This window comes from Mercenaria mercenaria, chromosome 13, assembly GCF_021730395.1.
Source record: "Mercenaria mercenaria strain notata chromosome 13, MADL_Memer_1, whole genome shotgun sequence".
Lineage (NCBI taxonomy): Eukaryota > Metazoa > Mollusca > Bivalvia > Venerida > Veneridae > Mercenaria > Mercenaria mercenaria.
Genome location: NC_069373.1, coordinates 59,727,094 through 59,799,182, shown reverse-complemented (window position 1 = coordinate 59,799,182; position 72,089 = coordinate 59,727,094). Strand labels below are relative to the sequence as shown.

The window sequence follows — 72,089 nt, the reverse complement described above, 5'->3', positions numbered from 1 at the left end:
TCTTGTCGTAAGCTTTCGAGAAATCCATTAAAATGAGACCTGTTTGTTTCCAGAATGGAGATTGTCAAAAGTTTCTTGTGTATAGCTGAGCCTCACAGCTATGTTTGGAACGGAAGCTACATTGGAAAGGTGTGAGAAGATTGTGGACTATTTTGGTTCTCTCAAGGTTGATTTTTTTGTGTTTTATGTATCAAGTGATTCATAAAACGGACTTCTGCCAGAGTAGCCAGAGGTTCTAGGGCTTTAACATGTTGCGAAATGACCCCTTTTTGTACCCTCAGGGGGTTTAGTGTTTCATGTATCAAGTGATTCATCAAACGGACTTCAAAGACTTGTCTTACTTATCAGTTAGCAGTCCTATAACTGTTTATTCCAAACACAGTCAATATCGTTTCATACACGTACACAAGTAATACCGAGTTAATACAACATGGAATGTTGATTGTCTGATGGCATAAGGTGACCACGATCAATTTTTGAATGGCATTTTGCGTTTGATTGGCATGTCACAGGTACCTACCTTTTTCCAAGGGTTTAGATGAAATACGATGATACACTTGATACATATAAACCACTAAAAAATCAAACCTGAGAGTACCAAAAGGGTCATTTCGCAATAGGCATTATAGTATTTTCTCTGGCTATTCTGGCTAGCCAGGGTAGCTAGAACCAATGGACATCTCGGAAATTCTGGCTGTTCCGGCTAGCCAAAGTAGCCAGAGCAATTGACATCCTGGTTACTCGACTACTCTGGCCAGCCATAGCGACCAGAGTTCTGACTACTCTGGCTACTCTTAATAGCCACTTGAAAAAAGTTATTAACTTGAAATTCAGTTTTAAACATGCTGTTTAGATAGAAATGACATATGAGTCGCACCATGAGAAAACCAACATAGTGGGTTTGAGACCAGAATGGATCCAGACCAGCCTGCACATCCGCAGATGCGCAGGTTGGTCTGGATCCATGCTGGTCGCAAGGCCACTATGTTTGTTTTCTCATGGAACGGCTCAATTATTAAATTTCATCAAATTCAGCTAAGACTGAAAAACTTATGTGAACATCGACCCTGGTTACTCTGGCTGACCAGAGTAGCAAAAACATGTTAAAATCCTAGAAACTCTGGCTAGCCAAAGTAACCAGAGTTCTGGCTACTCTGATTGAACTCTGGCTACTCTGGCCGGCCAGAGTAAGCAGTTATGACTTCTCTGGCTGAACTCTGGCTACTCTGGCCAGCCAGAGTAAACAGAGATATGACTTCTCTGGCTGAACTCTGGCTAAACTCTGGCTACTCTGGCTAGCCAGAGTAACCAGAGTTCTGAGTTCATTGGTTACTCTGGCTAAACTCTGGCTGAACTCTGGCTACTCTGGCTGAACTCTGGCTACTCTGGCTGCTCTGGCTAATTTCACGCGCATCGGATGACTTCTAGATTCTTTATTAGCAGAACAATGCCATTTGGCCATTAGATAACAATCAAATGGTTATTCACTTATTAATGTCAATATTTGTGTAGAATAAAACAGGGTAATCACAGACAAACTGGGTTTCTGTTAAATTTATATAGTTTCGACTAGATAAAGAGATACGATTTAATGAAGTACACATTGTTAAACTGTTCTCAGGATATTTTGTTTTGTTTTTTTAACATACATTTTTCATATTTAGTTCACGACACTTGCTGAAGACAAACGTCGGGTAATTTCATTTAATGTAGTTTTCTGGAAATTATTATACTTTTTATAGATAAACAACTCTTTTTTAAAGCAATATTCAACATTAAATCCAATACATTTTAGGGGTATCACACACTATCTACATCATGTTCAACATGATTATGAAGTGTAATGAATGACGCACTCTTACTGGCTTCCATTAAAGAAGAATTTTCGTAAACAAGATTGACAAAATAACAAAAACATCTATAGTTTAAAATCAAATGGATAAAGTGGATTTTTACTTTCTACCTAAGTTAAAAACATACTTTTTTTATAAAAATCCCAAATGATTTACCTTCCCTCTGTCAGTATAAACCTATACATTTTAAATGGTTGTTTTAAAACGAAAACGTATTTTCTTTTATGACTGGTTTTCCATTTAGAGCCTCATATGATATTTGTTATTTTTCTGTCACTTTAACATGGACATAGTTTGGTAGCATTCAGTTTTCTTCTCTTAATAAATAAATGAGCCGCGCCATGAGAAAACCAACATAGTGCGTTTGCGACCAGTATGGATCCAGACCAGCCCGCGCAGTCTGCTCAGGATCTATGCTGTTCGCTAACAGTTTCTCTAATTCCAATAGGCTTTGAAAGCGAACAGCATGGATCCTGACTAGATTGCGCGGATGCACAGGCTGGTCTGGATCCATGCTGGTCGCAAACGCACTATGTTGGTTTTCTCATGGCGCGGCTCAAATCAATTTTAAATCCGTTAAAATAGTTGAGATCTCTTAAATACATGGAGCCATGCAATTTACCATTTTCTGTTGTATAAAATTTCATGAAAATATAGTAGCATTCGATCTATACACACTATTGACCTTAACATATTTTTTTATTTTTCTCATCAACCTCTTTTATGAAATTATTCTTTAGGTTCATATTTTACACTTAGTCCAGAAATAACTCATAAAATAAGCACATTTCCCTACATATTTTATTGAATGAATTTTCTAAGGATATTCTTAGACAACGTTTTGAAAATATAAAGGTTTTATCAAAATCCGTTTGATTGACTTATGCAAAATAACCTTAACTAAACCAATTGAAACATAATTCATCCCAAACAAATGTATTTTATGTCTTGTACTTTTGCCTTGGCAATAAGTATTCTGCCAAATAGCCTTCCATATATCCATAGATCCAATAAACATTACTCTGTTAAATACATTGCACAACGTTGTGATCAAGTTTGGTCGGTCTTTTACATTGATGATATTATTATTGCTCATGTGCCTGGCCTGTCTGAAAGTTTCGACAGTAAAAGGCTAATATACTTAAGGAAATGCTAAATCCAAGAAGAGTGACATATCTAATAATGCTCTCACGTAATAATGCAAAACTTTTAGGAAAAATATTAATCAAACATATCGCCTTAACAGATGAAAGTAATAATATGTTTTGGTTTTATGTGTGAACGTAGACTTGTAAATCTTTTAGGAAAATTTAAAAACATTTTTTCGAGTCGCATGTATTTTCTTCGTAGTCAAAATAACACCTCGTGTATCAAACGAATCAAACAGTCACCAAAGGCTTCTTAAATAATCTTAGGAAATTTCTCTGTTATTCTTTTTTCGCTAAAATCCTGAAAAAAAAAACATATTTCTTCCCATCAATAAGTGAAATTCAGTTACAAAAGCAGATAAATATTTCCAATTCCTTAATTACATATTAAACAATTTTAATTTCAAGTTTGTTTTGATTGCACAGTTGACCCAACATAAGGTATGGTCTACCTCTCTCTAATACAGCCGTCTTGCCAGGGTGCCATCTCTCTTCACGTTTTCATAAACTGTTTTAGTTATGTAATAAAAATCAATTACATAGCAATTTACTAAATAGAGAGTTACTGTTCGTGAAAATGATAAACAGTAACTGTAGAATGTGAGTCAAAAAAGATAATGACATTCAATGATCTTATCCAGTGAAAATTTTACTTTTGAAAACATCAACATACTAGTAAAACCATTGGTTGAAGTTTCTTTTCAACAGAGGAGGGTATGACATTACTATTTTGATAACTGATCAATCAGATTTTTCCCTGAATGTTACTTTCCTTTAGTAACATACACAGGTTTCATTTGAGCCGCGCCATTAGAAAACCAACATAGTGGCTTAGCGACCAGCATGGATCCAGACCAGCCTGCGCTTCCGCGCAGTCTGGTCAGGATCCATGCTGTTCGCTTACAATGCCTATTGCAATTAGAGAAACCGTTAGCGAACAGCATGGATTCTGACCAGACTGCGCGGATGCGTGCTGGTCGCAAAGTCACTATGTTAGTTTTCTTATGGCACGGCTCATTTATATATCATCATTTAGGCTTTTTATTGGGCCGTAGGTTTTGAAATTTAAGTTATCTTTGATCAAGTCAATTGCATGTCAAACAAAATGTAGTTTCCTTTTGTAAATTCCTTGCCCATGAAAGAAAATGTTTGCAAAACGTTTATTTTATGCTAACTTAGATATTTTGTCTTTCCAGAATTATATAATAAATCAATACATAAGGCAAAGTAAAAACAAATAGAAACATTTCTTATTTTTACCCGAGATTCTTTAAAATAATGTTTACCTGAAACAGAAATCAAGGAAACATCTTGTTACGGAAAAGTTTGATCGAACAGTAGGAAAAATCGAATCTTAGTTTGTTCTGTAGAAAAGCAGAGCTGTGTTGAAATTTAGTTTAGTTTAGTTTTTTACTCTCATGTAGCATAATTGTTAAATTCAATCCTTAACCAAGAACGGCAGATTATTGAAGTAATTATTGTAAATCTAAGATTTTTTTCTGAAAAAGCAATATACATGTATGTAGCTAGAATAAACATCTACGAAAACAGCTGTAGAAAATGTCATTTTATGTGTTATTTTGTGTTGTAATTGATTCTGATATCTGCTACTGAGGGTTTAGCTGTATTTTTTCATCAAAATTGATTATATCTAATACAAATATTTGAAGATATCTATTACATTGCTGATAAATATTGAACAGTTCAGAAATGAAATAATTATGCATATTGAATAGCACCGTGAAATTTATTGTATACGTAATCTTCTAAGCTGTCCATTTCCTACTGCCCAAAGTACGGTAATTCATTCAATATCTGTACATATGAGCCACATAGCCGACAGGAACTTTACCAAAGAAAGTGTCATATTAACATACCCTCAATACAACCACGACGCGTTACTGATTACACATCTTTACTGAATTTATATTTCCCGATGTTTAGGAACACTTGTCCTGGTCGCACTGAGGATAGGCTTATTGTAAACATGGACCAAACCTAAAAATATCAATTCTCATACAGTGAAACACCGCTCGCTCGAGCATCGATGACTCGAGCACCAGGGCTCGCTCGAGCAATTCATGTGGTCCCGGCCGATTTCCTTCTATTTTCTATGTGGAATTACCATGGCTGGGTCGAGCATCGATAACATCGATAACTCGAGCATGACACCTGGTCCCTCTGTATTAATTTACTCTTTGTTGCTTACGGCAAACTCCAGCAGAGATGTCAAAGTTTTTCACACCTTCGGCGGTCAGAATGTATCGGTTAATCTAAAATTTTCGCACGTCGTGAGAATTGCATGGTCTATTCCCCGGCTATCTTAAATTTTTGTTTGTCGGTATATTTGATCTAATAATGAGATTAATTGTTGATGAAAGGTGGAAGAAAAATTTTATTGATCAAAATTGTTATTAGTTATTACTTTTTTCTGCGGGATCGAGAAGATAATTATGAGATCTTAATATTTTAATCAACAGTTAATTACATGCAAATAAAGGAAATAAGATAGCCTTTTCATAAAATTGAGACGATAATTATGAGATCTTCATTTGGAGAAGAAAATTGCGAATTCGATTATAGTATTTCAAAAAAAAAAAAAATGAAATAAAATTTCTTAGCTGTTTCTTCACATGTGCCATAAATAACGTTTGTAATACGTTTAATGAAAATGTCACGAGTGTTTTATCATTACGCCTCACCGTTTCCTCTGCAAATGGTCTTGATGACAATTGGTAAAATAAACTTCAATTTTCTTCGTATGTTGGTCAATGTTCGGGTCGCTCGAACCCATGGATAACTCGAGCATTTTGCTCATCCCCTTGCGAGCTCGAGCGAGCGGTGTTTCACTGTATATATCAGCTTTATGAGGCGTATTATGACAGCAGTCATTACTCTCATTTAGCAGTAAAATGAATAATAAATTAGTTCGATGTAACAGGATGGTTTAAAAGCATGTATATTTCTGCTATAACTTCAAAACTAATGATAAAAGAAAATATCAAGTTCTTTTCAATTTATCTGCTTGAAATATATAAAATCTGAAAATGGTCTCACGCATTATATTTGTTAGAGTATGTATATTTTTCATTATTTGTTTAATCACATTGTTAGCAAGTTAGCATCCACAGGCATGCCGGCGACGTTTTCATTGTGACAATTTTGTCAACGATATTTTTCATGATCGATTTCTATACATTTTTTAAAAATTTAGATCATAAATTAAGTTATTTATTGAACAATTTATTAAATACGGCTAAAGTGCTTAAGTGAACTTTAATAACAGATATAAAATAACTCTTTTCCCATATTTTGCCGGATTATGTTTTTATTTTTCCTAGTAATTTGCATTATTTAATGTTTGTTTACATTTCTTGACGTTCTTATGAAAATTGCTTTTATGTCTCAACAACCTTTGAATAAAGTACGAGAATGATACAGAATGTGATAATTTCCTTTTACTGAATATTTCATACTAAATGGATAGTATCAAGTAACTATGGCGAAAATTGTCAATAAAACGTTATATCTCCGACGACATATTACTTTTTTCAACGCAGACTTTTAAAAATGAGTAAGAACCGTAATGCATAATACAGTTGATCAATGATGCATGTTTCCTAGGAAAAAAACAATTGAATAATCAAATACATAATTCATCAGAACATAATAACAAATCACTTTCTAAACTAAAGGTATAGACGAAACGTTTTCAATTATTCAATAATTTAACAGGATGGTTTGGCTAATTTAATGTTTTCACTTGTCTCTCCACAATAAAGAGTTTACACACATGTGCTGTTCATTCATTGCGTACAAAGACTATGTAATTGTATTTGCTGCTTACTGATTTATTTCCTGGAGGTAAATCTCCGGGTAATTACTACCTATTCATACGCTGAACAGTGCCTTAAAACATGCTGAAACTTCATGTCAAGATTTCATTCTAAGAAAATGATTGTTAAAAATCCTTAAAGTTCTCTAATATTTTATCAACATATATGTTATTTTGGAAACAATGGGATTATAAAAGGCTGGTTACTAGAACAGCCATTGCAACGGCTAGCCGAATGAACCGTTACGTGAATTGAAATGGTAGAAGAAAAATGCTTACGCCTCAAATGTTGTTATTAATACCCAATGTTCAAAATGCGTCTTTCATATTTGGTTCACACTGATTAAAAACTAGCGAACATTTTTATTATTCTTAATATCACTACAAAATGACTCATTTTGAAATGATACATCGAAGGAACAATGTCTCGTCAGGCCCAGTACAAAACTAATGATTGCAATGTTGTTTCTAGGTAAACGTGACGCTGCCAACGTTATTATTACTGTTAAATACAATGCAAGTTTCCATAGACAACTTTTGTGAAAAACGAAAGTTTTCAAATGTTTCATCCCACTCATCAGCAAGTAGTACAGTTTTTTACCGGTAGGCAAATGTTATTAATAAAAAGAAATAATGTCATTAAAAGAATTTATTTCAAACTTCACAACAAATCCTAGAGTCTCTTATTATATAACAAATAGAATTAAATGCAAAGTGCAGTAATAATTGAATCAAAGAGATTCTGCTGGAAACAAATATTCTAGCATAAAAGATGTACAAAGCTAGGAAATTCTGATGATATTATGACAGGAAACAAATAATCTAGCATAAAACGTGTAATAAACTAAAACAATATGCTAATGCTATGACAGGAAACAAATATGCTACCTTGCATAAAACATATACAAATCCAGAAAATTTTCCTGATGCTATGACAGAAAACAAACAGTCTAAGTGACGTTTCTTCAATGCCTATAAAAATAGTTCACACTCTAAATAGGTTATGTTAATATGTACACTGAGTTTCTGATGTAAAAACAAAAAAGCTTTATCGAAGGCTGAAATTAAGAACATTTTGATTGTCACTAAATAAATTAACGAGAAAAACGTGTCGTTTCTGGTAACCATGCATCGAAATCAACCCTTTGCAACATTTACTAATGTCGGTAAAATCGTCACCTATGTGCTTGGAGGTGCAAATAAATGTATAATTATATTTTGCTGTCAGATCTGTGGTACTGTGCTGTTCTGTGCAAGAAACTCGGAAGTTATATTTGTCAAGCATGAGGACAAAGTATGCAAAGCTTGTTTGTTCTGTGCTGTACCTGAATATGCCATGATGTACAATAATTGCTGTATTTAAAGCGTGAAAGGAACAAGGGAAGTAACCTAAATCTTGAGCACATGCAAGGTAAAATGTTTGGAACGATTCGAATGACCTTGATAGTATTTGCAACTGATTTGCAACGAGGTATGTCCAGAGTACAATTATGCTTCAATATAAATGTCTGACTGACTTGGAAGCTTTTATGTCTATACAGTACTCGCATTTACAGACAGTATTGTAAATATTTCAAGAAACTATTAGATACACAAGTCAGCGTTGTATACGTTCATTTTAGCAATTACAATGCACTCACTAGATAAAGAAGCTGATAGTTTAAACCAATCAAATATTTACTCCAGTTGTGGCTAACGTACTTAAATATCTTTACACTTTATTCATTTATCCTATGGGATCATTAGTCAAAACAGTTATGTGTTATTTTGCTCTACATCTGTGTGTGCTGCTAATTAGAAGCGGTAGAAACAATCAATGAGTTATTTTCTAAAATGAGCAAGTAGTTTGTGCTTTTATGTTACGTATAATGGGTTCATAATGACTGCACTTCCAATTCATACTTTACTAATGACATTTTTAATAATTCAGACACCAATTTGCACCAATGAACAAAGCATAATTGACAAAGTCGTTAACAAGATTATGTTAAGTGGTATTATTACTTTATGTTATAGATTTTGGCTTTGTTACCACTCATTTTTTGTAAGTGGATTATGATTCAATAAGGCAACAATTATACACATTACAATCGCGTCTTAACTAGCACCAAACATTGCTCTACATTGGTACACACTCGAGTAACTTTGGATGGTTTATAAAGTGTAAGGCCTTTTTACAATTTATCGTTTTGCCGTACTTTGGTGGTGTCCAACTTTGTCTTCGTCTTCCTATCTACATGTTGTACTTTTTCCACGCATGTTTTGCATTGTGTTAATTATATACCCATTGCACGATTGCAACATCCGATCTTTTGAAATTTAGCTTTTACCATTGGATATTTATTCTTGTTTCTTATCATAATATCTCAAGAAGTATGTCAAAGTACAATGAGTTACGGTAAAATTCCCAGTCTCTTAAACTAAAGAGTTAAAATATTTTAATAAATATTCGGATTCGGTGTTTTACCGAAACCGATTTTATTTGATAAAGTAGCATATTACAAACTTGAAAGTTATGATATAATGACATTTTATGGCATTGTTTTCAATATGTAAGTTGAATCAGCCTCCGTTTGTAAGTATATGTTAATCTAATTATTTTTACACCATTCAAACAAAATGAAATCAAAACAGTCTTCAAACTGGCCCACGATCTTCTTGGGAGACGGTTGTGCAGTTAACAAAAGACTGACCCATAAGAAAAAATATCCATGGTCCTCTGCGTTTTAGTGTTCACATCTTTTAATCATACTTTAGAGGAATGCAGTAAATTTTTGATACTAATTAAGGTACTAAAAATTCATGCGCTGTAAATATGTTTCACACTTACGCGATATTTCGCTGTTCAAAAACTACGGAGTATTAGAAACTTGATAGTTTTCGCGTTTGTATTATATGACGCAGCCTAGAAAAGCATAGAAAAGATTATTTCTTTTCTGAATACGTAGTATATTGGGATCAAAGTTCATTCTTTCATTCAAATATGTCGCCAACAAATATAAAAAATAAAACAAACTTTCTGTATTCAATCAGGCTTGGACAAATGTTTCAGTTAGTTTTATAAAATAACTTGCATATCTTAAAAGACGGAAACAGAGTTTCTATGAACATGCTGAGCGTAACGCATCAGAGCGGATATTTTTCAGTATTCAGCAGAATAAATTGGCGCTCCCACGGATTGATTTATCGGCAGAACAATGCTATTTGGTCATTAGATAACAAACAAATGGTTATTTACTTATTAATGCCAATATTTCAGTAGGCGAAAGCACGGTAATTACAGTTGAACTGGGTTTCTGTTAAATTTTTAATGGTTAAGACTTGATAATGAGATATGGTTTATAGTAGCAAATATTTCAACTACTTTCATATCTAGTCCACGACTCTTGAAGAGGAGCTGAAGACAAAAACTGAAACATTTTCCCAGAAGTGTTTATACTTTATAAATGGAGACAATATCAAAGTACAGCAAATTCAATTTACGAATATGACTTACCGATGAGGTAAGTAGTTGTAAAATTGTAAAACGTAAAATAAACCTACCACAGACTTCTTTCATGACGTAAGAGAATATCACTAAACTTGAAAACTGTCTAAAATAAACTTATGTAATAAAAGTAATTATATTCTATCAATTGTGTGTTGCTGTTTTTATTTTTGTTGTTGTTTTTTTTTACTCTTTCTTATTTTTTTTGGGGGGGGGGGGAGGGGTGGGGGAAAGGTGGAGGAGTTTACTTTTAATTTTAAACTCAATTTACATAATTTAATGTCTTTAAACAAGAGCAAATAACTTAAATTAAGAGCATATAGAACTAAACATTTTCAGTTCCGAGAAATTCCACTGAAAATACTGTTAACAATTTTAAAGGAAGTTCAGCAGTAAGTTCAGCAATAAATCAGACACTGGTTGAATTTTCTTAGTATATCCTAGGATTACGTTTCAAATGAAAATCCATATGTTTAGAAAAACGTTTGATCGGCCAATGCACAACTATAACTGCAGCGAATCATACAAATCCAGAAATATGCTTTGCGCTTTTGAAATTAGCTTTGGCATTTAGCATCCGTTCTTGCATACATTCATTCCTATATTACACAATAACTCAATAAATATATTACTGATTAAGATTGGTTAATCTTAACGTCGATGATATTACTGTTACACACAAAAGAGTCTAACCAATCTACAAAGAGGGGGGGGGGGGGGGGGTCCCAGTTAAGTGTCTGCGCAAAATGTTTTTTGATTTTCTTTATATTTTATGACAATATACCTACATGTATTACGTTTCATTCACAAGTGTTACTGTTATCAGTTTTGACTTACTTTTATAGAAATTCACATTTAAAGTGGGTGGGGTAATTTGACATGTAACCAGCCAGGAACAAAATCTCCGCCGCGTTCTTAAAAATGGTTCAAACTTTTTACCTGGAACTTTCGTGATTAAATAACTATGCAATGGACATTTACACAACATGTTGCGTTTTAAATTGTCTTGAATACTTTTTTCAACACAGAGCCACAAAGTGGCCTAATCAAATTTATTGATTTTCAATGGACGAACTTCACCAAAAAATCTAAAACATTTTTTATTGGTTGAGATATTTAGGTGTTATTTTCAGCAGATATTATAAGCTAAATAAACATTAAAATGACAATATATCAGTACACTCTGATAATTATTGGAAGAGTGGTACACTCTCAAACTAGGGAAAAGTGGGTGGGGTAAATAAACATTCGAAACTAAACATTCGAAGCAGCACAACTATAGGAATAATAATTTTGCAGTTCAAGAAATGGCCTCAGATTATCTACTACTATCTTAATTATGCCCCTATGAGTGGTAGGGGCATATAGATTTGGTCTTGTCCGTGCATCTGAGCGTCCGTCCGTCGCACGAAGTTCTTGACGCACCTAGCTCAAAAAGTATTTGATAAAAATTGATGAAAAATTGCATGAGTCTTTATCGTGATATGTACTTGCTTACCTTTTATTTTTTTGTCTGGCTTAATTTGTTTCTTATCACATTTTTACAATTAATACATTCTGACAGTTCCAAATATCAACAAATCTGAGGAAGGTACAAATTGTCATTAAAAGACCATAAAAATGATGTATATTTAAAATTTATACAAAATAATCTAAAATAGAAAATTAGAGATGTTCTCTTCTTTGTCTTGTACAATAGTAGAATAACTAAACGCCGCCCACATCAGCTCTCTCGGTGCTTTGATTATTATATATAATCGCCGATATTCTGCAATGCTTGGCTCCTGCTTAAATACAGTATTTAATATACGGTACGTAGCACAATGCTCTGTCATGTGAGCCAGTCAGTTTACATTGAAGTAGTTCTTGTTCATTTCGATATGGCTACATTCTATCTATCTCTATACTGTGAGGTAACATCCTTTCATTCACTGTCTACATTGACTCGAGGTATTTTGGATTAGCATTGTCTCCTATAATACTAACTAAACAGACTCTGCTATCTTTTTGTTTTGTTAAGGATTTTCTTGTAATGGCTGAAGTAGTTAAGGAGGTAGGTTACCTTAATATTTGTATGTGCGCATGCCCAACCGGAGGCTAACGTGACAACTTACGACGACGTTTATGACAAACTAAATGTGTTTGTTTATCCGTTTTTCTGAAGAAAAATCATGAACCTGTCTCCAATCTGATGCTTCATGGTTTAATAATGCAGAAATGATTAATAAATTGCCTCAGAAACGCTTCTTAAAATGACGTCATCGACGTCATGACATTACGTGTCAGTAACCGCGCAAAATTAATCGTTTTTATTTTAAGGTATTAGATCACTAATAAAGAACCTCCTTTTTGAAGAGTATTTAATTCCTACCATAAACCTACTTTTACTGCAATTCTTAGGCGTGCGTAGGTTCAAGCCCTACTGGGACCATTTTTTTTTCTTTATTTTCCTTTTCTACTAGTAAGTTTTCACTTCTTTCAAGACTTATTATTGATGTTTTGTACAAAAATGGAAAAAGATGAATCTTATAAGCGATTTTTTTGGTGTTCAAAGAGAATTTACTACTTAAACAGAAGGGGTAGAGTTACACATCTTTAAAAATATTGAGTTACGCACGGTGAAAGTTCTCTATTTTGCTTTCACTCTTAGATTATATATTGTGGAAGAAATTTAGGTAGGTTTTACGTCTTCTCTAAGGTTATTTTTAAATGGAGTAAGCAAAATTCAAAACAGAAACACATCATTTGACCTTATTTTTTCAATGTTGAAGTATGAATTCTGTCTCATTAAATCTGTTTACTTGAGACACCATAGAAAAAAATGATATTAACATTTTTATTTTGTGTTTTATAATTGGTTACCAATAGTTTAATGTTTCTTTTATTGAAATCAATGGTAAAATGAGTTCTCTGCAAACGTTTTAAATAGTGGCTATCACTTTGAAATTTGTCTCTACTTGAGCTTGAGGAGATACCGTAAGTTATTCAAAATTTATAAAAAAAAAAACGGCACGGTAAAAGTTGTTTAAAATTTGCAAAATAGTGCAAAACACGGTTACCTTTCAGAATATACCAAGCAAAGGCCATTTTGTAAACATTACTATTAGTGACCTAATACCTTAAAAGTACTTAATTATGTGCATTTTCTTTATTTGAATATTTTTAAACAGCCATTATTTGCTGAAATATTTTTTACGAGTCTTTCACTCTGAATAATGATCAATATTTTGCTTCTTTTATGTAGTTATGTTGAAATGTTATGCGGAATGTAAGAAACTGATGTTATTGGGAATATAGCTGGATGAAATGAAACTAATTACGGCCATTTTCAAATACAAATTTGGCAGTTTGAATTGTAATACCTATTTTTCAGTTTCCGTTGATAATTTGCTACTTATATACTAAAGCTAAGCTCTAAAATTGTTCAAATTCCAGAAGAAAATTATGGTTTCTTGAATTAAATTGAAGCCCGTGACCTATATATCTAAATGTAAAATTCAAAAGCGTTGACACTGGTCTATCTAAGGAACACAGCTTCGGCTTTTTATTTGCATTTCAACAATATTTATGAGAATAATAGCAGCATGCAGATCGATGTTTCCATAAAAAATGTCAGACGAGGTGTACTGCTGTAAGTATTTCAAGCTGTGACATTTGTTCAAATAAATGCAAATGACACGAAAATATTACTTACGTTAGAAATAAGATGTTTCAAAGCTACATTAAGATAATTTTATTTAATATTCTTTATAAGAAATTACGACAAAAAGCACGATATAAGCTATTTTAAACATCTCTGTTGCCATGGTTACTTTAAACTTTAAAAAAAATAGGATACCAAGTAAAGTGCTTGGTATTTTGCTAATAATGCTACCCAAATATTACATGTTGGTCATTAACAGAATGGTACTGAAGTCGTCGAAAAAACCCGTTTTCATACATAGTTGTTTAAAAATGAGAGAAAATGCGTTACCATGGAAACACAACCCCTGCAACATATACATTTTAAGCACATAATAAAACTCTAACGCGCATACTAGTAAAACTATCAAATATGCAGACTTCTACGGAAAAAAATGAAACCAAAATAATCTGAAAAGTGTTAAATATCTGCATTTTCCTTCTTCTTTCAATATAAAATACCTTTGGAGGGTCATGTACTTTAAACCTGCATAAAAATTGTACTTGAAGGGACAGAGATAAACGAAATTGAGATTGTAGCAGTTAAAACATTAAATTACCTGAAATACAAAAAATTGCTGCGGCTCAACTAATTTGAATTTACCCCGGTAACAAGGTCTGAAACCTAACTTGAGGTGTTTTATTATCCGGCTGGCTGGTGTAAGTGTGTTTATATTATCAGGTGCCCAGGAGCCTAAGGTAATGCTCGGAGGGGCAACAAGGGGTTTCCTCAAAGATGAAAGACTGGGCTTTCGCCATATGACATAAACATGTCGGCCTGACGTTAAATCCAACAGGAAGTGATCTTTAAGCCTTACTCCCTATTTTGTGACATTTATTTCCGCAGTGTTTTGTAATGTAGAAAAATGTATGATCATTTAATTACACGATAAATTGACGTGACCGATGTGTGGGGTGAATATAATAATGGTATGTAGACGTACGGTCGCTATAGCATTTACGGCTCTTCAATGTCATGAAGTCCATTTAATGTTGCTATAATATAAGCCTATTTAAACCAGATATTTTCTTTTTCAAAAACAAGCTTTGAAGATTCTATTGTACACCTGGTCCATTTTATTATTGTGGAGAGCAATACAAAAATAGTTACACTTAGTGATTATATAGAGGATATTTGTTTGTTTCAGTGAAATATCAATTTTATTTCACAAGTGAGCATAAAAAACTGATGCCACGAGTGAGAATGACTTTTTTGGTGCTCACGAGTGAAATAAAATTGATATTTCACTGACACAAACAAATTTTCTTTTCATTTCATGTGTAAAACTCTACTTTTGTTGCGTAATTTATAAAATGTCGAAAAACGCGGGAAAGATCAACAGAAAGCATAACATTTAAACGACGTCATCTTCATTATGGTCCCCGGTATTCATAACGCTCGTTATACAATTTGACTTCAATCGCGACGGAGGACCGGAACTAGTTCGGCAAAAACATTGAAAGATAAAAATGATAATCTACTGTTTCAAAACTGTGGATTATCACTTTTATTTCACTGAGAAAACACTATAATTCACTGGAAAACATAAAATAAAATCTCTTTATGTGACATATTATTTCCCTATCTTCTTGCGATATGTCATAGCATTTTTCACTAAAACCAGTTTCAATAATATAAATACAAATAAAATGCAGACATTGTATTCATTGCAAGACGATCTGAAACTTTAAGCCAATTTGTCACATTCCCAGTGTCGTAATAATACAGACATGAAAATTAATCATAGCATACTCGACGCTTTTTAAACGCAATGAAATTACAATCTCAAGCTATCATACAAGCATCCCCTGATCTTGTCCTTAATGCCAGCTGTATTCTTACAAATAACACAATATCTGTAAGCAAATTGACACAATATGGACATTTCTTTTAATTAACTAATCTCAGAAAAAGTATTTGGTTGTTACAAGATCAATAATACATATGTCGAAATAGGAAAACAGTAGCTCTGTGACTGTAATCAAGTAGAAATTTTCCACGAATTCGTTGCTAACGAAGGATAATTGAATAGCTACAACTTTCTGATAACTTCTTGGTTTTGTTTAGCAGTAAAATGCAGCCGACGATCTAAATCTGAGTAGTCTATCAACTGAGAAAGGGGCAGTTTATAAAATACATCTGTATAGACATCTGTATAGACGACTTAGTATTGATTACCAAGGAAAGACTTCTAGGAGATTTCCCCTTCGGGACTTGTACTACAGTTAACCAGCAAATACGATTACATAGTCTTACGTAATAATATGTAACTATGTCTTGTTGGTAGGTATTAAATAACTAAATTTGTAACACCGGCTGTCGAGTTGATTATCAGAGTTTGAAAAGAACTGTTTTATACATGACAAAATAAAACAGAATATCGAAGAAAGGATCTAAGACGAATATTGCCTAGGTTTCAGTTTAAAGAGAAAAAGACACATATTAGATCAGTTACACAAAAATTGTTTCTCACAATTGGGTGGGTGAATAATTCTAAGGTTTCAGTTTACAAGAACAGGACACACTCATTAAATCAATTGTACAAACATTGTTCCTGCGAATTCAAAGAAACTCAAACGGAAGCAGAAATGTTCATATTGATCTTGATGTTTAAATAGGTAAATGTAAAGGCAAGTTTGAGCATTGTTGACTGTATAAAGGCGGGTACCTTGATAAAACCGGAGTCATTTCCGGGAGCCAACTAGTTGGCCTCCTAACATGAAGTAATTTACATCAGATGTGAAGATTCAAAACCAAGTCGGTTGGGTACAAGTGATCGCAGTATGTAACCTTAATTAATCTGATGGGATTATGGTTGAATGTTGTCTTACTGACTTATGGCACTGTATATATGAGTCTTTGAAGAATGTCTGGTTAGAAAGTTAGTACCGGGCTTGCAGTTAATTAGTAGAATGGTGTTTGGCCGAGGCTCTGCTCTACTTTTTCCGGATGAAGGATACCAATAATTTATGATTTATCAAACATGTAGACTTACTTTTATTGCGTCGCAGACACTTTCAGCCATATTTTGTCAATAATAAAACACAACTGCTCATCTTGCTACTTGCAGGAAATGCAGTTTATAACAAATTGTGAGATAACTTGACTGAAAGTGCAAGCAAGGCGCTTTTTTTGAAATATTCATACCAAGATAAATTATGCATATTTTCCCATATGCCCTAACTGGTTTTTGTCAAAAGGAAGCAAACGTGCAACAAATAATTCAGTAGGGACTCTCAATGAGAATATGAGACTAACCAGGTTTTAATATAACAGTGTGCACATTTATAATATACATCAATAAAAGGAACTCATGGCAAACATTTTCGGTACATTATACAGTCTCAAAATTGTTGAAAAGTCAGGCTGAAAATTATGTTTTTCATTGAATATGATGCATTACGGCGAGTTTTGTAATGGGATATTTGTAAAGATATTTAATTTTAAGATACACACAAATCAAATGTACAAATTTAAAATTACTGAATTCTATAGAACATCTACCAGGTATGCTTTTAAATTGCTACTGTAAAGAGAGCTATTATTTCTGAATACATTTTAGAGATGTGCCTTTTAATCACAACGTTCGCGGATCACGAACGAATGAATTATGACGTCATCTTAACAAAAATTGCCAATGTTGACTAATTTTGACGTTCTAACAAATTTACGAAACAAGCTATTTTTTTATTTGACGATTGTTTTAAATGGTAATGAAAGCAATTCTTTCTTTAAACTTAGACTATCATATTAAAAATCACTGTGACTCAATGCAGACTTAGAGCGCCGGTATAAATTACAGACTCCGGTACATACCAGATTAACTAAATTTGAACGAAAATATCTTAAATGTATATATTTTGTAACCATGGCGATACTAACCCTAACTTTTAGTCAGTATTTTATACATATTGTACACTAAATGCATGCAGACATGCACAAATATGCATATTTTTGCCGCGCGCTACAATTGATAATCATTTTCGGGCATGCGCAGAAGTCCGCTCCAAGTCTGCAATGAGTTACATCGATTAAGAATAAACAAAATATCAAGCGGACGTGATTAGATACACATCCGCGTTTTATCATGACGTATTTGCGATCAATTCAGTGACAGGCTTCAGGAATAAAGTATACATATTTTTTTTATTAAAGGCCCAATACGTATAAAATTTGAAACAGAGAGACAACTCTGGAAGTTTAGCTACAAAAGCACCAGAGAATAGCTACAAAGCTAGTAAGTAAGTAAGGGAACCATTGAGCACAGTAAACGCATTTTGAAATAAAAATCGTAAACCGTAGTTGTTTTACTGTTATTTTTAACATTTTCACAAATAATTTATGAAAATAATACTTTGTTTGATTTTCCTTTTTAATATATTTTATCCCAGAACATTTTGATTCCAAGTTTAAATCAATGTTTTTAGGTTCATGTTGTTTGTCTATAACTAAAAGGACAACGGAAGATCTGTAGTAAAATTTAGTGATAGCATTCCGTAGTTTCTGAGTTTGGTAACATTGTTCAACGTAGAATACTCCATAATATAAAAAATGTATTGTCTACTCATCCAAAATGCTCATACATTTTGGATTTATCTCGTTTAATAACAAAAGCTAGTTACAAAACAGCTAAATCAATGCAGATTTCCATAATAACACAGCGCAATTGAATTACAATTTCACATAAAATCCTGAAAGAAATGTAGACAGACAATCTGCTCATATTGAAACAATTCATTTTAACACTCTACGAGTGAGCTTTGTAATCAATATCAACAGAAATTTGGTCTTAAAGCAGTAATAAGGCATTTGATATTCAAACAAGCAAATTTGGTGAATTTATATCGTTGTTTTATGGGGTCGATATTTGTAAAGATATTTAATTTTAAGATATACACAATTCAAATGACTTTGGCAATTGCCAAGTATAATAGGACTGTACCATGGTTTGTTAGTTCCTATTTTTTACCAAAATCAGTGGGATAGCTCTGCCCTATAGGGAACTTTCATGAAGATCCAACAAAAGATTACCTTGTTTTTAAGGGGAATTGACTGTATGGATTTTAAACCAATTAAAGGGCAATAACTCTGCAGTAACTGAAGAGATCCTGATGAAAAATGTGCATGAACATCTGCCCTGTAGTGATTTATATTTGTGTTAAATTTCACGAAGAACCTTCAATATATTACTTTATTATGTGGCAATTTATGAACTGAAAAGCAACTAAATTGCAGAAACTCTTGTTATTGAAGTGATCCTGACAACAGCTGCGCATTCGCCATCGCCCTGTTGTGATATACATGTATGTAAAGTTTATTGAAGATCCTTTAAAAGGTTACTTGGATACAGTCAAAAATCCATATTTTTTTTACAAAATCAAGGGGAAAAACTCCGTTTATACTGGGTCAAGGGGGTGAGGGGTTGGGGGGGGGGGGGTAATACTAAAAGCGTGCATGTGTGTGTGTTCGGGTTTAACGTCTTTTTCAACAGTTTTTCAGTCATATAAACGACGGTGTCTACTTGTAGCAGTGAGCACAATGCCCAGCTTTATAGTGTTGCCTCACTGGAATATAACGCCGTAGACACGTGGCATGATAGCCCACCCAGTCACATCATACTGACACCGGGCTGACCAGTCCTAGCACTAGACTCTTAATGCTGAACGCCAAGTGAGGAAGCTACTAGTACCATTTTTTACGTCTCTGGTATGACGCGGCCGGGGATCGAACCCACGGCCTCCCGCACTCGAAGCGGACGCTCTACCACTAGGCTACCGAGGCGGTAATACTAAAAGCGAGCAAAGGAGCAAAGGTCATGTGCTATTTAATGATATAGTCTAGCTAAATACTTTTTGAATTATAAACATTTTCAGATTATTTTATCAAATGAAGAGGAGACCTCTCTGCTTTACCGGATCAAGGAAAATAATAGTACTTGTGAGCAAAGGTCATGTACTAAGTAATATTTATTTGAGGTTTGGTGATTCTAACTAAAATACTTTTTGAATGATAAGCATTTTTAATGTCAGACGGACGGACGAACATCTGGACGTTTAACACCTAGACAACATCATAATGTATAGTATCAGGATTAAAAAAAAACCTTTTGTATCATAATATCAAAGATAGGATAGCATTCAAACCTGAAATTAGGTTTTCTAGTGAAATGAGGTAGGAGTTACGAAAAATTAAGATTGATCATGGAAACATTTTCAATGAAATAATAGCCCGTTAAATAATTCATATAGATATCAGATAAGGTGGACACGGAAATTATACACAAATTATATCACATCATGGCAACCGAGTGACTCACTGATTACAAAAAAAAAATTAAGCAATATCTATAAATTGATAGAATTATTACAATTTTATTGTACACCAATATGTTCAAAACTTTACAAATATCATTATTATCATATCATATTACTTTTTAGAGGAAGCGATTTGGAACAACTAATACATTCTTTTTAATTTATACAAATAACTATGTTAAAAGCCAGCTTGAAGATCTAATTAAACTTTTCTCCACACAGTTGGTCAAAGGTAACATCAATTGAACTTTTCAAGTTCAATATTTGTTTGACAACTGAAATACCAATGGTACTGAACCGAAGAACCTGGGAGTGTAGTATAATTGTGTATATTGAGTTGTTACAAATGATTGTACATGCTCAAAAGGTTATTGAAATAACTAATTGATGACTTCCCTCTTTATCAGCAGCTTGAATCAAGATCCGTGAAACTGAAATAGAAGGCAAGGAAGTTATAAATACTTTGAATGACTACGGGTGCGATATGCCATTGGGATCTCTAACGTGCAATAATTTTAATAATTTCTGAACTTAAGAATAACATATACGTTGCAAATGGCAAAGAAGTACTAGACATAAGTGTTGAAACCTTATTTCACAATATGGTTTAACAGAAAACAATTTTGAAATACGGTTTCAGTTTCCTTTACCAAAGTCGCTGACCGTTTATATGTTTCGTCCCAATTTTCATTTGACTTTTGCCCGTACTGTTGTGCATGTTGTTTTTTATGTCGGGTTTTATAAATGACATTATTATAATTTAAAAATATTTACCATCAATTTTTAGTCCTCTCTATTCTACTTATCTTTCCACCACAATGTTAAACTTGGGTGACTTATGCATCTGCTAACGTTTTATGCAAATACTTCCAAAGAATCTATTTTATTTTTGAAGATTTCATTACCCGGTAAAACAGCTAACAATTAGTCCTTCGGTATATCTATACCATGAAATACCCACCGTGGATAATGGACATTGTTGTAAATATCTTGTCAAGAGATCAGTTCTTGGCTGCCATAGAATGAAACATTCATGGCAGTAGCAAAAGACTTCTCATTTTGAATATATGAATATCAAACATTTGACTAGTGTTTATAAATAGCTGTAACATCTGCAGTTTTGGGTCGTTACAATCAACAACACATTTCGGTTCAGAATTTAAAGTATGCTAGGAAATGCCGGAATGTAAAACATGTACAAGGAAACTTTTGATACCTTTAGTACTAAAATACCTATTTTGCTCACACATTTATGAAACAGTGTCACTGAAATGCTGTTTTAAAGCAGTCAAGAATATTTTAGCCGCAAGTCATGTACAATCAAACCTGTGTTAAAGACCACCTCTGAACAGAGACCACCTGCTCGCTCCGAACACCACATGCTTTTTCCCATTTTAACATCTGCTGTGTATTTTAACTTGTGAATAAAGACCACATTTTGACTCTCCCAGGCGTGGTCTTTATAGACAGGTTTGACTGTTTATAGCAATTGATACAATGCTCAACATTTTATAGTGTCTGGATTTAAGTTGGGATATATCTGCAAACAATGTTCAAAATACTACTAGTAAATATGTAGTTTCACTAAAATGTTCTGTTTTTGCTCATGAATTCATAAAATAAATATAAATGAAATGCAGTATTTAAACAGTCGAAAATATTTGTCGCCAGAATTCATGTTAACAGCAAAATATACAATGCTCAACAGTTTTAAGTGAATGGATAAAAATTGAATAGAATGTTTGCCTGCCATCAATATTGAGATCACTATTAGCAAAATTAAATGTAAAGAAAATGTGATATTGGAGCAAATGTTTGTTTTGACAATTTCTTTTTATTGTTGAACGACTTCTTAAAATTCCGCTCGGCTAGAATCGTTACGCAAATTTCTGCAATATTATTCGGGCCTGTTTTCAGCAGATTAATAGCAAATAACATATTTAATCGGCAAATAAGAGTCAAACAATCCTGTTTATACCAGACCAATTTGTTTTTTTTAATAAATGATCAGAATTTTGGGAAAATCTGTTTCATAGTTATAAACTGTAGGATTTAAAAGAATATGACAACAAAAAATCTACGACATAAAAGTGTTACCGAAAAATATTCAGATAATATAAAGGAAAATAAATTGCCCATGAAATCCAGTACATTATATCATGTCAGAGAATTAAATAATACTGAAGCATAAGAAGATACTGTCCCATAGGTATGACGTAAACTAAACTACAATGTAGGAGTGTCTCGACACCTTAAGTACGTTGGACACATGAATATTTTTAGTCACACTAAACTGGTAATTATTGATCGGGTGCGTCGTTCGTTACGGAATGGTGTTACAGAACACGTCAGACAAGTACTCAACCATGTGAATGCTATAGAAGATTTTATATTACACGGTCTACTACTGTATAGAAAATATTGTGCCACAAGAAACAAGACACTTACAGCTTGAGTCATTTGGTCTATCAATAAATACCTCGTAGTAAACTGGTCACGTAACATTGACATTTGATGTAGACTTCCTCTCTTTATAGCTAATATTGATAGATGTCGGAGCTAAAAAGACTCTGCAAAAATCCTCTCAGATATGCAGACAGTCAGTCTTATACAATGCATCAATTTATTCAAATGTACACATTTCACGGAAGATTTGAGATCAATATTTGCGTTCCAAAGATTATTTTAATATAACAATGAAAGTGAAAATATTCTTCTACTGAAAAATATTACATAAGGCCACACCAAATTGAAAAGTTGTTCATCGGATTTTTTTCTGAAAAAATTGAGGCGGCGAGCAAAAAAATAATTTAAATTTTTTTTTTTTTGGTTTTTGAAAAAATCAGGAGCAAGCGAAGAGCGAAGAAATATATTTGTCTTCATTTAGCTCTCGACTGACTAATAAAAACCTTAAAATAGAATGTATAGCCCTTTTAAATTAAAAAGTAAGTCCCCAGGGATTGAGAAAATCTGACCTGCAGATGCACAACAAAGCGAACTCGTGAAAAAAGGTAATAACATTGGCATACAGTACACTGTAATCAAATAATGTATGCTTTTGTAAATGCTGTTAGAAAATATGTAATAAACAACAATGCATAACCTTAAACCATACTTATCACATACATATGTGGCTTGAATATCTACTGCTATAACAATTGCGGCATTTTTAGCTGACTTTACAAAGTTTTTAACATTTGTTTAATACATTAATAATCAATGTAAGTGTTACCAGACCTATTAAAGCTTTTGATTTGAAACTTAGAATAGTTATTTACTGTCAAAGTCTACATCAGGAGAAACAGTACTAATTGTAACTCTTAAGTCTGAATCTAGACAGAGTTGTGTCCCTTTTTAACATAGAATATTTGTATTCAAGTTTTATATAATGACCAATAGCTCTGTTACTTTCAAAGCTTCTGAGTATTATGCCCTTTTTACTGGCAAAGCTCTGAGTCAGAAAAGTCGAGTATGATGTCTTATGTAAGGTCTGAAAAGGAGATTAACATGTATTGACATTAGTCTACTAAATGATTGGAAAATTTGAAAATCGAAACTGGTCTGAAAACTAATAATGTAAATTCCTTACCCCACCAGCTTTCGTATGCAAATGCTGATGATTTGGACAGGAAAAACAGAAAACAGATAAGTGACATGCATCAATAAGTATTTACCCTTACCAAAATAATGTAGATTGATGTTATCAAATGAATTAGTATGTTTTTCTCCAATCAGTTTTCAAAGAAATAAATCGATTTTTGCAGCATGTAATTTGGTAAACATTTGAAGAAAATGGCGTAACTGCATAAAGGGGAAATAACTTTAATGCAACTAAATATAGACTGTGTAATGATCATTTATAGACGACGTGTGCGTAGTATGTATTTATTTTGATAAAAATCCATTTGAGAACAATCTGGGACTGGAATTATGAGCATTTATACACTTTTACGTCCGTAAAAGGTAGCGCACCAAAAAATTTTAGACTGATTTTTTTCAATGGGGCGAGCGCAATCAAAAAACAAAACAAAAAATATTTTTTTTGTGTTTCTGAAAATATACGAGCGGCAAATCCGATCAACAACTTTTTACTTTGGTGAGGCCTAATTACATAATATTAACTCTGAGATCAATTGTAAATCAATAAGAAGATACTAATACGTCAGAAGCATAGAATGCAACAAGGCAAAATATAACAATGAATAATGAAATCTGCAATACTCCTCAAATCTCCTAAAACCGTCTTATGTGTAACTACAAAAAAAAACTACATTAAATATGTCCGATCAACTCATAAGCAACATTAACCGCACTGAGTTCATGTTAATTGTTTTAGATGAGGTTCTGTTCAAGTTTATGATCAGTATTAAGGATAATCAAAACGCATCTTTCACTAAAAGTTTATTTTTACATATTAACTTTAAATGTAAAAAATACGCTTGAGATTAATTTCACCTGAAATATATAAACTAACATGTGTTCTATTTTAACCTAACACACAGTACTGTTTATACACATAAGCATGTTATTTTCGTTTACACAGATATAACAAAATAATTTGTTACATTTTCATATATGAATTCGAGCCTTAAACAGTTTTACAAGAAAGACTGGTAATTACAAAAAAAAATAGAATTTTAAGTCTTAAGTTTTATTTTGAGAAACTAGCATGTTAAAAGTGCAGTCGCTGATAATTCAATACTGACCATAATGTGTTTGAATATATGTTGTATGTTGCCATCTGCCTGAAAATACAAAACTTTCAATTTTATTTACATAGCTTAAACATTAAACATCATGATTTTCTTTTAATGAACAGAAGACATTTGTTTCTAAATGTGAATATGCATCGTGCCTTTTTGGACTTCTTATGTCTACAAATAGATTTAATGAAATATCAATATTCGAATATATTCTCACGTTGCAAATAATAGCTATTTCAGCTAAGTTTAAAAATATCTTGTAGAAGAAATGTTTTCTTGAAAATTTGCTCTCAAAGTCTCGTTTCACTGAGGCTGTTAATGATAGGTAAAGAAACGTGGAACACCTCTCAGTCCGCTCAAACCCGTTAACTCCGGCTTTATGCCTTATTTTATGGTATATTTATTACTTTATCAGCCTCTGTAGATGGATTTGAAACAAGTCTTGTGTAATACTTAAAAGAATATAAAGAAATCTGCATAGAATGCTATTATATAAATACAGAATACCGCCATATATTTTATACTTTTTAACAAAGCAGCGACAAACATTTAAATCACTTAGTAAGTAACAATAGGTTTCTTGTTATACGCGGATAAGGACAGGAATGTCACCAACTGAAATAGATTTACTTTCTTTATTCCAGTCGAGCCCGCAGAAGATGTCATATATACCTCCCAAGCTAATACTGCTAGAAACAATGTCACTTTAAGTTAATTACCGTGAACTGATCACTAGTCAGAATATTGGCCGCAATCGGAAATTGAATCCGGATCCCTGGCGTTGTAGTTCAACCTGTTAACATCTGCGTTACTGACTTCCTTTAATAGAATCGGAATAAAATAATGAACATAAATCAAACGGACGATTTTTAAGAAAAACTTGAGACCTTCATAATTTTACATGGTAAAAGGTGTTGAGAAATGTACTGCTTGAAACAGAACAGTCTCTATTCTTTTATACATGCGTTTAAGTATGGGGAAATATCTGGAAATATGAGAAATTCGGAGAAATAAATTTCAGGACTGTGGATCAATGACTGTGTTATCCTGTATAGCAGATTACTTTTCCATTTTATTGATATAAAGATTGTCAAACGGTATTCACTGAACTATATTTCACTCCATAAACAGATTGTTTCCGTTGTGCAAAATGGGTCTTCATTTTTAAATATAACAGTTTCTTTACAATGAGATTACGCTCGGGTTTTAACTGTGTTGTTTGTTTTGTTATTGTTTTTTTTTTTGTTATTGTTGTTGTTGTGTTTTTGCTGGATTTAACGTCGCAATTTTTAACTGTGTTAACCGCTTTAAATGTTTAGTTGGAAACTTCAGCGTTAAAAACTGAAGGTAAACTAATCAGGTTTAAGAACTGATTTACAAATGGTCACATGCGATTACGATATTTTCAAAATATAATACACTAGTCAAATTACTAATAAAACCTTATATCTTTTAGGATAAAACTGAAAATGGTGACCGCCTATGTTTATAGAAATGTTGCAATTTCATACTTGTCCGTATGTGAAGAAACTTCTTAATGTTATACCGATAACAACAACAACAACAACAATAATAATAACAATAATGATAACAATAATAACGATGATGCGTCTGCTAAAACATATTTAATCGAGTTGCACGCTGCATATAAATTTTCAGATATATTTGAAACAAGAACTTATTGAATTCTGAATTTTAATACTGTAGACACTGATTGAAAAAATAAGAATAGAAACCTACACATACATGTATCTGTAAAAGAATGAAATCGCAACCTCTCTACAATGGGTATTCAGGGGAGACAACGTGACTAATAATGAGCATTGCAACAACAAATCATGTTCTTAATTGAACCTCATTAAACCGTAATTGATAATTGCTGTTGTGGAGTTTAATCAAACACATCAAACATAATTATTTTGAATATTGTGATGACAATTTAAACTTGTGTTCCGTATTTCATGCATAAACTGAAAATCGAAACTATATATATCTGGACATATATGAATCGACAACAGTTAGTGGAGCAAATGACTGTAGAACGAGATAAATGGAGTCCGAGTTCGATATCTTCTGAAGGTATTGGCCTAACACAACTTATCAGTTACTTGCGGAAAACACTCGACAACGATGAAGTGCCACGTTAATGAAACAAACGGTCTTAACCTGGAATGAGCGTGGAAGGGAGAGTTGGGTGGATATTGTTTACTGGGAAATGCAAAGTAGTGAATCAATCAATTCAGTTTTTAACTAAAAAAAAACTTCGTTCATATATATATTTTATCATATAATATTGTAATTTTAATGTCTATTATGATTTGATCTGCGATTTCACGATGACTTCGTAACAGAACATAATCTGTAAATAAAAGAAACATTACGAATATCTCAAAATATCAAACGTAATTTACAAACCAATAATATGGACTTTCTTCACGTAAAATGGCCATCTTACTACGAATTCTAATTCTCTGAATTGCTATATCGTCAAAATTTCAACCCAACACGATGTTTCTATGGCATCAATGATTTGAAAGTCATGTTTGCATCCTTTTCTGTCCTGAATATCGTCTAAATAAATTGAAAAAAAAAGTTCTTCAGTGATTTCGACTATTAATCATTCTCTTACGAGACAACGTGGCAAGAAATGCTACGCAGAATTCGACAGTCTTCCGTTCTCATGTGGTTTAGCTTATGAGTAGGTATTGATTAGTAGGGAAAATCTTCAAGAATTGTCTTCCTTCGAGAAAGAGTCTTAATTAATTGGCAAATACAGTTACGTAGCCTTTAATTAATGTGTAGCAATAGTGGGTTTTAAAACCATTGGTAACATCAAAGTTGCCTCTTATCTTATTTAAATCAGGTCGCCGTAATGAATCACGTGTCCAAAAAACTTTTTCAGACTGAGAGAAGACATGCACTATACAAGAAGCACTGTAACAGAAGATACGCGGACAAAATATCTTCGATGTAAAGTTTTATTGCAAATTTCTCAGATTTCAAGGACGGTATAATCCCAGTAGATCAATTACACACCACTTTTTTTCTCAGAATTCAATAAAACTTTAACGGCAGCCGCGGCTTTCTATAGTTATAATGATGAGAGAAATTAGATTCATGTAGTGTGCTTTGATACCTATAGATCGTGTATCGGTAACATAAATATTATCCGGTTAGAAAGAATTGGTAATCAATGCTTTTTCTTTACGAGTTGTCTTAAAAATACAGATCAAACACGCTTTCAGCTCTAGTCAATACGTTGTCGTTTCTGAAACACTTAATACCCCGAGGCCTACAATTAAACATAGAAGAGATTAACCCTCCGCCCTATTTAACAATGCAAACAACATATTTCCATCCTTTGTTATAGATATGTAAATTATCGATTACACAGTGTGTTATTTTATTCGTATCTATGTCATTTGAAAGCTATTATTAAAGAACAATACATCCATGTTCTTAACATTTCTCAAAAGATAATAGGTAAGGGTAGATTTCTCGGAAGCATAGAGCACCAAAAACACAGCCCCAGAGCCACGCATTTACATAGTAGGCCTCAAAACATTTCGGTTGAGTTTTCTGTGGAAGTCATCCAGCTGGCTAACAGAATGTCGGTGGTTCTACCTAGGTGCCCGCCCGTGTTGAAATAATGCACAGAAGGGCACCAAGGATCTTCCTGCATCATCAAAAGCCATATCATCTGTATCTGTGTCAGGGTGACGTTAACCTCTCTCTCTCTCTCCACCCCACCCCCCCCCCCCTCCCCACCCCAACTCCCCTCCCCACAAAAAAAAACAAAAAAAAACAAAACATTCGTATATGAAGAGACGGGAGATTTTAATCAGTTATATTTGCAATACTGTGGGTTTTAACTTTTAAAAAAGCTCTGCTGTAGTTATTGAGCTGTTTTTAATACCGACTTGTGAAATATCTGTTTTATTTGGAATTGAAATTGCCATATTATATTTATTCCTCAAAGGCTATATAATAAGTATAATAAAGTGTTAGCGCTGTCGTTTGCTGTTTACTAAACTGATTTAGGATAGCATGTTTCTAAAGCGAAGAAACAATGAAACAAAGCTATAATAAGAAGAATAATTAATAGGTACGCTCCAAGAATCAGCCTCCATGATACAAAACCATTACAACAGTGAGTCTATGGTTTTGAAAATTACTGCTGTTCACATAAATCAATACTGAAATAATCGCCTTTGAACAGTCAGTGGCTAAACCCGGAGCCTTACCCTTGATCCCCACCCGACACCCATGTTCAATAGTTACAAGTCAGTTTATGTACAAGTTATCCCCGTTTGGTAAACTCTTAATATATATAAAACAAAACCATGCACGTGTAATATAGATAAAAGGCAACCTAAAAGAAGCATACGCAATTCACAGGCAGAACATCAAGAGAAACATATAAAGGGCCCGACTAGATAGGTCAAGATGAAATACCAATGGGCTTTTATTTGTAATATATAATAAACACGGATGTAGAAAGCAGGACAATAAGAGAATCATCTTTAAGAGCACGACCAGGTAGGAAGACAGTTATCAAAAACTAAAGAAACAAATACGCATGTAACAGATAGAACATCAATAGAAACATTTAAAGGGCCTGACTGCACAGGTCAAGATGTAAATCCCAGTGGGCTTATATTTGTAATATATAAAAAACATGCATGTAGAAGGCAGAACAACAAGAGAATCATCTTTAAGAGCCCGACTAGGTAGGAAGCCAGTTATCAAAAGCTATCAGTCCATTTGGGCTTAAAGATGGAGTCTTACATATGTATCGTCAGACAAAGCCATTTGAAGAGGAAATCATAGCGTAAAAAATAGGAAAAGGGCTGAATATCAAATATGCGATAAGTCACTTAATAAAACTTTTTATCATTTTACTAAATAGTACTGAAAAACTGCCATGATACAAAGGCATAGAAGTTTGAAAACAACATCTCCAAAAAAGTCTCCATAAAAATCAGGTCTTCAAATAACTTACCGCAGAAGTGTATTTAAAATACTATTAAACTTCAAGACTAAAACTACTACAATAAAACATAGCAAAATATTTTCGCAGTTTATGATAACAGTACTCATGTTAAATGGGGTTTATTGATATTCTAATGATTGCGTTCTATCAGCAAAGAGGTTAGGAAATATCGAAATTAGATATAAACATCCTTTCTATAGTGCGAGAGCTTATATGGTGCTATCCGGTAGATACTCTAAATAGAACCCTAAAGGCGGTCGACTTATACTGAAATATTTAAATTTACCCATTTCAAGGAAGCTTTAAGATCAATAGTAAAGAGATTTTTTTAAAGTAGTTGTTAAGAGCATGATATTCTTATGGTTGTATAAAGAAGTCCTTTTGTATTCAGTCCTAATGTGAAACAAAGTTAATACAGTGTAACCCCAAGTATATTCAATTATGTGATATTAGGTTTTATATCACACGCACAACATCCGGAAGATTTATTTATTGCAATATTGAAGCAAAAACAAACAATCTAAGCAAGACTTTTACAAAAAGATTTATATGATTAAGGCAATCCTTTTAAAAGCGCAACAATCTAAGTTTTAGATTAAACGGCCATTAAAAATTAAACCGGCAATTGAAAGAACTTGTTTATAATATGGAATAACACTTAATTAGATATTACAGGTAACAACATAAACATGCGTACAGATTAAGTTTTACTTTATGAAAGATCTATAAAAATAAAACACTGAAATTCGTATATAACGTATTTCAAAATCACTCTTAACCTTGTAGCATCAAAAAGTGATCTCGCTTATCAATGACGACGGTGTCTTTGTTCTTTCTTTAATCAGCATCTAGCACCAGGATGTATGATTTCACGAGGAAACGGTCAGTTTGATTTCGTTGTTTAATATTTCGTTGACCTTTTGCAATTATATGATTACTGTACAAAACTCAAAATGCATCACTCGTAGTCTATAAGGTTTTGCACCGCTGTACGTTTGAACCCTCTCACCACAAGATTTAAAAACATAATATGTGAAAAGATCCGTGAAGCATAGAACGCAACCAAGCAGCATAATAGAAGACTTGGTTCGATTGAGTCTGTTTATGGGGGGTAATTAAATGTGGAACACCCAACACCAACTAGCATCGGTTTAAGCGGAATTCTGTTATTGCTAGAATGAATAAACGCCATGATCCCAAAGGACCAGAAATGTAACAACACTGAGTCTAAGTGCGGGGAGGCTTTTTACAGCCGCCACACGACACTTACTGCCTTCTTGACTGAGTTTGTTCAATCATGAGAAGTAATGTGCTGTACCCCAATCCCCTGAACACCATCTATGATTTAGAAAGAGTGAATTAGATTCCTTGATCACAAAGGACCAGAATAAGTAACAACTGGCTTACAAATGTTCGGTTCTGCTTAGCTTCCCACTTGTGTCTTCTGGAATACTCATGAGACGGGACCCCTGTACATTATTTACCATTAAAAGCTACATGGCATGCATAATCATGCGACATAAGACAAACATACGAAGCAATACGGTCATTGAGACAGACAGATTAATAAGGATTATGTGGGAAACATCTGCACGTTAATTTGTAATGTAATGCATTTACGTAGTCTTCGGCCTTGATACATCGTTATTCACTTTCTTGAATCTGCTGATTGTTACCATTCAACTCAACTGTAACAATCTCATACATTTTATGTCGGGACAGTTTGGTATTTCGGAGCATTACCGACATCTACAGTAAAGCTTACAGATTTGTAACTGTAAATGCAATGAGATTTAAACGTTAAATATTTTTAATAACTGAAATATCCAAAAGAATGTTAATTGCTAACCTAAGAAGTGTGTCCAGTAGAAAACTATACCTGGTTAAACTAATAGTATTAATAAGTGGATGTATATCGTTACGGCAAAAATGGAGTGGAAACCAATGACTCCATTAGTAGCAACGACACGTTCAGATTCAGTAAGTTATTGGAATTATTAATTGAAGTCCTGTCCTGACTAATTAGGATGCGAGAGAAAATGACATTGAACAGTTGTTTTATATTATAATAGATTTGAATGACTGCTACTGTGTGTTATAATTAAACCTCTGGGACATATTATTGAACAAAGTATCAGTATTTGAAAATATCCATTACTCTGAAAATAAACACTGAACAATTTCATCTTCGTTTAATCAATTATTTTAGATTGAGCTTCAGGGCAGAAAAATGATTGCCCTGAAAACTTACAAATAAAGACTAATTCACGTTGTAAATGCAGACCTTTAAAAAGTATTGAAAATTAATTTCTTGTTGTTCTTTTATATAATTATATAAAATTCTGTATATCAGCAATTAACACTTATTTTAACTTCAGAAGACTATCTAAATGTAAAGATGCATCGAAAACTACATGATTAAACAAACGTTAACAGAAAAGAAGACAGACCTATCTCAGATATCGTTTAAGAGGGATTGAGAACATCCTTAATGAGTTTGCATATGTCTGTGTGTTCATTTACTCATCGGCTGACAGACAGCGCATAATCCAATAACGGTGTTATAGCGGTATAATCAAATAAATGTAATGAATTAGAAACCGTCAGGAAAATATGTAGTACAGAGATATAATGATTAGGCTCGTGGAAAAAAGGGCAATAGAACTACAAGATCGAGAAAGGGAAATGGGCTAACGATAAGACGCACGCTTATTTATATACAAAGAGTATATGCAGATATGCAAATGACATTGTGACAACTGGTCACACGCAAAGACATAGTTAGATGCAGAAACATATGAATAACAACCGAGTCTGCTATTATTCTGCTTGGTTGCATTCTTCGCTTCCATAAGATCTTCTTATAAATTTAATTCAATGAAATTATGAAAAATTCGATCTTATAGAAAAAGATAAAATGCTAATTGGATCAAATTAACGTTAGGAAAAAAAACATGACATGTTTCGGATCAGGATTTTACATGAGGAAAAGGAAAATGTAACACATTTTATGTAACGTAACAAACTTTACTCTCTTTTTTTGCATTAATATGAGTAATAAAGAGTGTCGATATATAAAAATCTTCTAATTAAATACATACAGTTGTGCAAATAGTCTATATACATAAAAACGTTGAAGTAAATATTTTTTTCTTAATTCTGCAATAAAAACGTTTTTATTTTCAAACATGCATACAAGTGATTTCAATTTTGTCAGTTATGGTTTCTTTTACATACAGTCATGTAATATCAACCTCCACAAAAGTATCTGGTTCAGGTGATCAAATTCCATGGCACAATAACTTAATGGCTACAAGCCAACATCAAAGTGCAAACAATCTTCAAATTCCGTATATTGAGCAAATCACAGGAATAATATGAAGATATGAAACATATCTTGTTAAAATACAATCTACATCTACAATTGTGCAAAATTCGAATATTTGATAAAATGATATAATAATTTGAGCAATTACAAAAGGAAAACAGCACTGAAAATTTTGTATCAAGAAACACTAGATGGAATGAGCCAAATAATGACAAAAAGTACCTTTGGTCAATTTGCCCTTTATGATTTTGATGGTACAAAATCATTATTTCAGTCCAGTCTAGTCAATATATGTCTTTAAAAGTTTTTTCTTAAAGAAATAGCAATGAGTAAGAGGCTACATGACAATTAAAATTGAAAGAGAAAATGTTGAAGATGATGTGTTTTTACGTGCAACTTTTAACCATAGGTTACTTTTACTCATGTCTGGACTTAAATGATTAAATAGACTAACCAAGACTACATGTGATTAATAATGCATGTTTCCTAAGACCAATATACAAATAAATCGAATAATTAAATATTTATAATTCGCCAGAACAATTCATCATAGCAACTTGTTGTTAAAACTTCTTCTGTTACAGATAAATAAAACATGATACGACGGCTCTGACCAAAGGTATTACCGATAATAAATTTCTTTCTGATAATATATCGTTGTAGGTAAATTACACATTATCAGTATAGAGTGTTTTAAATTCTAGAATAACATTGTCAGTTTAAAGCGAGCTATATTGTTTATGCAAAAGTTCTAGACTTCTTGGGTTTCTAGCTACAAAAAACATTTGCAAGATGTAAAAAAGATAAAAACAAAAGACAATTATAGGCAAAGACAGCTAATAAAATTTGCATGGTTTAATGTTCATTTTAAAATTCATAGCGTTACTTAATGTTATGTGTAAGTTCAGTCAAGGTAGAATATAAGAATTGTTTTCTACTAGATTTCAACCAGCATGAAATTGAAGTACGGAAGCAATAAGTCATATTTAGTGTAGATGTGATTCCATTGATTTGCAATTTGAACCAATCCAATCTACATATTCAATAGAAATATTATATTAGTATATATACATAAAAAACAAAATAACAATTACAAGATAAAATATATGAGAAGTATTTACTAAAAAAAATAGTACAAGTAGAAGTTTTAAGAATATGAACTTCAAAAGATGTCTTCTGTAATTGTAAATTGTGTGATACATAATCTGGAACAAAAGCTGAGTAATGAGGCTGTCTCCGAATGTTTCTCAGTCATTTTTCAATTTCAGATTTGAGCTCAGAATTGAGCAAAAGATGCTTTAGATTTGAGACTCGTCTCGAATTTTAGTTTTACATTACTGTATAAAGGTTTTTGTTCATACCTTAGCACAGTGTTATCGGTACTGCATAAGTATGCAATAGTTCTAGGTTTATCAAAATCATTAAGGCGCTCGAGTTGTTTACCGACTGCGTTACCACGGTTCAGATGCAAAGGAATCGATCCCCTTGGGGTTAGATATCCAATAATCTGAACGATGAACACTGGTAAACAAGACGGTAAACTAAAAGAAGTTCTGTTTATTTTAGTTAAACATGTTCAATGAAATATAAGGACAAAAAGCTGAATTTTACATCCGAGTAGAATTGAACCGGACATAATATTTAAATTTGACGTCATACTCGTCGGCATGATGCTCTCTCACCGGTCCGTTTGTCAACCACTGTTTATCCCATAATAACGTTACTTTCTTCTTTGTTAAACTGTCACACAAATTGAGACATTGTGGAACTCAACTGATATGAAAGAAATTCGTATGTGTGTATAAATACTTTTGCATAATAGATTATAACTGACTGACTATCAATCAAGAATACATATATTATACAATTCTGTGAAAACCCAACATCAAACAAAACTGTATTGCATATTTGTAAAAACAAAACATTAACAATTATTCACAAGCAACACAAGTTATAAAAATGCATTTCTACATTTTTTGCTGATACATAATATTTATTTTGATCTGTAATTTGTAACAAGTTACGTTGAGCAGATCCATAACAATCGTGAGTACACTCTAAATCTTATCTTATTAACATATTAACATTGTTATCAAAGTTTATATTGTATTTTTGACCATAATTACTTTACGTCTCAAATAACAACAAATAGAGAGAGAGAGAGATGTAAAATTAAATAAGGTCACTACAGTAGACGTTGTCCTTGCCTCGAGTGAAGTTTTCCAGACCATGATAACCAGAGACACACAAGCGCCAAGTGCGGTCCGATCTGGTAAAATCCGCGTGAGCCGAATATTTATATCAGATCAAGCTACTGTCAATACGAACCTCTGCGTACTACTTAGTATTTTAGCAAAAAGAACACCGTGACGCTAAAGATAATATTTTAATTTGGAACGCGTTCAACTTGTACGCCTTTGAAACGACATGACGTCAGTTTTGTTTATGGACGTTTGATTCCAGCGCTTTGTTTTACATATATGAAAATAATTGGATAAAATGTTTGAAATGTTTAAGAAAAGAATTAAATCATCAGCTCTTTGCAAATATAGATTAGAAGGGGCGTGTACTAGAATGTGTAAAGTTCGCCTTTCGATATTTAAGTGTTTTTTATTGTTTGATCTTTTATCAAGACTGTAAGGCGACTATTAAAAGACAGAAGTTCGGACACAAAGATGACACAGATTCGTAATTTCCAAGTGTGTAATACAAATTTATTTGTTTCCATCATTTTGTATTTCTTTTAAAAATACAAGTCGTATTCTACTTGCTATTGTGAAATATGTTAGTAGCTGAATGATAAAATAACAAAAACAAACAACCATTACAGTAAGACTTTTGACCGTTTACATTTACTTCATTATGCCTGCGGTATTATTACAAATCACAAAAAACAGGGAATAGTTGTTTGTTTCACTGTAAGGCAGAAATATATTTTACCAAGTCAATATTAATAGTAGATTTGGTGACGTCGCCACGAGTTGACGTGTGAGATACGGTGTTCACGAGTGAAATATACTTTGATAGTGCGTGTCAAATAAACAAATAATCTTTTATTTCATATTTAAATGCATTTTTACCCTTTTTATCAGGAAACAACAAAATAGGAAACATTTTCAAGGTGGAAATACAAAAAATATTTCAATAATCCACTAAAACACATAATAAATATAATCAAACTGACAAAAAAAAACTTGATTAGTCTCTTTCGTTACAGTCAAGAGAGAATTTGCAATGAAATGAATTCATTCTTTTTACCATGGCTAAAACTGAATCGACACTTTTTTTACGATTAACCTTTATATCTGGTAATATAAACATATTAATATTTACCAATAAACTGTTTGGCTGCACATACAGTACAGGCTTTTATCGTTTAAACCTGAAAAAAATACACGACTGTTTAGGGAATTAAAATGTATTTTAGGCATAGATGTTAGAACAAGCATTGACGTATCTATTTAAAAACTGTAGTAATTATTTTGTAGACGGTCCTGTAAATTTAAAGATATGTTGTGAAAATGTCACTCTTAAATGTAGGATGTTTTTGCACATTGTTTCAGGCAAACATGCATAAATTATAGAACACCGAAAACGTTATTTGTAATCAGAAAACTTTGATATTTCTATGATAAGGTATGAAATGTTTAATTCGGATTTAAAGTGAAATAGTATTTCGGTTAACTGGTAATTATTTTAATTTTACAGTACCGCCTAATTTTAAAAACAAACAATTAAAACTTGTGATAAATTTAACGCAGAGTATAAACTGAAAATGAATACTTCTCATTGCCGTATAAGTAGTAAGCAAAGAAATGATAGAGAACGTATCTATGTTTACTTTCTATATTACCAAGCTACCTATTATAACTGTCTTCTCCATTGGAAATTAAATCAAACCAACCGTTGCTATGGAGCAAGAAAAACTTTGCCATTTAATAGTCCCACTGTTCCTGGATTGTCATCTAAGTTAATCAAAGAAAAAAATAATTCTTGGAAATTATTAGCTATCGTCAATGATTTTGACTGCTAATCATTTTCTTAGGAGAAAATCTGTCAAGAAATGCTACGCAGATTTCGGCAGTTTTTTTTACTGGAACAGCTTAGCGAATGAATATGTATTGATTACTAGGGGAAGGTTTCTAGGAGTGTTTCCCTCTGAGAGATGAACTATAATTAACAATCAAATCAAATTATCCAGCCTTTGTACGTAATTCAAATACAATAGTAAAAGTCTTTGTAGACTGGTAATTATAAAAATAAAATACTCAGAAATGTTTTTAAAAAGGTCGAATCACACACTTGTAGAACAAATACAAAGAACTGAAGGCATATTGCATTTCACTAGTAACACTGCGAACGTAAGATGTGAGACAAAATGTAATACTGATTGATTCTCGGACCATCATAATAGTTTGAATAATAGACTAGTTTCACTTCATTGTTTCTGAAAATTCAATAAAACTAAAAGAAAGAAAAGGAATGATCGTGATGTTTAGCCTATCTTAAGCATATAATCATATGTCATAATCAATGCTTTACGTATTTCCATTTTGTCAAGGGTTACAGTTATAAAAAGATAAAACTGTTTGCACATGCGTAAAGCAATTACATTTTTATTGAGCTATCAATTGAAAACGTACTTGTCATTCGATACAGGGGGTGACTTAATACAGTTCAATGTAGCTATACGAGCGTATCTCTGAATAGAATACTTTAAAGAAAAAGAGAAACACTATATGCTTATACTATGATGCAATCGGAAGAAACTTAAAGACATTTATTCTCAAAGGGAGGTTAATGTTACCGCGGTTATCATTATTGGTCTCAAACCCAGTTGTTTACATATTGCAATAAGTAAACAGTTTGTTGAAGCGCAAATGCCATATAGCCCTTCCAAATGAGTACTAATTGTAATGGTTCCAATTTGATTACCACCCTTAACGTTTTGGTGTGTTTTTATTACTCTTTCAATTTATTCATTTATTTATTTGAAAAAAAAAACTGTTTAGTACAATAGGGTACATAGCAAAGGTCCATTACAACAGTAGTTTGATCTGGAATGTTGCATTTGGCTCTAATAATAGTAGAATAATACTAAAACACTTTTAGAACGGAGTACTTTTTGACACTCGGAAGAGGTCTCATTACTTCATTTCTGTAGTAATACTTGATGTCACAACTAAAACAAGTAGTCCAAACACTGAATACTTTTGGTATGCATATGAGTAATGATGTCTGAGATTGATTTTCTGTATCTTAATTATTAATGTTAAGTAAATAAATTGTAAATATTATCCAAATGTCAATGCTGGTTTTGAATAAAGGCAGAGTGATAGAATGTATTCATGTAGTACTCATGCAAAATTTTATATGTTATTTCAAAACATCTCCAAAGTGTTGTCAATTTTTTGCCATTTACAAATCGATTTTATAAGCTTGTATTTGTAAATAAAAAGGATACATAAAGTTATTAAGAGTATTTTAGGTAGTTTATATCTAACATCAACGCTCGGTGACCTGTTAAAATGTAGAAAAGCTGCAAAACAGTGTTTGTGTAATTTCATTGTCAGTAGGTACATGTATGTAATGGTAAATACAGAAGGAAATGTACTGAACTTATATACTTCATACTCACAAAACATCGACTCCAATAATAAAAAAAAATACGCTGCAATCTATTTTTCAAGATATGCCATTTAACTAAATGCTTAACATTTTTGTTTAATTAGGTCACTGCATCTCTCCTGAATGTTTCGATTTACCTATAACGAGCTCGCACTTTTCGTTACAAAAATTCAATTATTCTATCCAATAATTGTAACTTAACTCGGGAACAATATCAACATCTATGTAAAAATCGACTCTTTTATAGCGCAATAATTGGTTAGAGTCAATTTCCATCTGGGAAAACCAATGACATTTATAGTTCACTATCATTTTGATTACGAAAGTTCCCAACAGGACCATAACTGTTATCGAACCGAAGTTCTCTCCGGTTGGAAAGTAGTACCTGTTTTGAAATACATGCTAGTATCTGGGGATATAGTTTTATTGTGAATATCGATTGGTAACCAATGATTTCACCAGAAACAACAGCATGTTTATATCCAATAGATTATTGAAATTACTAATTAATGACTTGTACTGAGTAAGCAGAATTTCAGAAGCAGATACAGGAGACGTCAGTTAAGTGATATTCCATGTTATAATTGGTTTCAATTACTGCTACTGTGTATAGAAACGCCTTTGGGACCTCTTATCTCTTTGCAAAACAGTTTTATTAAATATCAATATTTGAAGATATCCATCACGTTGCTAATAAATACAGAATGATTTCTAGTTTATTGCCGAAATTGTAATAAAAAGAATATATTTGACAATGAGGCCTAACATTAAGTTATTTTTTGCAATAAACAAAAACATTGTTGACGAACATAAGACATTTTATGTATAATTTATTTCTAACACGGTAAAATTTAATGAAGATGCATGAAGGTTCAATATTAAGAATTCTTTACAATTTAATAGAGTATATTGAAGATCAAAAATATCACCATATAATACGCAATAAAAAAATGAGTATCATTAAGACAAGAAATACAGATCCAATATCTATTGCGAGAGACAATAGAAAAGTAGATGACCTTGTATACGTGACGTATGTTCATTTTCTCCTTGTCTTACATATGGTGCATAATTCAATACCGGTGAGCTTTATGGATAATACTTCTAATTCAATAAAGGGTAATACTAATATATTAGAAACTGCCAAGAAACGACATCGTATAAGGATAAATATTGTGCCTAGATCAGAAAAAATCAATACAAGGAGGTAATTGAAAATGCTATATATAGGAATATAGGAACACGTGTTTAAGTTGCATAGAAGTAGGCTAATGATGTTTATAAATGTGTAAATATGATACGCCTACTTTAACAAAGAAAAACAAATCACATTGTAACATATTGTGATGTTTTGTTCAGCATACTCTTAATTCTAAACGAACTAATGACAAAATTCTTTTCCAAATTATTTTGAAAACAAGAATCACTTGGTGTGTATATTTTTCATGTGAGAAGCCATCCAGCTGGCTTACAGAAGGTCGGTGGCTCTACCCAGGTGCTTGCCCGTAATGAAATCATGTCCGGACAAACACCTAGGGTCTTCCTCCAACATGAAAAGCTCACCATATGATCTATAATTGTTTTGGTGTGACGTGAAACCTAGCAAACACAAAAGAAAATGATTTCGAAAGTCGTTTTAGAAATGATGACAAAAATGGCTTTACTGGTCAATGAAAAAAATCAAAAGTTACGTAACCTCAACAATTGTTCTAACGCTACACAAGGTATTGCTAACACATTAAAAACAAGGAAAAACAAACATTAATAGTTACGTTCCAAGAACTTACTAAAAGTAATACTCTGAAACTATTGGTATCTTGAATTAAACAACTTCGAAATAAAAAGTCATTTTTTCAAAAGATGTTATTATGTGATATTACACAATTCCGTCTTTAACCTATTTCTAAAAAAACACACAAAGTACTCAAAAATGTCTGAACATAATTATTGTTATAATAATCAATCTTTTTTGTCTAAAATCCAACGATATTCGAATTAAAAATTAATATCTACTCGTATACCTCTATTTTCTTTCTCCTATAATTCTTTCCAAAAAATGCTTGGGTACTTTTGTGTCCTTTTAAAACTAAGATTAGGACGTAACAATAATTATTAATTTTGTTGACATATTGATGTGACATTAGCTAGAAATCAAGTTTTACGTTGGACGATATGTTATGTGAAATTATGATTTAAAACTTATATCCGAAAAGTTATCAGGAATATTTTCAAAGAAATACTATTATTTAAACAGATTTTGGCCATAGTCTGACAACCCTAAAAATACTGAAAAATAGGCTAATACAGGACCTTTTTTGCATATATTTTTGCGAAAAAGAAATTAAACTCGAATATCCTCACGAAACAGACAAATCTATGTCTTTACAAACTGATCTTCATAAAACTTAATAACGATTCAATTTCAACAGGTAAACAATGCAAGTCATAAAACTTAAATTTTACTGTTAAAATTCGAAGAAATCTTTAAAGTTTTCTTTTAAAAAAGCCGCTATGACCATTCTATTAAGACTTTACCTAGGATTGAATTATCACAAAATAAACAATTCATTGAGATAAAACGTCGTGCAGTAAGTTACATTTTTACACGGCCGAGACATGTCAATTTATTTTCACAATAAAAAACTTTTTTCCTTTCGTCTGCTACACCTAGGCCTTTCATTGCGAACTAGAATTAACGTCCCTGATTCGATAGTTTAATTATAATACAATTGAATATTAATGAAATCTAGTGAAATAACTGTATACTATTCGTACGTTGTACATAATAAACAGATATGAAAATTAGGGTAATACCCTTAAAAAAAATAACGCTCAGTTGCATGTATACTCGCAAGTTTTGCTCAAGTGGATAAATCGTTCGTTAATGGCCGACGTCCCCAAAACATGGTACTACCAAATATATATATTCAGTAATAAATGAATGGAAACCGACATTGTCTAATCATATTAATAGCATTCCGATGTCCCTTTTTTCAGAAACAAACATATTTAGGAAGAATATGCATTTGGATAAATTTCCTTCTTTATTTATGTGTTGAATTGTTGATAGCTTAAGAGTTATAAAGACAAGGTGTCATAACACTTGTTATAAATTCTAAATATATACTTATTCAAAGAGTATCAATTTTCAAATGATGCCAAGCCGAATCTTATTTATACAAACATATAAGTTGTGTAATGCTTAATAGATTTAAAATCTCTCTTGTTATACGAAAGAAATAGCCTTTAACATATTCAAAACAAAACAAAATTATCAATTATATGTAAATGTAGAATTAACAATCTTAATGTAGTTGCATTGTCAAAAGAAGTTTAGAATAACAACTACTTAAACTGGTGAGTCCTTATTAACATACTTGTCGGTAAAGAATAAATTAGTACATGTATAATACGGCAGAGGCTTTTCATTCAAGGCAGTAACACCTCCATAAACATAAGATCGCCACACACAAAAAAAATGTTATATTGTCAGATCTATTAATCTTTACAGGCTACCTCATACTAAGGTTTTGTATATTTTATACAGTAATACATGTGTATAAGAAAGTGTAAATGAGCCGTGCCATGGGAAAACCAACATAGTGGGTGTGCGACCAGCATGGATCCAGACCAGCCTGCGCATCCGCGCAGTCTGGTCAGGATCCATGCTGTTCGCTAACAGTTTCTCCAATTCCAATAGGCTTTAAAAGCGAACAGCATGGATCCTGACCAGACTGCGCGGATGCGCAGGCTGGTCTGGATCCTTGCTGGTCGCACACCCATTATGTTGGTTTTCTCATGGCACGGCTCAAATTAATAATAGGAGAAAACACTATTAGAAATTTTCAAGAAATTCATTGCAAGCTTCCCTGGAAAGTTGTTGCTAATTAATGTTTTGTCAACCAAAAATACCTAAATATAAAACAAACTTTCTGCAATAAACAGCCTTATAGTTGATGTTAATTAATACTATCTGGCGTTAATAGAGTTTCTGATATTTGTGTCAATTTTCCGTAAGAAAATAAAGTTAAAATTGTCAGACCGGATTCCCAAGCTACCCGTTATTGCCAAGGTATTCTTAAAATTCAATTATGTTTTTCCTGCTTAATCTTACTTTGAAATCTGGAAAAAGAATTAAAAAGTTAATAGTATATCATGTTCTTCGATTATTCCTGTGATATCTGTACGGGAGATTTTTTCTGTCGTGAATTTTTCAGTTTTTGTTTAATGCGGTCACTTTAAATTAGCAAAATGAATTAATCACAGTATAATAACTTGTTTTATCATATTTCATAAAATGTTCAAATGAACACGCCGTTAACTTAACGGTTCTAAATATATGAAATTTTTATATTTGTATAATTTCTATAAATGGTGTAAAAATAGGTTTAACCTCTGCAGAACTTTTTGTTTAATTCCGCTTAATTTTGCGTTATTTTTTTAAAATGTTTACTGATTTTCTAAGTATGTTATATAAATTTTACTTAATCATGTGAACATTACCATTACTTTGACAAAAATTGTAGCTTTTTTCCCCCATTTGATATGAACAAAAATGTATCGGCAACAAGAAATGGTAAGCTGAAGCATTAAAGCAGTTTGCACAATCAAAAGGCATTTACTGGTATTACCTGTTTCTCATTTTTGAATAAATATAAAATGAACCACAATTAAATCTTCCAGTCCGTTATCCTTTAGTTTCCATTTTAACCTGTATCTTGTACGGGTTTCTTTTTATATACAGTCACTGTGTGCAAATACAAATATGATTTTAATTCACGTTCGACCTCTACCAGTTTTGTGAGCATAAAATTTATTAAAATTTTCCGTGATGATTGGGACAGGAATAGCCAGCGTTAACACACCAGAAAGGGCACACATTGACCCGATTATTTTTCCCCAGAAGCCAATTGGGACCTGATCTCCGTAACCAACTGTACACATAGTAATAAGAGCCCACCAAAACCCATCTGGAATACTGCTAATTTGTGAGCCTTTGATTTCATGTTCCGCATAATATATTGCACTAGAAAATAATAGAATGCAAACACTCATTGCAACTAAGAAAAGTAAGAGTCCTTCCAGTGAAGCTTTGAAGGTAAGAATCAACACCTGCAGTCCTGCCGAATGCTTTGTTAATTTAAATATCCGAACTAATCGTACAACACGTAAGAACGCAAGGGAAGTGCTGGATTTCGAGGATTCACAGCTCTGACTTGAAAGGCTGTTGGATAATGTAATGTAGTAAGGTATAACTGCTGTAACATCAACAAGATTCTTGAAGTCTTTGAAATACAGTAACTTGTTTGGACACGAAAAGAAACGAACAAACACTTCCACCGTGAAGAAAGCTGTACAAATGGTTTCAAGAATGAAAAATGGGTCACCAAAATTAACTGGCTCATTCTCTTCACATGTTTTCTTTAAAGCTGGTATTGTTTCAATACAGAATAAAACAATTGACAACACTGTAATTATCACGGAAACAATTGCTATTGCATAGGCGAAGCATGAGGTCTCGGGGTATTCGACCAACATCCAGATTTTTCGTTGTATTGGGTTTTCAGGAAGAATTTTTTCTTCTTCGATATATCCTTCTTCCTTTTTGTAATGATCCACTATTTCTTTTTCTATTTCATAAAAATCTAATTCCGACAGAAATATGTCGTCTGGAACTGGCTCCGGTCTATGAAGATATCCTCCATATTTGTAATAATTGAAAACCGCTTCAAATGTTGGTCTATGTCTGTCGAAAAAATATTCATCTCTTTGCCGATCGTAAAATTGCAAACGCTTCTCCGGATTACCGAGCAAAGTGTCAGGATGTTTGTTCAAAATTGATGCCCAAATTTCATAATATTGTCCACTAACGTTAATTGTAATCCGTTCGCAAGTCTGTAAGTGACAGCGATGTGCTATCGGTATGCTACATCCGCTACATGGCGACAGCGGATCGCTAAGTCGCGATGGCGAAGATTTGCACGTGTCGAGTGCAGTTTTACTTCCGTCTGAGCCGTGTGATCCCATTCGACTGCCGTGTTTGGCATGCGATGGAAAAACCCATAGCTGGTCCCCGTCGTCACTGTTCATACGGTCCGGACGCTCGTATGACTTCCGGAACCGCCTCTGATTCATTATAGACACTACGGCAGCCATAATCGCGAGCCATCAACTCTCCGAAGATTCTTATTCCTCACTGCCAAAATATAATCAATTTACAATTATATTCCTTGCACCTTTTGAAGAATTACTTGTCGGAGTTTCTGTCTTGTAGACTTGGAGATTCATCGCGAGCTGGAATCGATTAGTTTCACGTTTGAGCAATTATTCCGTACAAATATCACATTTAAAGCTATTCACGTCGGTTTTCAATTTGACACTGTGATAAAACATATTCCGGTAAAATTATCTCCAGAAAATGGAAAATATCCATAGAATGATAGAAAAACTGCATCACGTCGATTAAATAAACACAGGTACGGTCATTGTTCAAACAAAAACTGAATGGAATGGGCTGTATTATTACGGTTCACACAATATGAGTACGAGTGACTTCGGATCAGCGCTATTGGAGAAATACAGGCTGTTCCAATGAAAGATCAATATCTATATTTGTAGCCTCCTCAGTCTTTCATGCGACATATACACACACAAGTAGATAATGAAACAAAAAAATCATGCGTATTCCAGAGGTTATTGAATTATCTGAAAACAAAAGAAAATCGTTTACAACACGATAACTCTCTTGCACATGAACGCCTTGAATAAAGAAACTATTCTCATAAAGTGTTTAATTATTAAACGAAGCTACTACTGTAACAGTCTCTGTCTATTGACGGAGTTATTGTTTCACTTTATTGTGTGCAATTTTCCACGTCAGAATAATCCACAGACGACATTTTCTATGAATTTATACTAATTACAAGTATTTATTGTAATGAACAAAGACTTAAAGGATATTTATCTGTCTGTTAGTTACGGTAGGAGCTTTCAGCTAGTTTGCTTGTGCATAGTGTGAGTAATAATGGTTGCTACTCAACAAAACATTCCAAATAAGCTTTTAAAGCTTCTTTGCGTCATGTACATTAAACAAAGTTCCTTTATAGTGAATCATTCTTAATTTCAGGGGAGATAACAATTCCCTAATCAGACAACTTAAACTCTCGACTTCAAAATAAATGTTAATCCTTATTTTACGATAATAACAAGTTTTTATTATCAAAATTTAGAAGCACAGACTGCAACCAAGCACAATAATGGTAGACCCGATTTCAATGAGTCTGTTCATGGGATATAACGAAAAATGCAACACTCCTCACACCCCCTAGCACCGGCTTAAACGGATATCTATTGAACAGATATTGGATGACTCTAAAAAAATAATTATAACAACACTGATACCAAAGGACGCAACTCATATATTACAGTGTCATCAGTCATGAACACTCCTATTTTCAGGACAGGGGACAAATACACAGATTTTAACTGCTGTAATTATCATCTCTATTGACAAAACCTGAAAACACCATTCAAGGAAAATACTTTATTTCAACAGTTTAAAATGTGTATGGTACTAAACAAAATTAAGATAATCATCTTTATCAGTGGAAACGTTTGAGGAAACTATTTATCAATTCATATAGCTTTATATTTTAGCAGAGAACTGGCGTACTGACACACTTTTAGAAGCTCTTTTACCTGCTTTATTATTTTTTCTTAGGTAAATGTAAAGCGGTTTTTGATCATGAGCTGGTACTTTAGATATATCTGTTGTTTTACTTGTAACCTTCTGGTATTAAAAAGAATATAACAAAACTTGTGGAATTGATTTTGTTTTCATTGGAAATATAAATGAGGATAAATTATTTAATCTAGTTCGTATCTGGGTGTTTTACTACCGGTGTTTTCTGTTTAATTGTATCGATCGCAAAAAGCGTGTCTGATTGTTTTGTTCTCGATATTCTAGTTTAATTACGTATGTACAAACAATTTTGACGGCCACACTGTTTGTTGTATATGCTGGCTGACTACAGAACCAATCAAAACTCTTCTTTTTCTATTTCTTCCCAAACTCAACTGAATGACCTTGATATCAGATATTCAAGAATATTTGCAACTATGGTCGTGAACCATATGTTGACTTTACATCATTTGAAGCTGTTTATGGTCTTATCATGTAGGAAAGCAGCTGTCGTTTAATAGATTAGTTCAATTCGTACTTAACCAGTTGGGGGAAGATCAATAACACACGTTCATAACATTGTTATCATTTTCATGTTATATCTTGATTAAACAACAGGGTTAATGAGGGAGAAACGAGGCATACAATGCCGAAACTCATTTAGGAGAGGAGGAGGTTGGCAGGGTCGTCTATGTTTGCGCAATTAAAGGGCATCTAGACTAGAATTATGATATTACATTTCTAGGTTTACTGTAAGAACGGTATACATACCATCACAGTTAGGATGCGTACACCGGATATTGCTATTTTGTGATAAGGTATTTTACTATTTTTATGTTGTTTAAAGGGTAATTAAGAACCCGAATTATTAATGGGTTTTAAAAATTTAAAGATGACAAGAGACTTATCAACAGTAGCCATCTACTGCGCATATGCCCTGACAAACGTAAAATGAGAAATGAGACAAACCTAAGTAGAAAAGCTAACTATTTGTTCCTACATGGCAAACTCATCTCTCCCGGTATCTTCTCCTATTTGACTTGTGGGAAAAATTCTAAGTTTGTACGATTTATAGCTAAATGTGCAAAATTTCGGCTCTGCTAATACTCAGATGACGGAGCAATTGGCCATAAATCAGCATCGACGTTGAATTGAGCACTTTACATTAACTAGTATCTAAACTGCATTGTATGATGTTGAAACTTTCAATAAACTTTATACATTATAGTAAATTTTACAAAATAAACATTATCATTGGTTTTTTAAAGTGCAAAATGGAAATGTCTTCATGCTACAGAGTATTTTGATATTCACAACGTTTATATCGTCGTAATTTATGTAATTTCTTTGAATCGAAAGTAACAGTCACAATAGTGTCTTCCTACGCAATAATCTTAGTTATATTTACTTATAGTAAATGATTTCCAGTGTTATGCTATCTGATGTTGAGCATTGTTGCGGTAACTGATATAACATGAGTTATCTCTAAAACAGTTAAAATGTTGCCTTTTTAAATTCAACATTGATGTGTCAAATGTAATTCTCAATAACCTGCAGAGAGCCCGACCCTACTAATTAAATAGTACAAATAATTAATACTGTATTGCAGACTTCTTAGTTGCATATTAAACTTGTTATATGTGTGCAACCGTATCATTTGCTAAGTGCGTATCGTGTCTGTGTAAATCAGCAGACGAGGCCATTGTATGCCATCTTGTTGAACATCACAAAAATGACGAAATCAAATTTAGTACAATAACAGCCCAAACCGCAAAACCAGAAATGTGCACATGATAAGGTTAAACACAGAACATATTTGTTTCGGAAAGAAACCTAAAAATAAACTAAACAATGTCGTTTTGAATGATTTAATTTGGGCAAATTGCAAAGATTTGAAACAGAAAAGCCAGAAGAAGAATGGTTGACATTAAAAAGACCGTCGGTGTTCGTCGGTTTCATAAATGTGACGAGAATAAACTTCTGTCACTTAAATGACCTGAGTATTGGTATTTGACTTAAGACTGAACAAATCGAGACTTTTTCTGTCATGAACCAGTTCCTTAACAGTTTGAGAACTTAAAAATTAAAAATAATATTAATATCACGAATATAAGTTAAAACGAAATAAGTTTTGAACTGGTACCTAGACCACCTGATGAACAGATTCTTGAAACAATCGAAGAACCTTTCCTTGAACTGTTCACGAACAGATCTGGTTCATAGTCAAATGAGACAGAAATCTTAAGGTCATACGCATGCACACTAAGGACATATTTCCGCAAGAGCGTTAACGTTGTAGTTATGGGCATTCTGTATGAACAAAGGATCACAACTCTTTAGCTGCTGGTTGGGTTTGACCCTTAATCAAACTATAATTATGGCCTTAGTTTGGATTAGATTGATTTTAAGTTGTAGATGCTAGAGTGTTAACAAGCCACGGACTGACAAACAAACAGTGAGTGAGTGAGTTGGGTTACGGCGAATCGACACAAAAAGGTCATATATCGCCGAGACAAACAGACATCCACTAAAACCTGCTTCTATATCATTAAAAAAAAAAAAAAGTTAAAAACCACAGGCAGCCCAACATTACATGAACTAAAATGTTGTTTGATTGAGCCTGTTCGTGGACGGAAGTGGAAGTGCAAAATATTGCCTACGCCCTCTGGCCAGGGTTTGTTAAGAACTCGACATTTATACGTGTTATAAGTACCAAATTATAATTTAGAGATACCTGCAGTTGTATTCATACGGCGGTGCACATCGAACCTTCAATGTTACGCAGAGTGCAATTCCACGAAAAGCGGTGTATGATCCGCAGTTTAAATAATGGGTAGTTATATACCGGACTTTTTAAAAAAAGAAATTGAGCGCGCAGGTTAAACTAAAATTGATTTGAGCAAACGTATAATATATTAAATGGTTCCCGTTTTGGTTAAAGGACAGCACTGAACTTATTGGTGCTGCATGATTATTAAAATGAGTTTTTGATATATTCATTGTTGCCGATTTAGTGGGGGTACATTGAATACTTCAACTGGCAAATCTAGCACTCTATAGAATATATTTTATGTTCCAGGTTCTGACTAAGTAATCAGGTAACATAAATGTAATTCGGCTAAATACCTTATATGTCTCTGTGTCATAGCTCGTGTAATCATTTTCCAAGTTTTTACTTGACGGTTTGCATAATTAATGGTTGTGCAAACACACATGTTTGTAAGTAGTTACTACATGATTATATTTTTTATATACACAGTTCTTACATGATCATGTTAAGTAATGAATTATGACCCACCTGGATTGCGATCTTACTGATTTTGGAATGGTTTTCTTCTATTACGATCCTTTCGGTAAATGCTGTTACAACCCTGATCTGTTTCAAAGTACAATGTTGATCCGTAATACTAACACTATACGAAACTGCAATAAACAGTTAAAAAGCCAATACACAGTACACCACACTTTCAGTGCTAATTGATTGACGGTTTTTCATTCATTTAATATTTGCAAAATGAAATTTTATACGTTTTTTTATTTGCGTGTAACTTAATAACCCTTGCGATTCGGAATTTTCCCCATAAGACAAATACTTGAAGATACAAGGTATAACACGTTCAAGAAATCAAATGATTGAGTTGCCATTTTATCAAAATGTTTAGCCTTTAAACTAAGGGTTGACTCATGTTACGCTCGTTACAGCATATACACAGGGGCTTGTGATTAAAAAGTAAGATTCGGTCGTTAAATATAGTAGTAAATTGGAATCTCTCATACCTTGTTAACAAGAATCAATCACATTTTCAGAGAGAAAAAGATTATCACAAAATAGTAATATCCGATATACGCATGCTCACCGTGGTCATTTGGACTATATAATACAAAGAATTTCAAGTTCTTATTCTAACAGTACGATATTTAATGCCATTTCTGATAATAAAAAGAGTTATTAACTTTTATTTTCACCAAAATAATAGCAATAATCGAAATTACCCCATGTGTTACCTCACGGTTTTACTGGAACGGTTCTTACAAAACGTAATGACGTATTTTTTATATTTACAATTATTCAAACAAATAAATGAGAAATAAAACAAATCAAAAAGTACAAATACAAGATAAGTTTGTTTCATATACATGCAATTTCTTTCTGTTTCTTTCTCTTTTTTGACTATATGTTAAAACATACCGCGTGATACTCTATATACTTAAATTGTCAAAGCAGCACATTCGTTTCTATGCTATATGGGCTACGAACATTTATAAAACTAGGCACATTTTTCTATCAGAGTTTTAGGATAAGTTATCAAAAGTTAGATGAAACTAGTCTTTCCCTTCTCCGTGCTGGTGAATATATCGATCTTTTGCATTAATCATAGTATTCACTGAAGTCAAATAATTCATGAGGCTCGGTCTATATCATCTTCGTTACAGGGAGTAATTATTGTGGGCATTTAATTATTCATCCATTGTCCAAGGAAAAATGATTGGTCCCTAATGACACCTAGGTCGATATATGAGTATAACTTTAGCCCACGCTAGATGATCAAAAAGAAGAGCTATGTTATTTACACCACAAAAGCACTATTTTATCGAGCTTTGAATGAGCCCCTAAATTCATTAGAGGTTAATAAAAACATTAAGATATGTACGATAACAGTTCCTTATCATACAGTCGTTAGCTAAAAGGAAATTTAAAGATTTTTTTGCAAGTCCATAAAAGCTCATAACAATAATATTATGTTACAGTTTGAGCAATGCATCTGTACTTCTCAAAACAATGATGCATATCAAACTTGAAGCATCTTTGAAGTTAAATAGGGCAACTTAAGCTCTTCATCTGAATATTACAAATAAAATGATTTCCTTTACTCTGTATCTGTACTGCTTGTATACGGGCGTTGTTGGCAGTAATTTTTATCGTCATGTTAAAATAGCGTTAAATAGCTTAAAGTAATAGACCATTTCTCTTGTGCGTGTACACTTTGTAGTTTACATACAATCGTGTAATTACTATTAATTGTTAACATGTATTAATACATAGAACTAACCTGTTTAATAAGTATAATTACTCGGTGATATTGTTGTAATCCAAGGCAACTAATGTTTGCCAAGTGAAACCCGTGTAATAATCTCTACCAGGCGTGACTAATATGGTAAACTGTAAGTTTATATTGTGCCAAGTGCAGGATAGACGGAAAAGACTAGAAACAATTGTACTCAATTTAGTGCCAAATACCAACTTTGAAGGAAATTCATTTATGCAAACATCAAAGAGCACCTTATTATAAAGAACAATTGAAGCGATTTTTACAAAAAAAAATCTCTTGCGCAAGTATAAATAATAAAACGTTGCATTTAATCAGACAGACGGATTAAACAGTAAATTGTCAGAGGAAAACTACACGTGGAGAATGGTGTTTGCAGCTGTTCAAGAAGACCTCTCTAAACATTTCAGCTTATTATGATAAATATAATTACCAAGGCTAACATTTTCCATATTTATTTCGTGCCTTACAAAAGCTTTAATAGTATGCGAACATGTTACTGACAATTTTCAGCGATAGGCTTTACTTCAAATTTAATAGCAAACAGATATGGTTTGGTATACAGAAACAGACTGACTAGCCGTTATCTAAATAAGAATGTTACATTTAAAAGCGTAAAAGAAGTTTCCTCAAATACATTTCCCTAAACATTGATCAGCTTTATATAAACTTGCAGAAAAAATAGCAATATGAACAATGACTTCATTCTAAATTAGTTATCAAAAAGAATAGGAGATAGGTTGTATTTAAATCACCTGGTTACAGTTGTATAAATCTAATCAAAATTCCGTATTCCAAGTATGAAGCATTTACGGTAACCTAAGTAAATTATTACAAAATTTATTTCCATTCTAGAGAACGGTTTCAATATCAGTTAAACTTTACTTTTAAAGTAAAAAAAAAAACTGTTGCAACTTACAGATTGTCCAAGTCTTAAGTTAAACAATTTAGCATTATAGAGCATTTTTCGTACCAAAAGGTAGTTTAGAGGACAGGGATAGTTAGTTTTTAAAACCCACAAAAGTGCTTTGATAACAGTGCGAGAAAGGTCATGAACAATACAATTTTGAGAAATGTCAGGGGAAACTAGAATGAATGTATTGCATTTTCAGCCTGCCAATTTAGTCGTTTTTACGACGCAAACGACTTGCAAATCGGTTTAAGGACACTAAATTGTGAAGCAAAAAATAACCCAAATTGCTCACATAGACATGTCATGTATTGTCTGCAAACTATTGACCTAAATCGTACGTATTATTTGTATAGCAGGTGGCTAGACCTAAACAATGGTGGTCATAACAGTTTACACAAATAAATCGGAATGTAGATGAATTGATGGACGGATGGATGGCTGGATGTCCGTTCTTGTTTTATCTGAACGTTTGCACCTTACGTAAATTTTCTGAGTCGACCGCACCATGATTAAGCAAGACAAGTCGATTCATGCATTCCTTTCTTTCACATTACGATCATTCTTAGTTAAATAAACATAAAATGTAATTGAATATAAAGGCCTTTAACTTGCATCTGCTCTTTTTATTCAGAAAACGTGCTCAAGCCATTTTCATCATTTTTAATAATCTGGGAAATTAACTTATCTCTTGATACATAGTGAATTAATTGCCAGTTTTTTATAATTTTTTCGCCATTGAAATATCGTCTATAGCGATTTATTAATACATCTGGTTAAATATCCGCTCCTCCCGTAACTTCTTTTACTTTTGGTCAGATGGCATTCCGTTAAAGGCTGTACCCTTAGTTGCGGCACCCATAACAGTCTTCCGGTAGTGACTTTAAATCAATGTGATGTGTATAATTCTTCTTGAATGGGAGCATCTTTCATATCTTGCACTAACACTCTTCTTGAGGAGTTGCTCATATGGGCAACCGCTGGTGACTAGATATAAACTTAAAGCAAACAGAACAATACATTTGTATAAGTACACAGATGTGCAAATGATTTATCTGGTCGGAGAACGACAAGACCAGAAACAAAATAAAAAAACACTTTTACCGTCCATTACATTTATGATTTAGGAGGAAAACATCGCTGGGTGTTTGACTGAATAGTCTTCACAACATAAAACAGAACACTCTAGAAACCTCAATCGTCAAACATATTTTTTTGTTTTACTGTGCAACAAAACCTTTTATTTTACAAAGCTTAAGTCCACAACAAGGAAAAGCTTGGCTGCTTAATGACATCTTTTGTGTTAAGAGAATCAATTTGGTTTAGCAAAGAAAATTCTAGCAAACTTCATATCTGCTTTCTAGACGCAAAGCAAGCATTTGATCGAGTGTGGCACTCTTCACTCCTGTACAAACTCACCCAAAGTGGGCTAGATTCTACAACACTTTTAGCATTTTCTGAACTGTACACAAATATGACCAGTTGTTTAAAAAATCAACCTTTTGCATCGGAATGGTTCAAAGTAGAACAAGGCACTCGCCAGGGGAGCAAAAGTTCGCCACTACTCTATCTTCTTTTCATAAATGGTTTAATTAAAAAGCTGCAAGAAAGTGGTTGCGGAATGTGCATGTATAACATGAATATATCATCACCAACCGTGGCAGATGACATGACGCTCATATCATATTCAAGTAGGGCTTTAAGCATTATGCTTGACATCTGTTATACATATTCCCGTCAGTGGCGCTACAAATATAATGCCAGTAAATGTGCAGTTGTGGTATTCAATGCAACCCCAAGTTCCTACTCGAAACCGGAAGTATGGTCCATAGGCGGAAGCGAAATAAAAATGACTCTAGATTATACGCATTTAGGCATTAAGACAGGCAGATATTTAAGCATTAGACAGCTAATGTATGACGCTGGTGTGAAATTGAGAGGTACACTTTTAGGAATTTCTAATAGTGGATTGCACCCTAAGGGATTGAACTGTATCACATTGTATAAAATTTACAAAGCGATGGTTTTACCAAAAGGCTTATATGGGTGTGAGCTGTGGAATAATATATCGTCCACAGATTTACTTCAACTTGAGAGATCCCACAGATTTTGCCTAAGGTTTATCCAGCAATTACTAAATAGTACCAGCACAGACTTTACTTTAAGTGCTATCGGCTCAACGTCAATTGAAAGTGAAATTGATTATAAGAAATTGCAGTTTTTTGGCCAGCTGTGCAGACTACCTATACATTACCTTGCGAAACTAGTGTTTACTAACAGGTTAATTCGCTTTCTTAACTATGATACACAGACACAGGGATATATACCAGATATTTATAGGCTTATGCAGAAATATAATCTATTCCACGTTTTGGTAAGATATGTTTCTCTTGGATTATTTCCGTCGAAACAAAAGTGGAAACAAATACTTAAACAGAACATTATTCTACGTTCAGGACTTGACACTATAAACAGTTTGTGTAACGATGAAGAAGAGCATCGAGCCGATTGTCTTCTTAAGGTGAATGAGCCATGTGCTTTATGGAAAATAAGTAAAATAATACCGAGTATGTATATTTATTGTGCTTCCGCCGTTAAAGCCATAGGAAGGTTCTACTCACGAACATTCCCTCAGACTTGTTTAAAATGCAATAGTTTAGTAAATGATCTTTTGATGTATATGCTTTGCCATTGTCAGGGAAACATAGGCGACACTATGAAATCATGGAGTATTATAGTAGATGATTATGGGTTGAGCTTTTTCCGATAATTTGTCTTACAAACTCCGTCAAAACAAGTTCAAATAATTCTGTTTGACCTTATTAATACTGACGTTTTAGATGATGAATGCCGGATATCTCCTAAAAGTATTAGAATTTTGAAAGTCTTGCATAAGGTTTTAGAGGATTTAAGATGAAGGTCGCAGCATTGATAGGAGAAGAACTTGTTTAGCATTCTGGCCTCTTGTGTTTCGTTTCGTCAAGTGGTTAAATGGTAGTGCTACATACAAGTTGCTTTTTAATTAAGTTCAAGTATGCTTCTCAGTTAAGTATGATTAAAAAATGTGCCGTAAGATATTCAGAAAGCAGTTATAAAGGAACAATAGTTCTCTTAATATATAAATTTTGGGTATACATGACCGTATGTCTTATTAGCTTTATTTATTAGCATAAAGAATATAGCTGTAATGAGAATTTTACAAGTTCACATAAACAATCATATAGACATAATTATGTTAAAATTCGTTGTGCGGGCATATCTGAAAGTATTTTGTTGGCTTCTTACCTACTTTTATTGGAATACTCGCATCCTAACTCACATACGTGTTCATGTTTAGATTTATTTCAGTATAGCTTTATGTCAGTATAAGTCATTTTTGATCCTCTTATACAGACTCTTTTTTTTATATTATGTATATTTGTATATTTGTATCTACATTTGTTTGCAGAATGATCGTTTAATAATGTATTTGATTTATATGTGTTGATATGACTTGAAGTTTGTACTTTGTACTGTTTCTTTATCTTGTTATACTTTTGTATACTTCTTCTATATGTAATCTTCACATTGTGGAGGATATTAAATAAATAATAATAATAATGTTTTTTTTTGTTTTACTGTGCACAGACACAGTGCAGGCTATATGGCGATATATTTGACTAAATATTTTGGTTTCTCATCTCATTTACATCGAAATAAAAATATAAAATAGGTAATAAAACATTTATACCTGCTGGAATGACAGAGATACAGCAAAAAAAAAAAAAAAAAACACGAGTATCCATACCCTGTTAATAGCCTCTGATCATGCAAGGGTAAGGCAGTCGTATCATTCTTTTTCAGATTCTTTTTATACAAAACTTGTCGTCCCAGAACCACATTGGACCCAAACAAGCTCTTTCTTTACAATATTTGCATTGACTGTGCATTTGAGTGTTTTCTTGATTTGTTTCTGTTCATTCTGACATGCTTAGACATATTGCCGAACCAGAGCTTCAATTTTACCATATTCTTAGCATGAAGACGAAAACGTCGATTTCTAAACGCACCCAATATATTACAATTGGCTTGAAAAATGTACTGCCACTTTTAGTGTAACATTAAGGACACCTCTACTTTTGATCAAATAACTATTAACAAAATTTAAGATTTTTTAAGCTAGAGCAATGTTAAGCCACAGTTGTATTGAGGGCGGAAAATCATTTAAATGTGCATTAGTTATTATTGGAACTCAGTTAAGTACATGTTTATGACGCAATAAATGCTGTTTTGTACGCGATGTGTCACAATTAAAATGTTGTCTAACTGATTAGTCTGTTTATGATCTGTTCACGTCGTTCAAAATCAGTTAATCAATTATTTATGTTCTTAACATTGTTAGTCAAATCCGCTGTGACACTAATGCACGTCACAAATGGATCGTTACTCAATCATGAATGACGCAGATACGCTAAACAAAACGGGGACAAAAATCCACAAGGAAAAGCCACATTTGAGAAGGCTGCAACCTATGAAGTACTCCATTTAGAAATAGGGGTACTGGCAAATGTACAACTTTACGCACACTCGTGTACAGCGTCTGAACAGAAATATTTATAAACACAAATGAATTCAATAATTAATAAAATCTGTAAGAAGATCCTTTGGAAGCATGAAGCATAGAATGCTACCAAGCAATGTAAAAACCACCTCGGTTTGACTGAGTCTGTTCATGAGAGGTGTTGGAAATTGTAACACCCTCACTCCCTCTAACATCGGCTTATGCGGAACTCTATTACCCATGAACATCGAGTGGACTCCATGATTGCAAAGGACCAGTAAATATAATAAAACTGAATCCAAGTACGAGGAGACTTTTTACGACCGCCACTCGACACTTAAAGATTGCTGTTGTGATAGCTGATAAAATCTGTAAGAAGATCCATTGGAAGCAAAGAACGCAGCCAAGCAAAGTAATAGCAGACTCGGTTGGACTGAGTCTATTCATGAGAGGTAGCGGAGAGTGCAACACCCCTCACGCCCCCTAGCACTGGCTTAAGCGGAACTCTATTACCCATGAACATCGAGTGGACTCCATGTTCGCAAAGGACCAGGAAATATAACAACACTGAAGCACGTGGAGACTTTTTTACGACCGCCACACGACACTTAAAGATTGCTGAATTAATAATGAGACAAAACATACATGATGAAGGAGGACAGCGGGACACAGCCTTTGAACGACCAGTGGCAAAACCACCATTAAGGAGTTTAAACTAGTTTACTTGCACCAAACTTCACCTTTTAACCCCTACCATGTTTTAAATAACAAGACGGTGTAAATATAGTTACTCCTAGTCAGGCAAAACACTTACACACGAAACAGCGACAACATGGATATATTGAAAAACACAACTACTTTCATGCAAAGATACCGTTTACAAGTCAAAACTCATGGAACTACTGTGACGTATGTACTCAATGACTACAGGATCACGAACATCAAGAAGAATACCATTGGGGGCATGTCTAAACAGGACAGCGGACTGTTGTCAGTCTGTCCCTTGAGAGCATTTAAGAGCTAATTGTCATAGAGACCACATCTGTACCCACTCGCATAATTTAAAATTATAGAGTTGTGACAAACTAAAAGGGCTGAATATGCAATGATGCACAGAACAGTGTTGCAACAGTCTCTTCTAATAAAATGATAGATTTATAAAGTAACTATCAGAAAATGGCTGTGCTCGAGAATCTTATAAAAATTGTAAATTACGTCTCCATACAAATCTTGTTGTGATATACCTTGTCGCAGAAGTGGCGTTTGATTATTTTAAATGTAGTAACAAACTCAGCAGTAAGGTGAAAACATGTAGCAAAAGATTTGCAAAATTTATGATAAGCGTTCTTGAATGAAGAAGTAAATGCATACAAAGACCACATTTATTCTATATTTTGTAGAGACTTGAGAGATGATAGAATGGTTGAGTTTACGATATTTGAATGGAGCCTAGGATGCATATTTCAAAGAATAAATATAAGAAAGAGTTTCGCCTAAGTAACGGTACTGGCTATAGAAAACTACGAGGTATGACCGATACGGTGACCAGAGCCAGTGTGAAAGTATAAACAAAGTGTTGAAACAAACCAAACGGAAGAGAGCCAAAACAGATGTTGTAGTATTGTCATTTCTACGTCTTCATCAACAAACGATATACAATAAATAAGAAATAGAAACCGGGGAGCTAATGGAATCAGATACTGACTTAATTTGAAGGACATTAACTTTTAGGACATTGAAATCAGAAGCTAATTGAAACAGTTACAGTTAGTATATCTAATCTCTATGCTTTGAGTCAAATATGCATCATATTGATTTTCTGTTTCTTTCACTCTGCCTTGTTATTACAATTCACATGTGATGCTGCGTTATTTTAAGTCAAAAACGAAGGGGACTATTTATGATTATCCATGTCATATTTCATAAGAAATAAAGAAACCTAGGACTATATCTCAAGTAGTCACTGATATATAAGTACAATTATTGCGTCGTTTATGTACAACATACATTAATCACTCATCACTCTGTTTCCGTCGTTGATATGATTCACCGGCTTATAACAAGAGTAGGACAACTTCCGCTTCTATTCATGAGCTTTGAAAGTTGAACATTCCGAATAAGGTCTCAAAACATTGTTGTTTTATATCATAGTTCTAAGCTATTTAAAGTTGATTCACAATATATGGGTATACGTAGTCGTACAATGTTATGAAATATTACATTTTTTTCAGACGAAATGTTTTCTCTTGACATCGTTTTCTTCGTATCATTTAAGAAACGGCAATATTACGATTCTTCCAATCAACAATTGGAATTACAAATTTATATCTCCGTAACAGATACAAGAACAAAATATACCACTACGATGCCTGGATACGCATTATTAACTCTAAGAGAAGAATCAACATTAAAATTAATGTCTGTACGTTTTATTCTATCACTGTTAAGTGTTTTAATCAAGATGGGCCTTAATTAATGTTCCATGAAACGTAAATGAAATCTGGCTCATTGCCTTTTCCATTCTCACCAGAATACATAGGCATAGACCCTTGCTCGCTTAAAACATATCGCCTGTCTAGTGCTGTACACTAGTCGTCCGCGTATATCTTTATATTAAACTGTAACCTACACTCATTTCTTTATCAACATTCACGGTACGAATACGAGTCATCAGTTCCGTGTAAATAATACTAGACTAAATGGTTTTGTAATTGCATAAGACAGGCTGACAAGTTATTAAACACCTTTTATTTTGAATTCTATATGAATGCAAAAATGAGTAGACTGTAGTTGGGAAAAATGCCACAAAACACGTCATTTAGAAGCTACTATAGAACCGTTTCTGGCAAGAATCCCGCGCATTATCCGGTAAAATGGCTGCATAGTGTATCATTAATTTCTGTCTTATTCAAGAATTTGTGTATTGATCCGTATTTTACATGGGTCCTTCAAACAGTAGTAGAATGTCAGAGGTACGGTGATGCTGGGGTAGTTTATCGGACCACAGACCCGGTGTTCGCGGTTTCGAATCCCGATAGAGTGAAATTTCACTGTGGTCTCACAAATCCTTTGCCATGGAGCAAGTTCTAATCAGAAATTTAGATTACGGTCATTTTAACGAGCTACCATTTCTTCAAGATAGAAAAAGTTGAAAACCACAGGTCGCCCAACACGACATAAACAAAATTGTTACAGGCTCGGTTTGATTGAGCCTGTTCATGGACGGTAATGTAAATGCATGCTACCGTCCAAGCCTCTCTGAAATCAAAAAGAAAAGTAAAATGGATGTTTTGCACTAATACATATATAAATATCTTAAAAATCAATGTTCAGATCTCAATGAAATTGACAGGTCTATAAAATGATATACCAACTCGGAAAAATACTGTCATAATTAAATAGATGGATGAAATCAAGCTTTCCCTTAGCTATTTACAGTTTAGTTTAGTTATTAAAAATGGAGGTGAATTCCAGTAATAATTGATCATCAGCTCAGTGTACATACATGTTAAATAGACTGTTAGATACGAAATCTATTTGAACTAAATATATTTTCTGTAATAACTGGAGCATAAACTTAATTACGATACACTTAAAATGGTCTTATTCGTGCATTTCGTACCGTCAAAGTATGTTGACATTTACAGTAAATCTAGCCATGTCTCAGTGAATTCCCTGACAGAATTATACATAATGTTCCTGCTTAGAATACAGCTAGTGTGTACTTGAAAACCTTATATGCAACTTTTTGTTTCCATTTCGTTAATTGCTCAAGGTTCTGCTGTGAGCTGGTACACGCGTTTCATATGTCTAAGCTTCTAAGCTTCGTAAAACTAATTATAGTACTTCTGGATGAAAGTGCTTTAATATGTTCATTTATAGTGCAGAGCAAGTTTTTTAACACTTTTTTGATAGAATAATACGATAAAGTGATAATCTATTGTAATTTTACCATGTTTATCGTGTTCTATTTCGAAAGGTCAGTCCGGAGAGAATGTATACGGTCATTTATGCAATTATTGGTTTAGAATGGCAAAATGTATCCGCATAAAACCTCTGTGGAAATTAATAAACTTATATGGTGCTAGCAAAATTACTTTTTGTTTCTCAAAGGCCAATATACATGTACTTCTTTGAAACGTGTATTTCAGATAAACAATATATTTAACAAACTTGTTATTAACTCTATAACTTATCTCAGCCAGGAATTATTTTATTTACACCGCCTTGTCTAACTAGTTGCCAGTAATGTGTGTCGGCATGCCCAAAATATATAGATTAGTGACCGTTTCGAGGCCGTGTACCATTTTGAACATGCTTGCTTTTTTTATCTGTTTCTTTTTTATCCGTGTATTTTGTTTTAAATGTTGTTGCTGTTCTTTTTTTCCATTCAGCCCCTATTTTTCATGACCCCTCCTCCATCTATTATATATTCTTTTTGGTTACCATTCCCAATCCCCCACCTACAGCTTTTAACTCCAGCCCTATTTTTGAAGAATTTTATATGATTAAAGTGTACCTGTTGATGGATATTTGTCCACGATATTTTTCTACTACAGTTTCTTTTTGCGGTTGGCATACTTTTCGATGCGTGATTCTGGCTTGAGTTTGCTCTGCTTCAAAATAACCTACTTTTTAATTTTTGGTTAACGTATGTAACATAGAAACTATAAAAGATGATAATATAACACTACAAAATACGTTCAACTTTTTCTTTTGTATTTTTTTCACGAAGAATGATTTACTGTAAATGGGGTACATTTTTTTCATGTTTATTTTGAGATCCTATAAAGATCTGGTATATTCGCGTTGTTTTAACAGTTGGCTATTTTACATAATGCTGGTTAATACCAACAGGAGTTAAGAATTTACGTACCGCTCTGTCTGCGAATAGTAAAGAAATTAAAACGATCGCGAATATTATCAAACCGACAATATGTCGAATTTTTTCGTGTACTTGTTGACTTTTCTGCAATATCATACACTATAGCTAAAGATTTAAAACATTGTGCTTTATAGAATTGTATTAAGAATTAAATGCTATTTTGTGCGTTTATACAGATATAAACCATATTGGGAGTTCTTGCAAATCTGATGATTTGCACATCCGATGATTTGCAAGTCCTAATGTGCTTTTTACCCAATACAAACGCACAAAAAAGCATTCAATTCTTACGCACATTTTTACGATAGCTTGCTAAAAAAAAAAGTGGTTTACTTTCCAGTAATATCAGAAAATCAAACTAAATGTCCGGATATGGACTTTTTCGACATGTAACCAGACCAGCCAAAAAGACTTGGACGATTTGCAAGACGTCCCAATGTAGTTTATACACGTATAAATGCAGAAAAAAATAGCCTTCAATTCTTATGTTTACATTTCTACGATAGCTTGCTTAAAAAATAGGTGATTTGTTCTCTAGGAATATCAGAAAATCAATCTTTTCGACATGTAAATAGGACAGCCCAAAAGACCTGCCCACGATTAATTGTAATTCGCCTTCCTGGTTTTTATTCAAAATATTGTTAAATCCAGTGAAAGATCATGCAGTGTGGGTTCAAGTTTCAACTTTACTGTCAGTACAATTAATTATTCTAACACGATCCGCAGCAGTTGCTATATAAACATATAGCGAAATCGCCTATACATGAATCTACGATTAAAATATAGCTGTTCCATTCCACCCTACGACTGTGAGGTTCTACTCTGCTTCCGTTATATGCCGACTAAATACTCGACATTTTCAGTATAATGTAGTAGTAATAAAAAAGTACTTCAAATTTTATGAAACAAACAATTACTAACTGGTGGATTTATTTGATTATATTTTTACCGTAAAATGTTTCAGCCCGGTAAGTTTCAACTTCAACACCAGTGTATCTATGTCTGGTCGTGTGTGTAGTTTACAATTTCTGCGTTGTAGGCACCACAAATGTCAACTAGATTCTACTTTGACAGTAAATAAATTATAATTCATGACTCAAGTGTTTATATGCCGCCGCAATTTTCTGGCGTGTATGTTTCAGTGCCATCATGTAGGTGACGTCTACTATTTTTAGAAACTGCATATATAAACTTTGAATGAAGTATTTACGTCTGATTTCCATATCCGACCTTACATGTTATTGAAAATAACATTTTCACAGCAGTAACTACTTAATACTTTGATTAAAATTTACTGAATATCGGAAAATTCCTTTTTATGCAACGCTTTCAATTCGTAGGGAGGTTTTTATAATAGCATATGGCCAGCCTAATGACATATCGAGGTAAAATGTAGTGCTGTAAAATGCGAAGAATTTACGTGGTTAGAATAGAAATAATAAATATGTTCCAATAATTTTATTAGTTAATAAAATATGGGCAGTCGTTCGGATGCGAATATTAAATCACTCGTGCTACGCACTCGTGATTTAATTATTACGCATCCGAACTCGTGCCCATATTTTATTAACTGATAAAATATAGGCACATATTTATTATTTCTTAAATCTAAAAGCTAAAATTGAAAGTTCTTTTTCAAATTTGTGTGTCCATTTTTGAAAGAATTTTTTGAACGACGCCATTTTGTTCATGTTTTTAATGACGTCAGATTACGAGTGCAACTGCGCGAAAAGGGCCGTCCTTTTCATCAATACATTAATGTTGTTATACGAAAACGAACGCCTTTTTCTTTCCATACAAAATATATAGTGAATGTAAATATTAAGTTTTAAATAACTTGGAATTGACTAATAACTGTTGTTCTTTTTCATTTATTTGGTAATGATTTTCAGCTGTCACAGTGCCGTTTTGTCCGTTCCAGTGATAAAGTGGCATTTTTTTGAAAGTCAGTCAGTCATTTGTCAATAATAAAATTAAAACATATCCTTTGTGTATTTTTCTGTTTATATTTGTTACATTTTTTATATCCATAACTATTTACAGACTACTGCATCAATCTATCAGCATGCCAAGAAAGTAATCAAAATATATTAATTTTACTTAAGGATTAGTCTATGTGGATGCTGTCAATGATGTTTTGTTATCTAAAGGCTTCCGTCGCATTGTTGTTTATGTCATAACTATAATCTATTTTATTTATTTTCCTGATAAGATATTTATTGAGTAATATTATTTTCCCTATAAGAATATAACAGTATAAATTCAGAATAAATTGTTTGAGCTATGTCCCTAATGTACAGTAATTATTTCTTATCATACTGAAACTGAATAGATAACAGATAACAGATACAATTAGCAAAACATTTTAAATGTATTATTAAATAACTTATCAGCTGATTCTGGTTCATCAAAATGTATAAACGAATTTAATATTTCAAATGTTCCAAGTCCTGATTTTCGTTTCCAATTGAGAGAGCTGGAGATAAATGATCCATCCATTATAGTTTGTTGGAGGTCACATGTCAATATTTACATCCGCCTTATTCTTTTCCATTGAAAATTATGACGTTCATTTCGTATGAACATCAAAAGGAAAGGCACGAAAGTTAGGTCATTGCTGCTTAGTGATAACCGACCGCTGTTTTGACGACCTCCGCGTATAATCAGAGAGAACGTTCCTTAGATGACGTCGCTGTTGTTCCGCCTGGTGAACAGAATGGCCGGGAAGCTGTTTTTAATGTTAAATGCAACAAAATATGTGCAATTTATAATGTTATCTTGTTTACAAATGTAAAGGAAATATATTGTAAATATAAGAAATGAATTTTTTGCCAGTGTTTATTCGAAATGAACGACAGAATAGGATCGGCAAATTAAACATGAATCGCTAGCTCGGTTCATGGACTTACTGATCCTATTCTGTCGTTCATTTCGCATGAAAAAATAAATATTTCATTTCTTAATTCACAACATTACATTTTAACTAATTTTCTGAAAGCTAAAATAAGATTTTAACGATTGATGATATAAATATATATTTAATAAAGTACTATATTTCATATACGTTTGATACATGGAGGATATGTGAGTTATTATGTTAATATTTCTAATAAAGTTTATTAAAGTTACTAGTTTGACCGTTGTTTCAGACCTTTCAAACAAAAAACTGCACAGAGGTTTAAAGAACTTGACCATTTTTGGGGCGGTGCGTAAGCTCCGCCTCCAATGGAATTAAGACGGGAAAATGAAAGCCCGTCACTTCTTAGTGCAAAACGGCAAAGCGCATCCACTTTCTACATCCTCTCATAAAGAAGAGCACCTAAAACAAAGCGGATGAATATGACCTATATTGCGGCTATTTTAGACTATTTTTACACTCTGACGTCATGAGGGAAAACCCCACTTGGTTTTAATCTGAATTGTCTAAAAATATATACAGGTCAGTGACTTGTAGCCTGGCGGACTACATTTTTAATTTTTTTCTTAAAACGACACCATCTTGTTCTTTCGAATAACTGCAAAAATCTACGCGATTATTATTATAAACTTTATTAGGTTCGTGAGACCATGGTACAAATGTATAGTGTATGCATACCGTATTTGCAATTACTACATAAAAGTTTTTATAACGGAAACGCTTGAGGAAACGGAAAGTGACTCATGTTAGCATTTGTTCAGGAGTTTAGCTTTCTGCAATTCAATCTAGGAAGATATTGCATCTGGAATGGAGTGTTATTGAATAAAATCATCGAGGATAAGGGTTGCCTATTTGTTTTATCAAGCGGCGTTATGGCGTGTGTATAACTCACGTCATTCGTTTGTTTGGTGAAGATGGGTAATTCGGTAAACAACTGAACTTCGGACAAAATTTTGCATGGCAGCAAATCAAAATTATTCAAGAATGTTAAGCAGAACAGAGAGGTCGGGCACAAAGTTAAACAAGGTTAGCGTTTGTTTATCAGCTCATATTTTTAGTCCTATCAATAAGACCTGACATAACATATTTTAACATTTTGACGTCTATCGGTTATGTCAGGTCGGTTATGTCAGGTCTTATCGGATCGCCATTTATAACATGTAGTCAGAAGTGAACACACATCATGTCGCCTTTATTCTTCAAATTACGAACAACATAACCCAATCCTATGTGAAAGAACACTACTTACACCGAAAATAATCCTTTTTTCAACTGCATATGTGAATAATTACAAAATAAAAGTTACTTTTCATGTATAAATATCGAGTTGTTTCTTTCCACTGTATGTATCGCTGTGTATCTGTGTTATGGTGTGCAACATTGCCGGTCTATTCCGAATGTTGTGTAAATACAATTTATTTTGAGAATCAATTTTAGACGAAATACTTTCGCTCTAAATCACTTGGCAAATAGTTCACGCTGTTTGTCGTCTAAGTCGCATCTAAATATATTATAACCTGCTGCATATGCTTGAAAAATGGCGGAATGTGTATTGAAAACTGTACACAATTGACATATATTGGATATAAGGGTTTTTAAAGGTAAATTTAAATGATATATTACTAGAATATGATAAATAACGGTAGGCTAAACTGTTCAAATCTGCGTACATCGTATATTTTACGTTTGAGAAATGCTACATTCTACATATTAGGGCCCTTTTAGATGTTACAATGCAGATTAAAAATGAAATATAAAATAATGAATGTTGAAAGTAAAATGAGCATGTACATGTACACATCTAATATTTTGGACTACTCTGATTTTATAATATTTTTGATTTATTTCAAAGGCTCTATTCAATAATTTAGCTTTTTGTGTATTCTAGTATTCTACTGTCAATTCTACTTTTAAATTTCTTGTACAGGCGTGCAGCTGCACATAATACTCGTAAAGAGGGGTAATGCAGTATAAATAGATAACGGTCTGACGTATTAATCTTCAGATTTCTATGCAAGGTACCATAGTCGAATGTATTTGATGATGATCATGAACGAGCATTAAATTACATCGTCAAAGATAGTTGTTCTTTGAAAGTCAACAGGTGTACGGCTCCAGTCGCATTCGGTTTAATAATATTACAAAACGCACATTTTTACTTGGTATCCAATCAATTGGACCTCATTCTATTAGTGTACACTGAAAAACAAATTGTTTGTGCAACAAATACCACTCCAATTAACTGTATCCTGTCGATTTTCCATTTTCGGAATCGATAATAACTTAGGTATTCCGTAAACCACATGACCGATTTTTGGTTTCACAACCTTTTCCATGTCGAATTAAATCTTAATTAAGAAAGAAATCAACTGTTGTTTGTAGCCACAGTTTTTTCTTATCAAATAGGATAGATCACCCTGACGTCACGCATCAACACCTGTTTATCTGGTGGTGGGCAGAAAAATAATTTTACATTGTTTGTGTATGGGATTAGAATTTTTAATTCTTAATAATTTCGTTCATTTTTAGATATTAAAAAATCAAAAATGTTTCGAAATGCTAACGATATTCATGTCTCGTTATTCAAATATCTTTTGAAAATGAATAACCGTTTTAAATGTCACATGATTTAAATAGCGCCGTAGATGCCCTCAACTTTTAGGAAAACTACGTAAGTTATTTTACACTAACAACATCTTTCCATAAATGGCATTTTTTCCCAATCTGAACAGTTATCACGCAGAAATTTTCACACTTTTGAGCAAGTCTCAATGAAACTTGTCAGAATGTTACCCTTAATAAAACTTTTGATGAGTTCTTGATTGGGTCATCTTAGCTCTAAAACTAGGTCACCAGGTCAAATCAAAGGGAAAGCTTGTAAACACTCTAGAGGTCAAATGTTTGGCCCAATCTTAATGAAACTTGGGCAGAATGGAACCCTCAATAAAATCTTGGAAGAGTTTGACATTGGGTCATCTGGGGTCAAAATCTTGGTCACCAGTTCAAATTAAAGGAAAAGCTTGTTTACACTCCAGAGGTCACAATTTGGGCCCAATCTTAATGAAATTTGGCCAGTATGTTACCCTCAATAAAGTCTTTGACGAGTTTGATATCAGGTTATCTTGGGTCAAAACTAGGTCACCAGTTCAAATTAAAGGAAAAGCTTGTTAACACTGTAGAGGCCACATCCATGACTATATCTTCATGAAACTTGGTCAGAATGTTGATCTTAAAGATCGTAATGTCCAGTTTGTATCTAGGTCATCTAGAATAAAAAAAACTAGGTCACCAGGTCAAATCAAAGGAAAAGCTAATTTACACTAAAGAGGCCACATTTATAAAGATATCTAAATGAAACTTGGTCAGAATATTAATTTTGATGATCTTTATGTCAAGTGCAAATTTGGGTCAGGTGGGGTAAAAAACTTGGTCACTAGGTCAAATCAAAGGAAAAGCTTGTTGAGGCCACATTTATGACTGTATGTTCATGAAACTTGGTCGGAATGTTAATCTTGGTGATCTTTAGGTCAGGCTCGAACTTGGGTCATGTCGGGTCAAAAACTGGGTCACCGGGTCAAATCAAAGGAAAAGCTAGTTTACACTTTAGAGACCACATTTATGACCATATCTTAATAAAACTTGGTCAGAATGTTAATTTTGATAATCTTTAAGTCAATAGCTCAGGTGAGCGATACAGGGCCTTCATGGCCCTCTTGTTTACATTTTCTCTGACTTGCTTAATAAATTTAAATTTATATGACAGTAACCTAATATTCTCTATTTATTACATATTTGACGTTGCAGGAGTGTAATACAGCCATTAAATAAAAACGTTACTACACTATTGTAATAAAGCTTTGATATTGACGTCATTTATAGTATAGGCGACGTCGGTCAAATTGACTTGTTTATATAGCAGAATAAAGTCGAATATTTGGTGTTTCGACAAGAAAGGCTAACATGTGATATAAAGAATTCATCTTACATTTGTGACTATCCACGTTGAATTTATTAAACTCTTTGAATATAATTGATAAAATGTGGTGTTTCACATTTTATCATGCAATCTATCTTATATTTGGCATGAGTGTCATCGTCAGTCAGACGAAGTCTCTTGCGCAAACCACAGGTTCCTATCTCAATATTTGACTTTCATCTAAGAATGTTACAAAAACAGCTGAAATGCACCGCCCCATCAGTACTCTCAGTGCTTTGATTTATTTTATTTTTTGGATGTGAATGCTTATTTTCCACTTCTTCGTTTTATAGGGAATCGATCCTACCGATTTGATCCCTCTATGGTAACCTGCGATATACACCGAATGAGATATACTATCAAATTAAAAAAATGTGTCATTCCGGCACGTGCACAGAGTGTCTGACTTCGGATTTTTGGAAGAATACGCCTTTTCCTTGTGCGTAATAAGCGTCCACATAACTTGTCCGAACCGCAGCGTTTTGCACATCAGTACAGATATGTGCAGTATTGTTTTTTTATTCCAAAATCTACCTTTGAATTGATACAAATGCATATTTCTGGGCAAGCGGATGGGCTGTATTGAGACAGTGCCTTGAGACAGTGCCTTATTTTATAGTATTAGATTTCTAGAAACAAAGGCTTTCCATTTATGACAATCATCACAGTTTATCATCCCGTATACCTCATGATTCAAAGCTGATTAAGACGAAAACTAGTTTTAGATGTTTATAGTGAAACTCGATAAATATTGACTGAATCGAGCGGCAGGATATGTTTTTCTATAATCTTTAATTTGCTGAACTTTTGAGAAGATATATGTTTACATGTCACGGCATAACAATGCGTTTCTGTGTCAGTTGATTTCAGCTGAAATAGGATTCATGGCTCTAAATGATGGAAAATCGGCTAAAAAAACATGAAACTATAATTTATTGATTACAATTCTTTTAAGTATAACATTAGCAGATGTGTCATGGGATTTCTTTCGGGAAAATATAAAGAGAAATACCAGAAAGAGGAGTAGACAAAACACACAAAACCCTAAAAGAGGGTTGTTAAATATTATGCCGAATAGAGCTCTCATTTCTTCATATATCATTTAAAATTCATGAAACTTCTGTTGTGAACATACGGGAATTTTTGTTGATATGTCAAAATCATATTTGTATGGACAAATAATAATTATATGCTAGTCCCCATGGTAATGACATATGATGTCATCCATGGTATAAGTGTATTTGATGCAAAAATATCTTTTGTGTTTCCGAATAAATTCGTGTTCGTCTCGACCCTTCGTATAAGCTATTCATCCTCGTTTATTCAATGACAATATCCGAACGACCTAGTGATTCAAGATGTTATGATATAACTTATGTTGCTTATGTTATGTGATGTTTTTCTTACTGTAATACACAAAACGGCCACTTCAAGAGGAGCACAACAGCACCGCCTTGAGGGTGCTGACGCTCATCTGATTTGTTTTGTATAATAGAAAAATTGTCCTACCCATGTTTTTCTAAGTCCAAAAAGGGCAATAATTCTTGCAAAAAGGAGGATGGAGTTATGTTTCTTGATGTTCATATTCAGCTTATGATGGTGAACAACTGTTGCAAGTTTCAAAGCAATAGCTTGAATAGTTTAGGAGAAAAGCTGACATAAACATAAAACTTAACCAATAAATCTGATATTTTCTAAGTCCAAAAGGGGCCGTAAATCTTGCAAAAAGCAGGACAGGGTTATGTTTCTTGATGTACATGGTCAACTTATGATGGTGAACAAGTGTTGCAAGTTTTAAAGCAATAGCTTTGACAGTTTAGGAGAAAAGCTGACCTAAACATAAAATTTAACCAAGAAAACTGATTTTCTAAGTCCAAAAGGGGCAATAATTCTTGCAAAAAGTAGGATGGAGTTATGTTTCTTGATGTACAGGGTCAGCTTATGATGGTGAACAAGTGTTGCAAGTTTCAAAGCAATAGCTTTGATAGTTTAGGAAAAAAATTGACCTAAACATAAAACTTATGATGGTGAACAAGTGTTGCAAGTTTTAAAGCAATAGCTTTGACAGTTTAGGAGAAAAGCTGACCTAAACATAAAACTTAACCAAGAAAACTGATTTTCTAAGTCCAAAAGGGGCAATAATTCTTGCAAAAAGTAGGATGGAGTTATGTATCTTGATGTACAGGGTCAGCTTATGATGGTGAACAAGTGTTGCAAGTTTTAAAGCAATAGCTTTGACAGTTTAGGAGAAAAGCTGACCTAAACATAAAATTTAACCAAGAAAACTGATTTTCTAAGTACAAAAGGGGCCATAAATCTTGCAATAAGCAGGATGGAGTTAGGTTTCTTGCTGTACAGGGTCAACTTATGATGGTGAACAAGTGTTGCAAGTTTCAAAGCAATAGCTCTGACAGTTTAGGAGAAAAGCTGACCTAAACATAAAACTTAACCAGGCAACGCCGACGCCAACGCCGACGCCGACGCCGACACCGACGCAGACGCCGATCAAGTGATGACAATAACTCATCATTCTTTTTTTTTTTTTTCAAAAAATCAGATGAGCTAAATACGAGTTGAAGAGTATTTTCCACAGGTTTCAATTGTTTTACCATGAAAGAAATATAAGTAAAGAGCTTAAAGCAAACATAAAACACGCATTTTCTCGATTATATAAATTTTAGGTCACTGAGTCAAGTCATTTTTAAAATCTATATTTCCGTTTAAGCTCGTGCTAGTGGGCTTGAAAATGTTAAAATAATGTATTAGAATATTCTTTGAAAGCATACAACGAAAAGAAGCAAACGAAAAAACAGACTAGATCTAATTTAACTTGTTTATGAGAGGTCATGAAATGATCAACACTGTGTATTGCTCTTTCCAACGTATACATATATACTTTGATATCTGCTCAATATATAATACATAAAATTATTCAATTCTCAAACTTTTCATCATTTTAAACGTTAAAGTGTATTCGAATAGATAGTTTATATAAGATGGTCTTTCTAAATCTGATGTAATGAAACAGACACACATAACATATGCATTTGTGTAATAAATATTGGTTATCTAGTTACCATTTGGATATAAAATACATTTGGGTGTTTTAAGTGTGTGGATACTAAAGGTCACTGCATAACCACAATTTATTACTTAAATTT

General features: G+C 33.1%; 1 protein-coding gene across 1 annotated transcript; it reads right to left on the bottom strand.

Annotated features, from left to right (window-relative positions):
* Nucleotides 1-33,040: 33,040 nt before the first annotated feature.
* On the bottom strand, nt 33,041-45,762 carry LOC123529159 (potassium voltage-gated channel subfamily A member 1-like). Its single transcript, XM_045309379.2, has one exon. The coding sequence runs from the start codon at nt 45,125-45,127 to the stop codon at nt 43,748-43,750; it is 1,380 nt and encodes a 459-aa protein (XP_045165314.1). The 5' UTR covers nt 45,128-45,762; the 3' UTR covers nt 33,041-43,747.
* Between the last annotated feature and the right edge of the window lie 26,327 nt (nt 45,763-72,089).

Excerpts from the sequence above, each read along its gene's own strand:
- LOC123529159 (XM_045309379.2), bottom strand. The coding sequence starts at position 45,127 with ATGGCTGCCGTAGTGTCTATAATGAATCAGAGGCGGTTCCGGAAGTCA.